This window comes from Centroberyx gerrardi, chromosome 17 (genome assembly GCF_048128805.1).
Source record: "Centroberyx gerrardi isolate f3 chromosome 17, fCenGer3.hap1.cur.20231027, whole genome shotgun sequence".
NCBI classification, from domain to species: Eukaryota; Metazoa; Chordata; class Actinopteri; order Beryciformes; family Berycidae; genus Centroberyx; species Centroberyx gerrardi.
In genome coordinates this window covers 25,084,904-25,156,992 of record NC_136013.1, presented here as the reverse complement: position 1 = coordinate 25,156,992, position 72,089 = coordinate 25,084,904, and positions in this window count along the sequence as shown.

Sequence of the window (72,089 nt, the reverse complement as noted above, 5' to 3'; positions counted from 1 at the left end):
GTGTAGAGCGTACAACAAGAAACACTATTGCTTGTACTGCCTAAAGCCCTATTCTGAAATGGCACGTTTCGCAACAGAGGAAACTTTGTACACAATGCTGCTGTTATGAAGTCAGGGAAGGGACAACTGGTTCCTTACAAACAACCACCTAAAGATGCAAAGGGAAATTACTTCATGCATTGTGCATATTGTCCGGGATTATTCACAAGAAAGGTCCTCTGGCGACATATGAGAGTTTGTAAATTGAGTCCTAAATCTGTCACCCTCAAGCCTGGAAAAAAAACATGTCCAATCCCTGTGTACATTCACAAGGTCAGTACCCTCACACATTAGTACAGAGTTATGGAAAATCATCAGCTGCATGAATCCTGATGATATTACAGTTCCCGTCAAAAATGACAGTGTCATCATTCAAGTTGGGCAACACTTGCTAAACAAATGTGGTGCATCAGCCAAGAGTCAACAGTGCATTAGACAGAAGATTCGAGAACTGGGAAGACTGCTGATCAATGCCAGAAAAGTAACTTCCTTGAAGAGAATGTAAGATTTCATAGACCCACAATGCTACATGGAGACAATCAAAGCTGTTAAATTGACATGTGGATACAACAGTGAAACACACCAATACAAAATTCCATCTCTGGAAAATAAACTTGGGAACACCTTGGTGAAAATCAGAAAACTTCTGAAAGCTCAGGCTTTGATCACAAATGACGCAGACCTGGCGCAGAAAGCAAATAACTTCCAATTAGTCCATAAAGAAAGGTGGAATGAGTTGATCTCTGCAACAGCATTACGTAACATCACAGAAGCAAAGTGGAATGCACCCACTGTCATGCCCTTCACAGAAGATGTTCAAAAACTGCATGCATGTCTCCATAAAACACAGGATGAGTGCTTCTGTACGTTGTCTAGACAGCCCTCTGCCAAATCCTGGTCTGACCTGGCAAGTATGGCCTTATCTGCATTCTTCTCAAGGGACACCTCTACTCCTCATGAGGATCTAGATTGGGCCCTCTTTGAAGTGGAAAAAAAACTTTGCAGACACTTCTCAAAAGTTGTCATCAGGCGAAAAAGAGGACAACCAGTTCCAATTCTGTTGACTCCAAAAATGCTGTGCGCTTTAGAACTGCTTGTAAGAGAGAGGTTTGTCGAGTGGTAAAAGACAATAGTTACATGTTTGCCAGACCATTGGCAATGTCACATTTTAGAGGCTCCGATTGTATCCGCAGTTTTGCAAAAGCTTGTGACGCAAGGAGTCCTGAGTAGGGGAGGCCACTTTGATGGACCCTCGCTTCAAAGGCAAACTTGGATGTGCTGCTGCTGATGCCTGGGACAGGACAGGTATTTAATGCTCATTCTTGTTTCCAATGTGTGCCATGTTACACTTTCTATGATGAACTATTGCTATTTATATGTGCAAAATTGTGTCTTCAGCTTCCAATGGAGGAACTTCAAAAGGGCATTGAGGAAGAAGGATCGGATGACCATGAGGAGGAGAAGGCAGAGGAACATGTAAGTTCATAATCATGTCTAAAATGAATGCGTTATGTTATGAATCATGTTTTCTAAGCACTACTTTTATGTATTTTTCAGCCTCCATCTCACAAGAAGCGTGCCAAGAAGTCAGCGCTAGAGGAGCTGTTCGAGGATGAGGACCGAGAGCTTCTTCAGGCAACGACCACTACAAGGAGTGCCCTCTCTATTGCTGAACGGGTCCAGAGAGAGATCGAGATCTACATAAGTCTGCCTTCAATCCCATATTGTCTGCACTTTCAAACACATACCTGTGTGTACAGGCCTCATCGACACCATCGCAAAACGCTCTGAAGAAGGCTCTGTGCTGAAACGCATAAGCGTTTTGCTATTGTGATGTGAGCCAAATAAATAAGTGAAATGTTAGTATTTTGTCCTCCTTGACTTGGAAATTTGAGATGTGCTACCTTTTCATATTTTTTGGAAACATCTGAGAGGGTTTTCTCCTGTGCAGGACATGCCATTAGTCAGGAGAGGTGTCTCATTTTGCCGGAGAAAGCAAATATGATAATATTTTGTTTGTAGAGTTTGTAGAATACCAAGAATACCAAGTTTGCACTTGGTATTTCTTTTGCTGTTATTTATTATTAGTACTGTAATTGTTGTTTTTTTTACTGTTAAATTATTGTAGTTGGGTTAGGTTTTATTTATTATGTGAATTTGTTATGTAAATTTGTTAGTGTTTTATTTTTTAAAAAATGTTTTATTTAACCTTTATTTAACCAGGCAAGTCATTAAGTTTTGTATTTATTTCTATTTCTATTTCTACATTTAAGTATAATTTAAACAGTAAGAGTTAATATATTGTTCAATTTCAAGTTCAAATTTGCCTTTGCAATGAAAAAACTGTTCTTTAATGTCGTCGACCGTCGTTTGCACTTTATTTTTTTAAAAGTATCTGTTCAGGCACCGTTTAGGCACCGGTACCGTTTTAAAAGTATCGTTTTAGCACCAGTATTGGAAAAAACCCGAACGATACCCATCCCTAGGCCTAAGTCCCTGACATCAACAAAACTGCAGAAGCATGCTGCAATGCTTTCAACTATGCTGAACTTGACGGATACTGAAATGGACCAGCTGGCTAACTTCCTCGGTCATGACATCAGAATCCATTGAGAGTATTATCGGCTCCCTGAGAAGACCCTGCAACTAGCCAAGATCAGCGAACGTCTGATCGCAGTGGAGCAAGGAAGATTAGCAGAGTTCCAGGGCAAAAACTTGGATGAAATCAATATTGATCCAAATGGTATATTTGGAAACATGTTTTTCCCACGGCACAGCTGAGGGCATCACGAGGCAAATTCAGGTCAGGCAGGTAACGCTTAGTGAGATGATGCGCTTCATCAGATGGCCTCTAGAGGCTGTTTTTGACTGTGAGACGCAGTGTCTCCCATATAGAGGCACAAAATCAAAAGTTGCTCACTGTATAGAAATGGGTCTAAATTGATCTCTTATGCGCCTGATGCGCGCATCACATCATCTCTGTAATTTGGAGATGTACAGACAGCAGACCAGCATTGAACTCAATCCACAGTCTGCAAATCGCCTGAAAATAAAAGTGAAACTTAGCTCAGAAAATATGACTTACGGTTGAAATGAAAACGCTGGGAATCCAACCCCAGTCGCCGGCATCAAAGGCAAACGCATATGCCCATCCACCACCCCGACCTCCACCACCCGCTACTTCAATGTGACAATACTTCCTGTTTATAGTCGTGTCTCCTTCAGCTGGGAGTCGTGTGTCCTCCAACCAAGCCACCACACCTGCTAGATAATAATAGATTGAAACTCTCTATCGCAAACACACAAAAACAGTCAACATACAACCAAAAATATTCATGCCATAGTCACATGAGGACAGTGAGGTCCAGACCTTGGCAATGTTTTTCCTATTTGGAAATTGTCACTCAGCTGCAAGTGCTGTCGAAACCATGTTGATGCAGCAGTGCGGCCTTTAGCTTGATGTGTCATGTGTCAGGATTAGTATTCAGGAAATGGGATAATTCCTCTGATGTTGTCGCGCTAAAGTTAGCTTCTTGCTAAGTCTTGCTAGGTTAGGTTTTTTAGCTAATTCTAACAATGAATTTACCCAGTATGTCTTCAGTATATTGTAGCTAAGCCACAAAAGGTATTTGCTAACAAAAGGTATTTGCACAAATCACACCAAATATTGTTTTCTGTGCCAATACAGTGTAATTCTTCTATAATGCTAACAGGGGTTTGATCGGGAAAGAACAAAAATTGGGAAAAATCCTCAGAGTATGCAATTAACGATAATCAAAAGGGAATCCCAAAAAGTCCAAGGGGTTTGATCATATTGGTGTAGTAGTACCTTCTGAAAGTTCCTCCGTTTATATACTGTTATGTTTGTTGGTAAGCTGCCTTGAACAGGCTCACAGCACTCTGTACCCAGTAGCTCTTTAGGAGGCCTTCCATCTCATTTTAACATAGTAATTGGGCTGTTGGGATCACTGAATTGCAGGATAGTAAGTCATTTAGTTGCAGATGGACATAATGGACATAAATTATGCAAATCTATTCTAAAATTGCAAGAGATTGGTTTTTAAATGGCCAGGAAATTTTCTGTGGGAGTGAGGTCCAAAAATCCAGACCCCTGCTAAGGGTTTGGATTTTTGGACCTCACTAAAAATTTGGTCCAGCTACAGCTCCGTTCATACGCAGCCTCTCTCAGCTCATGTAACATGCATGTACGGCTGAAGAGATATGTTCATCTCAGACGTCTACATCACATGTGTCATTGCAGTGTTTTGGCGCATGCTCATCCATGGTAACATTACACACACACTCACACATACACATGCCGCTTCGTCTCACACATTCACTACGTGTTTTTGCTGGTGGAGGATGGAGAGGAAAGCCAAATCCATTAGACAGCAATCTGCATTCAGCTCCCGATTGGCAGACAGGGAATATAAAGTAGGGTTTCTCAACCGCTGATATCATTCCACCACTCTCCTAACTCCCACTCATCTCCTCTCTGACCACCTCTCCTCATCCTCCGCTCCTTCTTGCACTTGTTTTTGTATCCCACATTCAATTTTTGGCTCATTAAACCTCATTAACCTCTTGAATTGGTCATATTTAATCTGTTTTTTTTTTTGGTTATTGCCTTTAATTATAACTGCAGTGTTGGCTTTGATTATGTATTGTCTGAGGGTAGAGTGGGTAGAAAGAGAGGAAACTATAGGCATCATTGACTGAAGCTAATGCAGAGGGTTGGCTATTGACTTCTCTGAGGTCCACTTCCCTTGATTTACCTGAGGCCAAATGAATTTCTGTCCCCGCCGCATGAAATACGAGTTGTGAAATAGCGCTGTATTTTCTTAGGTGTGAGTGCAAACACACACACACACAGGCACACATACACATGCTCTCCTCTCCTCTCTCTCCTCTCTCTCTCTGATAAATTATTTGTGATGGCTCCTCAATTTTCAGAGATGTGAATTCTACATTGATTCCTGCGGTGCAGTCAGTACTCGTTTGGATGGGACAGGAACCTTGCAGAAGAAACCTCTTATTTCAGCTGCAAGATGGAAGCAATTAGCTATGGGCCAGCTGCTAGGAGGGTGATGACCAGCTCAACACACACACACACACACACACACACACACACACACTTGCATTAATCAGCATTTTTCACCTAGGTCACAGAGAGAAACACATATGAAAGAGGGCCATCTAGTGGAAGCCAAACTATTTCTTATGATGCTTCAGCTTCACAGACGAGTAGAGATCACTATCCTGGATCTTGACAAGACACTTTAGCCAACAACTTAGTCAATAATGGTGAAGTTGGTTTTGGAATGAGGTTAAGCTGATGTTGTATCACATTGTAAGTGATGAACAGACAGAGTAATTAGGTGTGGTGTAAAAAGGGGTGTTGAAAGTCAAAAGAATACATTTGCCATCATAAACTAAACAAATAAAGGGAAAAATCCAAGACTCAAGTGAAAATCCTTCATTAAATCTGATGCATAAGGGTATAACTGCTTTTTAGAAGATCAATTTTCTGAATGTTTCTGAGTTTTGTTTTTGCTCTGCTATAAAATGAGGAAAATGTCACAAACGCCCGTTTCACTCCAGGCCCTAAAAATGATAAAACTCAAGAGATTGAGTACAACGATTGAACAAATCCTTTCTTCCTAGTCCTCCCTGTAAAGCTTGGGAGGGTTCACACACTTAAGCTGCTGCACTTCACATTGTTTTTGTTTTTTTGTATTTTCTCCATGTTCTCCGTTGGAGTGGATACCGCCAAAGTGTTTGTGTAAGCGGTTACATCATGATGAACGAGCGCGACCGCGGCGCTCTGAAGGAGCCAGGTGTTCTGGGAGCCGTCGGAGGATAAACACCTCTTCAGGGTGTTCGGGCCTCTTCAGCACTGATCACCGCCGCGCCGAGAGCCGTTGCGAAAGTGCAGGTCCACTGAGCTAAATAATAAAAAATAACTGCGTAATAATGATCTTCCACAGCAGGGATTGTTGTCACGGTGTAATTCCAAGGGCATCATTATTCCAATCCTGTTTACAGGGCCTTGTTTTGGGTGCTGAAAGGCACCCCCCCCCCACCCACCCATCCCCTGCATATATTTTCGATCTGTTTCTAAATGGGCCTTGGTGAGCGGCGGCGGCAGCACATTGAGATGCTAAGGTCATTGAATTTGTTCCGTTGAATGCCGATTAGAACTGTGAAGGGCCATGGTTATCTGACTGGCATTTTAAATCTGATTCATGTCGATCGGGATCAGCGTCACAAAAGGAAGCTCCATCCACCGGCGCTTAAGTAATGAGATTCTTACAAATGCATACATTACGGCCAGCCGTCACCGCGGCCCTCTGCATTATGACACATTTATGAGTGTCATATCTAATTTGAAAGCATCTTTTTAACATTTTTTTTTTTTTAACGTCCATTGATTTAACCAGCTTGCCTTTGATCGTCCTTTGGACTTCTTGACAACAATGTCATTTTAATTACTTCTCTCGAGAGAAGAAAATGCAGCGTCATTTTCGGCCGCGATGCGTTCGAAGGAGGCAGCTGAAGGGTCACACAGAACTTCCTCCTGTTTATAGATAGGTTGTTTTAGCGTGAATAAGAGCGGTGAGACATTCCGTGGCTTCAAGGCACCTCACCGGTTTGCCCTTTAAGGGATGCTTGGGTTTTCATAGCGAGGAAAAGGACATGCAGATGAGGACAAAATAAACATTTTATACTGTGTGTTCCACATTCTACTATATATCATATTTAATGACAGTACAATAACTACCTCTATTACCACCACTTCTCTCTCATTTAGCTACATGTTTTGCTTAACATTTATCTGCACTGAGGCTTGTGAGTAACACTAAAGCCGTGACAAACAGGCAAACTTAGACCCAGATGCAGACACACGGAGGCAGGTAAACGGTGAAAAATGCTTTACTGTGAGTAAAGCAAAAAACAATGGCAAACAAACCAGGCAGGGATCAGGCAAGGCAGAGCCAGACAAGGCAGAGTTCAGATAACCAGTTGATACAGACTGGAACATGAAGAAACAGGTGCGGGGAGGCGCTGGGCTGGACTGATTGAAGCTCTGAACAGGACCTAGAAACACAACACGTAGACAAGACACACAGACTAAAGAGATCAGAGAGGAGTAGAAGAGGCAGGCAGGTCAGGAGGCGACAAAAGCAACACACCAGCATGTCAGAGCATTTGTATGTCTGGGCTCATATTTATCCATACAGCATATTGCACATCAAGCGGAAATATAAAACAAAGCCATCACACTCCGATTTCACTGTCGTGGGCTTTAAGGTGAAATTGTTATCTTGTGAATGGCATAGATAACACCTCACCTCCTCTGTGTCTGACACAGTAGAGTGGCTCTCCCCTAATCACGGCATCTCATGGATAGCAAAACTGCAGCGAGCCAGATCAAAAAAAGCGCACGGCAACTTTTTGCTTCCTCAAACTTTAAATTGAGCGTGAAAAAGCCTGGGTCCGCCGCGGCAGATAGCATCTAGAACGGAGCAGTTTTTCGCCGCTCATGTCCCATTTAACGCTGCTCTTGTCTCCCATATTTGTTTTTGCCTTGTTAAAGTGGCCATCTGTGAAGACAGGGGTCCTTGTAAAAACACACAGCCCTATCTAATGATGCGGCCGTCGACAGCGAGCCGCTGCGCTTCCATTTATCTAGCCCTTCTTGGACGTCACGGTTATGTTTATTCCGCAGAAGTAGATCTAGCTCATAAAACAGTGGCCCATGCAAGAAGAGGTTTTGGTTTGGTTTACTGCATATTGGTGTTCGAGCTGCAGTATAACACCCCTCTAACTGAGGTCTACAGAAGCATATGACATCATCTGAGCTCTCTGCAAACAGGCCCATGTAGTACGGTAAAAACTGGGCCTGGTCTTATTGGGCCAAATCTTGTGGGCTTGTGAAAAGGTACAATCTAGGATCACTGGATCGGTGATCAGGGACCTCTATTAAAGATTTAATGATCAGACTTGACCATCGAAATGCATAGGTAGAAAGTTCCGTCAAAGTAGTACCTGTGCACACCTTTCCTAGTGTCGAAATAGGTCAGCTGCAAGCTTGCGAGACATTATTGTAATAGCCTACAGTAGAATTTCTCACCCACAGACATCCAAGCTGTCAACTGAAGTGAATGAAAAATGAGGTGTGCTATGATGCAAAGATGTATTATTGAGTGAAATAGTTGGAACTCGTGCTTAAATTCCACACTGAAGGCCAACTTGTCGATCCTGACTGAGAAGTTGTAACAAAACACCGTATGCGAGGACAACTTCAAAATCTTACTAAATATGGTAAAATGACATAAAAGGGTTTTGGAGGTGGGCAGACTGAAACAAGGATCAGTTAATGACATGCTTGCGTCAGGCCAATCTCAGCAAACATTTTGACGTTGTATAGATGTTGATACGACCATAGAAAACTTAAAGTTGTGACAATGTCTCTAGTCCTCCAGAGCTGCAACCTGCTTCATTTTGTGGAATCAGGGCCTAAATATCTTTCTGATAACACTTCGAAACAGTTTCCAAGCTGTTTTTTTTTTATTTTTACTGTACCATAGTATTATATTGTGAAAATTTGGTGAACTTGGCCACCTCCTGCACGCCGCCATCTGTCAAATGCTTGCTGGGCAATGTGAGATGCTAATGTTAAACCTAATAAACCCAAACTTTGTGTTTGTATTTTTCTGACATGATCTGAAATGATGACAGGAACTCGCACCTGACATATCCAAGTTCCTCTCAAACATTCAATTTTAAAATCAAAGACACATTTTATAATGAAAGATATGAATGATCAGGCATTTGAACAGTATGAAAATGTATCTTAGCGATCCCTTGATCATCTCATCCACAAGGAATAATGACAGCCTACATTTTGGAAGCATCTGAAAGGACATCCAAAATGTAAAAGTAAAAAAAGGACTCCCATTGGCAAAAAAAAGTCTAAAACGGACACTCATCATGACAACAGCGTTCAATTTCAAAACTCCCATATGTTATTTCTATGATCTCGGACAGTCCAATCAGTATTTGTGACCATAAGCAATTCCCAAAGCCAGAAACCAGGAACCAGAACTAAGACCCAAACTGTGATACAGGTGTAAACTCTGAAAGGTCTTCAATGGACTCTCTATAGAGAATGAATTGTGAAAAATGGTTAAGGTGATTGTGAGAGCAAAGAGATATGATTCATGTATTCCCCTTTAAGACTGAGTAGGTCAATGATTCAACAATATCAAAATGACAAGTGGGCTGATTCAGTGTTTCTTTCCCTTTGACCATACTGCTGAGATGATGTTCAATTAGTATCAATAAAGTGACCCAAATTTAGACCTAAAAGTCATGCTGGCATTCATCCATGGTGAGCAATACATTTTGACAAAAAGATGGAGTTGCACTATTTGGGAGGCTTTTAACTAAATTATAGGTGGAGCACTCTTCCCTTGAAACTCAGAATTCATCTGAGTCAGTTACTTGGCTTTCCCCAACAGCTACACAAATCCAGTGAACTGGAGGAACACAGGGAATAAAGAAGAAAATCCATTGGGGTGCTCTCAAAGGAATTATTTATATGTATGTATGTATTTATTGTATAGCACTTTTCAGAATTTTCAGACACCCAACAAACCCGTAAAGTGTAATTTTTCATTGCTTCATCACTTTCTCTTTTGCCAGCTAAATGCAGTCTTGTGCATGTCTGCGTTTTACTATGATAGTAATCCATTAAATATCCTTACAAAGACAAACTAAACCTAAAAGAGAAAAAAAAGAAGAAAAATGTTGCCTTTGACTGCTGCTTAACCTAGAATGACAAGCCCTTCTGTTTAATTGGAGTCACAGTGTTTTGACCCAGTTACAGAGATGCCCCAAGCGAAATGTGGGCACTTATCTGAAGTATGTAAACACATGCCAACAAATTAATGAATTAACAAACTCCAGATGAAATATGTGTAGTAAACCCAGCATCATTTGACAACTTTTGACGCTACCGCAAACCTAAAACCAATTAAAAAATGCATAATTAGGACACGCCGCTTTATTGCACCCGAAATGTATTGTTTTTTTTGGAAGATGGGGGGTTTGAGGAAATCTTGAAAGTTTGGCAGGCCTGTAAAAATGAAGTCATGTTTTAATGAGCGCTGCTTGCCTATGCATACCCATGAGCTTTCTAATTGGCTAGATGACCGAAAATAGACACCCGCAGGGCACAAGGGGTCGCGGCGATAAGAGCGGAGTCGGCCGGACGTCCGCCTCGGCCGGACATTTCGGCGGCGGCGGGTCGGCCACTCCGGCCTCCGGACTGACCCCTCTAATAAGGCGGCGATAATGAATACGCATCACATCACATCGCGCTCATAGAGGTGTGCTGAGCGGTATTTACTCCTTTGAAGGGTAGACTGGACTTCTGAGCCACATCTTTAGCAAGTGGTCTCAATACTAAGGGTCTCCTCTGTATAGGTGCTTCACAAATCTATCAACCATGTGTGACATCATCATGGAGGTCCACATGTTGTTGTGGTGGTGGGTGGAGGTCAATTGAGTAATACAAGTGAATAGTCTGATAAATAGAGTTGTGTGTATAGAGCTCAAACCTGGGTAACCTAAATGTAATTCAGTTTCATCATTCATCATTCAGCAACAATATTATACTTTCTATGCCTGTTCATTATTACATTTGATATTGAATGTATTGAGACCTTGCTTTCCTGTATGATTTCACTGAAACAGTCGGTCTATACACTCATCCTCAGGCAGAGCATTTACAGTCATATCAATGCTGTGTAGCACAGTAAGCACTGTCACACTAAGATGAACTAGTAAACTAGAACTAGAAAATCACAAAAAAAGAGGAAGTATCATCAAACGTGATTCTTCTCATGCTGATCTCTTCTACAAAGCTGAATCCAGACTGACATTTTTCTAAATGACTTATTGATTTGTAGAAAGGTAAAATATGTATATTCCCCTCTAAACACGCCAGTTGCCTGATGTCACTATTAGATGTGCCTGTGCCCCATGCACATATAATGATAATATAAGGCATTTCTGATTGACAGGTGTCAATCGCGTCATGGTTTATTATTTTCTTTTATATATTGAGGGGAGTGAGCTTATACATACTCTGCAAACATCATATTGCTTCCTGGCTTCTGCAGCTAGGCTACATTCTTACCAGTACTTACAGAGAAACCAAACACCAAGCCCACATCTGTATAGAGTCTGGCTGCCAGCTAATGATTAAATGCATGCTACTGACATTGCAGTCTGCTAGTGGCTGATCTTAGTTATCTGTGTGAGGTCACCTCTTGTTGTTACACTGGGGAAGTAACCTCACAGGTTGCAAATATAACACTGTGACCACTTGCTACCCAATCTCATGGCCAATGCAGTGGGTGTTTCATTTTTTTAAATCAAAATTCTAAGGTAAACGAAAATATTGGTATGAAATATTGGCTATTAGTAGCTTGAGTACAGCTTGATGGTATCAGTATCGGTCTTAAAATATCCATATCAGCCGTTCCTTATTCAAAACTTTGCGCTTACACAGTCCACACACCCACCCATGCAGGATGAAATGGTCACTTGTGATTGGTGGAAATTACCTCTGCTCTAGTCATGAGCCTATCAGAACGCTTTTAGCTTGTTCAAGCAACAAATACCCACCCATGAAAGGGAAATTTTGGCAGGGCTAGAATTAGTGGCTTATTATTTACAGAATGATTTTGACTGGACATTTAAATGTCCAGTCGACCATTCTGACTGGAGGCGGACAACGACTCTGAAAACCAGACACTGATAAGGTAGATTTGTTTCCAAATGTAGGTTACTGTGACACAGTAAACTGTCTTGTCTTTAGCTCTAGTCTCTACTCCAAAACACTCTGAGTTGTAGCTTGAGAAGAGTCAGCTCAGTTAACCTGAACAAACTGTTAGCTAGCTAGCCAGCCAGCAGGCTAACAAAGCCACCAATGTTAGTGTTAACATGCGACTACTAGCCATTACTAACGCTAGCTTCTACTAAAAACATTAGCTAGAGTGTAAATCAGATGTGTTAACAACAAGACAGTGGTGGTTAGCTGACCAGATACTATGATTGGCTAGCTAACAAGCTGACATTATCTAAACACTAAATCAGTCACATGTATGAGTGATGAAATGATCAGTTCCCAGTGAAAAGTAGCACAAAAATTTACCGTATCTAGTGAATATTGTTGAGACGTGAGGTGAGCAGAGGACCTCCAATATGGCCGTCTAGTGTATGTTACAGCACCTGAAAGCTCTGTATGAAGTTGTAAAGGAACATCTCTCATTCTTTAATGAACTCTCTTGTGGAAGACTTCCCTTTTCCCACACCATCCCTGAGGTGTCAACAATACAAAATATAATTTACTATCAGATGGTATTCCCATATAAATGTGGTAACAGAGGTTAGAGGTTAGGTTATTATACTTTTCGCTTCTCTCATTACTCATGCATGGTTGTGAATTAGACGGGATGTCTGTGTGTGTGTGTGTGTGTGTGTGTGTGTAGGTGTGTGTGACACCCTCCAGAGGTACACCCTGGATTGTAGCACTGAACAGAATGTATTTGAATTCCACATTTGGCACCCCTCAATATTCAAAGCATCAAAAGCGTGTCAAATGAAGGCCTCTCGGTCGGCCCACACTGAGCGGCTCAGAGGAGCGGCATTGATCCCGGCCTTTGAAGCGTCGTCCGCCGCAAGGGGCAGGCGGGAGAGCACAGGAAGCGAAGCGATCACTACTCCTCCTCCTCCTCCTTGAGGTCGAAAGTCTTCCATTATTTCAATCAGGCCAGCCTTCAAAGACCATCCCTTCTCCCAGTTCCTCGGGAGCAGAAGTGGTAAATGCGTTCATTTGTAGGCGGCCCTCATTTTATCGACTTTTTAGAGGCTGGCTGATAGATGCTGCATGGGGCTAGCTCAGCAGGGAGAGTCACTTAACAAAAGGGCATCTGTCAACACCAAAACTGGGTTCAAGTATTCAGAGCCAAATCTGATAAATCTTTTAAATACGGAATTTCTTTAAAAAAAAATGAAATAAACAATATTCCACTTAGTTTTAACATAGGGGTTATTTGACATTTGACCACCATGAAAACTAGAACATAAATGAATCACCAAGATCAGATGCAGCTGGACGAGTTTGTTGTGTTCGGATTTTTACTTCCCATTCATCTGAATAAAGCCACGAAAATAGCATGAAAACTGACAAGTACAATATTGCTTTAAACATTATTAAACATGTACATGAACTCCTGCCTGCAAACTAATTTCAGATGTTGAGAAAAAACATGTTCAGGTATGAGGAGTATATCTCCAGGTTTCCGCAAGGCCAGAAAACAGACACAAAGCTGGCAAAACCAGATTACTTTTGATTGAGCATAGCTAATGAAAGCTGTGAAACTATAAACGGATAGTATAAGTTACATTCTCACAACCTGGTTTGGACATAAACATCAATCATCATCATGAGCCAGAGAAATCAGACTCTGCTTAGTGTTGCAATGGCAACGTCTTCTAATAACATATTGTGAGCACATGAGCAGGTCTAATTCATGATCTTATGATTATGATATGTCCGTTATTCTTATTTCCACATTACTGTACGATTTGGTGACATTATATAGACCTGTTTACTTGCGCTAGAATAACAAATCTTGGAGAAAAAAAATAGAAGAATGGATAGGGACGAAGATGAACTTGTTAGAGCTTTCGCATCACTCAAGAATCGGATTAGTAAAATGGTCTTTGAACATAAAGAAATAAAGTTTACTATTATTATTACTAAATTAAACAGTGCCTCCCTTGATATCGTTAGTTACTTATGACTGTGGAACACATTATGGGTTGTATTTGATGATTGTGATGTTAAAAACCAAAAGTGACCTCACCCAGGTTATTCTAATTCAGTTATGATGTTTACATGTATCGACCCCAAACCATAACCATGGTTGAGGAAATGTCACAAGACAGAACAATTGTGTTTTTCAATAAAAGTAATTATAATTAAGATATTCTCTGCATGTGCCGTAGGCTACCAAACTTCTTTAATGCCTCTTCGACCGGCTGTTTTCTACATGTTTTTTTCATGACATTCCCCTGATTGTAATTGCACTGTGTAATCAGAGTGATGGCTGTAAAGTGAAGTTTAATTTAATACAACAGTGGGATTCCGTCGTACAGTGTAGAGTGAAGTAGTGATCTGTCGGCACATTTAATTTACAATTAAAGACAAGCTCCTTTCTTATCACCATTCTCCCAGAAACTGTTTTTCCAAGTGAATTACGCAATTAACATTCAGTTAAGGCTTTTGTATCAGTTGTTAAGGGGCAGTACACTGGTTGTCATTTTCTCTCTGAATTATTAATCAAACAAAATTATTAATTTGCGTTTCAACATGAGAGGTTTGACATATGGGAGGCTGCGGATTGGACCACAGAAGCGGCGGCCACGCCGGCTGGCGTACACCGCAAACATCCCATAATGTAATCGCGCGCACGCAGCCACAGCAGCGGCCCTGTCACGGCTCTGATGTTCTAACTGTAGAGGGAGATAGGGAGAGTGACGTCAAAGCGTCGAGCGGCGGCGGTGAATTCAGATTAGATCTACACGCGTTTATTGAGGCGTCAATCATCTCGCTTGCCTTTACTTCGCCGAAGTTTACAAATTTTTTCTTCACCCTCAAGACTGTTTATTACCACAGGAATCCAAATGTCAGTAGTAATCCGGGCCATATTGTCTGGTCTGTCAATCCAGTGTGGCATTTCTCTAATCATTTTTACAATCCACGTGTGTATTTGTATGTTTCATAGTAGGGAAAATGTCCAGAGGCTTACAGATTCAATTTTTATTTTTATTTATTTTCTTTTTTTTGACAAATTGTGCTCATTCCTCAAAACCTGAGATCATGTGAATTGTTAATACTGAAATGTTTTCTCTTAAAGCTACACTAAGCAAGATTTCAATTAATATTATTTGTCTAAAGTGGGGCTGCAATAGAGAAGAGTGTCTCATCCCACTAATGGAGACACCATAAATTCACCCTATTGGCCCAAATTAAATTTGAGTGTTGGTATGGTCACTGGTCAGAAATCTTCTCCTCACAGGAAGTGATGAATCAAAACTTAAAGGATAGGTTCATTGATTTTGGACCTATATATAATTTGTCTCTTACATACCTGTAGTACTTGGACCCACAGAGAATATTGACTCCAGAGTCAGCTGTCTGTTGAACGGCGAGCTCCGTTGCCTCTTGCTGCTAACAATGAGTCCAAATGGGGTTTGCCAAATATCTCCAAAAAAGCAATTTGTAGGCTCCAGGGGAGTTGAGAGTAAACAGAAAAGTTGCAAAGTAAATAAATGAAAATTAGGTCTCATTTCATGACACAGTTCTGCCATCACACACACTTTCACTAATCTGGAAATAACAGAACTATTTTCTCTGCCACAGCACAGACGGCTGTGAGGTGACAGTGTATTACTGGCGGCGTGATCTAGTTTTGTGGACCATCAGATTGTAAACAATTGCACACGTTTGGGAGAAGACCCACTCAGGCTGTGAAAATGAAGACTTGGTCACCATATGGTTTTTACAGACTGGTTATTTTGACATACCCTGTTTGGACTGCTTGTTAGCAGTGAGAGGCTAGCAAAGGAGCTCGCTGTTTCAACAGACAGCTGACTCGGAAGCTAATATTGTTTGTGGCTCCAACTAGTCCCTCAAACTTTAAAAAATTCCAACAGTTATCTCTGTAAGTGTCCTAGCGCAGATATAAATCACTTTTTTTTTTTTGCTCTCTTTTGCACTCCTGTAAATAAATATATTTTCATCAGTAAGCCTCAGTTTGGACATTTTTCTCATACTGGAGCATGTGCGGGCTGCTGTCGTTTTCCTATGCTATCACACTGTGGAACCTACACACGCCTATTATAATAAAGCCAAACTCCTCCTACTGCCCTATATGGATCACAATACTTATTTGAACAGGCTTCCTCAAAATCTGACAGCAATACAAGCTGAATCAAGAGCATCTCAATTCATTCAGCTGTAACCCAGTTCTGCCTGGAGACGGCATTTCAAGCTATGGTTATTTCACACATATGGGCTTTGCAATATTGCCGTTATTGGAGTGTTGTGTGGAGGGCAAAGAAAGGATATCAGCACATTGTACAGCTTTGAATCCAACGCTTAGCCAGGCCTATGGTCTAATTTAAATTAAGTAACAAAGGTACCTTAGCAGAAGGTGAATGCTGAATCTTAATTAAATCTCCAGCTCCAGCTGCTCTTTAATTCATCTTAATATAAGAAGATTGCATAGTGTAATAAAGGCTGTTGCAAATTAATCATAGCATAAGGCTCTTCCAGGAGCTGGCTCGTGTTTTCTGCTGTTTGCACTACTTTGTGACATGGCCATTTCTGCCTCCTTTAAACAACTTTGTAAACAACAACCGGGCCAAGGACGGCAACGACAAACTTTTTTTTTTTTTACATAATTCAGTAGTGATAAAATATTCCTCAATAAACAGACCCATAAACAGCCAGGACACTCAGAATACATGAACAGTCACTAGCTCTTCCTATTTGGGACCAGAAGGTTATGATTTCACCACTGCTCTCAGTCTGAGGAGACCATCTTTCCAGCCAGTTACATATTCCATATGCATAATAAGCAGTGTCCAAAATGAACTTTTTGGCTCACCTGCCAAGGGGCTGGTAAACAAAAAATAAATTACCTGCCAAGAATACTTTTACCAGCCAAAATAATTAATATACATTGTTCATAGAAATGTGTCACCCTTCCTGTTTTAAATGCTGAATCAGTACTGTGTGAAATATTCAATAAAGAGACATTTTCAATTTAAAACTTAACGTTAGGCTAGTTAACCATTCAAGCAGCAGAGAAACAAGTTTAGATGCTACTACTTTGTGTAGAGCATAACAGGCAGCAGATTTGATTGGCTCATGGTCAGAGAGAGTGTACAGTGGGACAAAGCAGCAGGGACAAAGTTTGAGAACAAGCAGAGACCAAAGACTGTATATAACCGAGACATTCATATGTTAACGTCTCAAAGCGTTAATGTCCACTGTGGCGGGAGACGCTTATTGATTTAAACACCAAAGACAAATTCTCCTGGTATTTGGCACTTGGCGGGTGATCATTTTGGTCAGATAGTTCTTGAGGACACACCAGCTGCACTCTGGCTCAGGTACACCCTATAAAAGGGACGTACACGCATGTAATTATTTACCACCTAGATTGGAACATGCTTCTGACCAGCCTTGAGCTAGAGCGATAGTTTCTTCACTACTCCACATTGTAGCCTTGTACTCTCTATCATCACAAGCCTGTCTCTCCACCTAGTTGCGAATTCCGTATGTATGGGAACTCGGTAATCCCACCGAGAGGAGATGGTGCAGTCAAAGAAATTCTAGACAGCCAGGCACACCGATGAATTCTGCACAATGACAGAGGGGCACCGAGATCCATGGGAAAGAAATGATATGCAAATATGCAGTATTTACATGCCACTTGGCTGACAGGCACTCAACGGTGTGTCTTGTTACCCCCAACTATCAGCTCCAGCCACACATTAATACCAGTGCTAAAGGTGTAGAGAGGCTGCTCAAGTCCTGCCAGGTGCCAACAAGACAGACATCCAGGTAAATCAGTAAGGGTAAATTAGCTGCTGGCTTGTCTGGATGTACCTGTCAGAATATGGTGAAAGTCAATGGAACTAAACTTGTGATGGACGACCAAATCTCACCTCACCACAGTGCCTAAGAGGTCGGTCCATAGGGACCCTAGGATTGACTTTACCCTATGTCAATGTATGGGTTGCTGTATATGTATACTTCATATAAGCAATCTAAAAAGCATATGGCTTTGAAATATGTTGTAGGAAGCATCAACACATCTCACTTGGCTTAATCCATTCAGCATTATTTACATGAGCAACAAAATTAGATCCCGAACTACACTAGCTGTCATTGGTATTGATTGAAATTTAGATTCAGCAGCATTGTAGCGTGTAGAGTCGAAATTATCAAATCTAGAATTTAGTAAAGGTATGAAAATATGAAACTTTGATAAAGATATCAATTTACACTCGTAAGGGGCACCACCTTCGTAGATGAAGGACCTTTACTTATACTAATCAGTCATCAGTCTAAAGATCGTGAAATCTTTTCAATACAGGGATTACTTTGCTCTGCAAGTAAGGAAACACATAACAACTTCTCTGTAATAAATGGGAATATTTATTTAACTATTCAAGCATAACAAATTCAATGAAATAAGCAATATAATGCACGTATATTGATCACCAGAATGAAGCACGGAAACTATAGACTAAAAATAGACATGAAATGCAATGAAACAAATTAAGAATGAAAGGGAAATGATAATGAAATATGGGAATAAGAATTGGCAGCAGTAAATGGAGGTATGTATGGATCAATCAACCAGAGAAACGAGGCGGAAAGCTACGGGGCAACTAGACTATAAAAGCCTAACTTTTCCTGATCTATTTAAGTAATTTGAATCCAAACTTTTGCATCAACTCTCAGCGGTAAAGACGTGGATAATCAGAGCCTACTTTGTTCAGTTGGGAGGTCCTGCCGGTCGGGTTGTCTGGTCCCGCTGAGCTCGGAGAGACGGGCTCGGCTTGGCCGGTTACCTGGCAACGGCAGACGCTGGAACAGCTGGTCTCTGATGTGTTATCGTCACGTCGAGGCAAGCAGTGCTACCGGCTTTTCACAGCTGTAGACAACAGGCCTCTCTGGATGTGGAACACTGCGGCGATGCTGCACCAGTGTTTGACTGCTGGTCTTGGAAGAGTTGACGTTTCTAGCTCTTCTAACTGTTATAAAACTAAATTATCTCGTTCCTAAATAGATTCGAAAATGTTCGTAAATGTTCGGCCAATCTTCGCTTGGCCGAGCGTTGATAACTTCTTGACTATTAGACGCGAGGTTCAAACTTCTTGTAAGAGATTCTTAAGTTCATCTGGAGAAGACGTCTCTAACTCCAGGTTCAAACTCTAAGTTTCAGCTAAAGTCGAATTGTAGCTAAATTGTTGGTCTTGGCTTCAGCAGGTTTCTTGGCGAGGGCGGAATGTTGAACTCCCTGAAAACCCAGATATGAACATTTTATAGCTCTTTGAATTTTCAGGCGTGGTTTGCCATGCAAATCACGCTTCGCGCTCTTTTTCTGTTTACTAATTAATTTCTTTGTTTGAGAAGATTTCACCCCGAACCGAGAGGGAGGGGGGAAAGGAATGCAAGAGGAATCATTCCTCTAGTCTATTTTATTTTGGGATCTATTACTAAGTGATCTTAATAAAGATTCCTTTTAAAACAATATGTCGGTATTTTACATCTCCACCAATTACTGTTGTCAATTGATCGAAATAATAAAAACCTGTCAACTTACATTCAAACTTATATAGCTAGCACATCAATATAAGGACATCAAATAAACCTTCCTGGTACAATCTGTGGCTATAAAGTCTTCATCAAGTTAACTCATATATGTGACTTGTGTTTCTAACTGCGTGATCAATATCAAAAACAATTTAATCATTTAAGACATTTGGACGCACTGACATTTTATACTGACATGTCGTCGCTATAAATGACCACAAGGTGGCAGTGTGGGACCATGAAAATAGGAGAGTGTCTCTGGATGAATATCTGATACACTTCAATCATTTAACGCATCATGGTCTATGCATGTAACTTTAGCTATTGAACATCTTCAACATATATATGGGCCTATAGTCAACACATCTAGTATACTTCAAACTACAAAATAGATCCATTAAAGACATTGGGAAAATATAGTTGAAAGTAGGTTTTAAAGGAATGTGAAAAGAGAAGAGATTTATGACTGTCCTGATTCAGAGAGGGGGTAGTGATGAGACTCTGGAAAGTGTCAACAGCAGTCATTGGTTCCTTCGTATTGACACGGTGTGTATTCCCGTTCTCACCCAATGGTGACTGTCCCTTCTGATTAACCAGAACAGTCTGGTACTCCAAATGAAGAAAGGAGGGTGATTCCCTATATTCAGATGTGTGAGAAGTATGGATGTGTGATTGTATAGTTCATTAGTATTCCTGAGTTCTTGAGTCCTTCTCCTTCTGATGGCTGAAAGATAAAGGTCATTAATTGTGGAATGTGTGAGTTTCAAAGCTCTTCGCCAGGTTGGTATCCTGTCGTTAATTTCCTGAGCTGTCCTGTGGAGACATCTCTGGCTGGCATAGACTCAACTCCTTGAGCCATGGACTGTGTCCATTCGACACCTTTATGGCCACTTGTTGTGATAGGCCATTTGGTGTTGATTCAAGAAGACAACAGAAAGGTTGTGGGCTTTCTGCAAATGTCTCCCTGGTATCGCTACAGCATTGTACCCTCATACTTAAGCATATAACACCACATATACACGTAACACATAATGCAAAATGTTGCTGCAAACAATGAGCAGAGTTCTATACAAGGATCTATGCAAGGATCCCATATTGAGATTGAGCACGGAACATCAGTACTGAGTACAACTGTGACTCTGGAAGCACGAGATGCATGTTTAGTGTGGCTTCGATTCACAGAAAAAATATTTTCATTGTTAAATCACTGCAGAAATCTAGCAAAAAAGCATGATAAATCCAACTCATGCAACACAATCCATCCAAAATGCAATCATGCAGAGGTAATGTTGGCAATGAATGACTATGAGAATGAGAATAGATCAAACTGTGTAAGTGCGATTTTGGTATGAAAATGTATAATGGTATTAATAACTATGCCACTTACAAAGTGTTGTAAAATAAAAGCAGAACACCGACAGTCCACTTTAATATTTGCCAATACATAGGATTTCATGTTGCAATCCTTTGTGCCCAGGGGTTAAAGTGGACCGGAACGATCCGGAACGGCGTTCCGGCACCTTCGATTAATAAGTAAATAAATCTGATTGCCAGTTTCATACATAATAATGTCAAGCGAGTTCACAGGGCTGCCAACTCTCAGCATTGACCGTGAGACTCTCGCAATTTACATTTTTCACACGCTCTCACGCCAAAAAACGCCAAGTCCATTTTCTCATGCAGTGAAAAACAAATTCATAACTGATAATGTCGCGGCGCGAAAAGAGACGCTGACAGCGCACGGACAGATGAGACAGAGCAGCACCGTGCAGCAGAGAGTTATTCAGACCATCTGAATAGCGAGAAATATACACAAATCTATTATATTGTAATTTATTCCCATGCATGGTGCTCAGAGTAATCTCAGTCAGCGGCTCTTCTGCGTCTCTCCCTCTCCTCTCACGCCGTGCGCACGCAGGCAGGAGTGAGAGTGAGTTACTATGGTTACGGGGACGCTCTGTGTCTCTGTCGCTCTGAAACTTTCTCGCGATTCCCAATAATAGGTTTTTAGGTTAGTATGCCTATGCAAAATCATGAATGTTAGCACCTCAATGCTGAAATCTAACATTATACAGGGTTGCTGTTTCTTGACTTAATCCAAGAGGTTAGGTGGTGTAGAAATGCAGGAAATTTGTTTTAAATTACTATTTATTTTCTGACCCCCCCACCAATTATGTATCTTACCCCCCCACCCACCCCGAAACAGGGTTCCTCCACCTGCCAAATCCCACATTAACCCCTGTTTGTGCCACAATCCAAGCTGAGCATTCATACAGAAGAAATGTACATACCACAAATGGTGACTATAGAGGACATAACTCATTTTAAGGGGATTTTGCATGAATTAAGGGGTGAATTCATGGTGGTTTGAATGTGCCCTAAGGCTCGTTCTCAATAATGACTTGAGGAAGACCTCGAGTCGGAACGTTGTGGGATGAATAAATACATGGGAGCACTGGTGTTCTCTTTCTTCAATACTCCATTTCATGAGGGACACATCAAACTCCCCCAGTCAGTCGGGGACTTATCTCATGACAGGGATCAGCCGCTGTCGTCTCACGGTGGCTCGGCGTTAACGCGAGACCAAATCCCCCATCCTCTGCTGTGTCTCGGTGCAATATGTTTCTCTGCAGGAGAGCTAGCAGCAGCGGCAGGCAGACATCAACCTGATCACCTCATGTACGGAGGAGGGTAGTCTGTGATTAGCCCACCCTGCTTCGCACATGTACAGCGTTTAATCCTCAAACATAGACATGAAAGCGCGGTGAACTTCGACTGTCCGTGCGCGGGATTCTCAATGAAGGACTAGCAGAAGGCATTTCCTGATGAAGTGGATAAGAAAAAATCTAAAACTAGAAGGGCACTCGGAGAGCGCAGACCTCCGCCAAGGTTCGTGCTATTATTGCTTGTTCGTGAGTCGGATCCGGATCCGCTCTAAAATTTAATGGGTTCTTCCTTGGCCCATGCTACACCCTTCCATGAAGTTTCATGAAAATCGGGCCAGTAGTTTTTCCGTAATCCTGCTAACAGACAAACAAACAGACAAACAAACAAACGGCACCGAAAACATAACCTCCTTGGCGGAGGTAATTAAACAAAGACATAATCCCATTTACATGAGGCTAATATCACCTGGGGACGTCCAATAATTTATAAAGTAAAAACTTCCAGTGTAAAGATCCCCTGATAATGCAAATCGAACTTGGTCATTTCAGCGGTAGTTTGTTTTTAGAGTGTGATTTCTTTTTCTTTTTCTTCTTCTTCTAGACATGCAAGTCAGGAAAAAGGGATTCAGTAGTAGAAAAGCTATGGAGGAAGGTTTTGAATGCATTTTCGGCAAAGTTTTACATCAAGAACCGTAAAACCTTGACCTTGTACAATTACATCTGGGGCACCGGTGATTTCAGAAAAAGTCATTATCCTGTGTGAATGCACTTCATGAAACGCAGAGGCAATTCATTAATTACATGCGGTCCCCACATAATACTATCCATGTGCCAACATCAGAGGACAACACGGTACAAAGGAGAAAGAGACAGGATTCCGCAGACAAGAAGCTTGAAAACACAATGCAGCACGGTGACAGACACACACACAAAGCAGCAGAGCAAATGAAAAGAGTGTTATAATAATAGAAATAATAATATAATACATTGTATTTAGAAGTGCTTTACATGGTACTCAGACACTTTACAACAGCTAAGGGAAAAAGAAAATAAATATATAAAATACATAAAACACTTGATACAAAAGTGATAATAAAATTAAGATAATAAAATAATGACATGCTAAAACCATAAAATTGAAAAAACTGTGTGTTTGTTTTGTTATGTGGACAAATAAACTACCTGTGTTTCAACTGGCATGAGGGTGAGTAGATCATGACAGAATTTTCATTTTTGGGCGAACTATTCCTTTAATTTTCCCCCTCCTTTTTCCAAAATACAAACTTCTGCGAGTTACTGAGAAAAAACTGATATTCTGATATTCTGACTTTTGCACTTGCAAACACGCCTGTGTGTGGACGGTTAATTCCATCCTGGCTACTGTGAGACCGTCTACACATTTTGCTCTCCCACAATATGTACGGTAAGATTCAATTTAACTATCTGCCACTTGAGCGGCGGAGTCGGCCTTCTTATGAATACAGAGCGGTTTTCACCATTGCGGTTCCATGCTTGGCTATGCATCTATCCAATTTCCCTGACCCATTTTGTAATTTTACACTTAATGTAAATGCAGCTGAGTCTTTCCCTACAGATGAAGGCGTTGACAAATCAACAATGGCGGTGAATACGGCAAAGAATCCGTAATATAAGCTGCACATGCGTTCGATCCTGCCTTTGAGACATGCCGCATAGGAGCTATATGAAACACATTATGAATAAAGAGCGCTGTCACAGCATACATTAACCTGTTTTGGAATTTGCAGCACAATGGCCGTAGTTGTTAGTCATAGCATTTGCCACAGTGCAAGGCAATGCATACATGGAGACATGTTCAGAAAGATATGCTATGCGGGCCTAATTTGAGATCATTTGAATGCCATACACACCACTTGATAATATTGCCAATCATCAATTTGGCAGGCGTACTCTTTTGCAAGCTCAACTCTATTACCAGTCTCTTATCACTGATTTCTATTACTGGCCAACTCCAAGTACAGGAGCCTTCACAGATCGCTCCACATTTGAGCTGTAAATGTCAAATATCTTTGAAAAAAAAAAAAAAACCTGGAGCGCTCCGACAGGTCTGCAGCTTGATCAGGAGGCATGAGATTAAGTCCTTAACCCAGTCACACTACAAGAGAATCTGTGCCAACTATACTGGCTAAGGGAGAGAAAACTCTAATTTTAGCGTTTGAGGTTTTGCTGATATTTTATGCTTGATGGAGGGGAGTGCAGGGACTTTGCAATGATTAGTATTTCTGAAGAGGTCAGTCAGGTGAAGCCCAGCAGCGGGTAGCACACCAAACTCCGCTGGATATCAGTAACCACCACCGGCTACGTGTACACGCACAGAGAATTCCCCTTACTCAAATAACCCACCCAAATAACGCACGGAAACATCGTAACTGGGTTAGAGTAACCCGGATGAGCTCGCACTCTCATTATGAGAAACCTGGTTAAGATGCCTGGCTTACTCCCATATTAAACAGCTTACTGTGGCATGGAAACATCTGACTGCTTCTTCACTTTGGGTTTTCACCATTAAACTCAGACTCACACAGCATTATGGGTATATTTTGATGACAACAAATACTTGAAAGAAAGAAATACTTCATCCAATTACCATCTACAGTAATGACATATGGTAGCTGTGAAGGTTAACTACAAATTATGAACAAACCCACTGAGACAGCAAAAACTGCATACCATTTTGTGTAATGGTAGTAATTTCCTGGTATGTTATTCATTTATTAACTAGCTGACTGAAGATACAGACTTAGATAGTTTTAATCTCCCAGTTAAAATTGTTCAACTGGGCTATTAACCCAGTGATGTGTTAATTATTATAGTAGTATTGCAGCAAAGCTGCCTGGCAGGGTTGGATTCTGTATTGTGTCGACTAATGTGCACCAGTGTCAGAATAAGAAATAGAGCGGTTCTGGTTGTGGCTTTTTCTCTACAGATCTCTGGGCCCAGCATCACCTGCAGCATGCAGCCGGGACAGGCGGGACCCTACCCTCTACCCTCTTTTGGGGGATCTAGAGGTGGAGGCTGTCCTTGGTCCAGCCACGGTCCAGCTTTGGGGGGGTCCCGACAAATCTCATTCAGTAAATCATTTTATGTTCACTCATTCTGTCTCCCTGGTTTGAAATACTCTCTCCACCAAATGACATAACTAAGTTGCGTCATTTGGTGGAGAGAGTATTTCAAACCTGGGTTTACCTGGGTTTGCATGGTTACCTGGGTTTACATTAGCACCGAAATGTAAGTTCCGGAGGGCAGAGAGGACCAGACAGCCATCAAAAGAATAGAGCAACGGGCAGAAAGAGTGAAATGGCCTAGGGTTGAAAAGAGGAGAGCCTACAGTATTAATACGGTTTTAGAAAATATTGCTAGACATGCTGAAGGGAGAGCGGCCACTCTCAGACCCCGAGAGGTCTACGTAAGAAATTGAGTGACAGCGAGAAATTGACAAGTGTACAGGAGACAGCACAATGAGAAATGGAAAGCTTCAGAAAACGACAAAAGAAGGTACAACATAATACAAAATCACCCGGGAAAGATGCACATAGATGGGGGGAGCCGTAACGACGTTAGCTCAGCAAAATGGAAAAGGGACGTGAAATGCAGTGTCATGCAGGAGCATTGTCAGTCTAAGGGCTTAATGAATTCCCCTACCGACACCACAGCAGTGCACCAGATGTCTTGCGCTTTATGTGTAAGCTCATGAAAATAGTAAATATTCCCTAGATCAAGGTGTAGGGCAGAAGAAGTCCTATTTTCAAAGCGAGTGTCTTTAGATACAAGTCGGTTTAGATCATATGGCTCCTGGATTTAGAAAGAGAGATTTCCCTTGATGTGACAACACAGAGGCTGACAAACTAGTTAGGAATCAGCTGATTGATGCATCAGCACAAAATGCAGGAAAACAGGTTTATTGTTGTGTATGATTTGGCAACACATCATCCAGCCAAACAGCAGAAGAGAGATCTCCAGTGCAGTATAGTATAATAGTGTAATAAGTAGTGTAAATAGTGTCATTTGATTGACCAAATATCATTAAAATCTATTTCAAGTCCAGTGTGGGAGAGGCTGCAGAGAGGGATTCGCCTCCTGTACGTGACAGCATATAGATATCATTACTATTACTATAATGGCACCCTGTACAAAAGCACTGCTTACAAAGTTGAATGATAATTTAGCCGGGATGAAATTAAGCCATGGAAATCAACTCAAGTCAAGTTTATTCGCATAGCCCTTAATGACAGGTACAGTCTAAAATGTATTGGTCCAGATGTGACATTATTGAATTGAAATCATTAAATGCAATTGCATTTCCCATATATGTGTGCATAATGTACGACAAAATTAAAATTAAAATGAAATAATCCAATTTTCATTTTAATGTTGGGAAATACATTATTACTGCCGAAATGAAAATGAAAAATCCATTAACATTTAGTACTCCAAAGCATAAAGCCATATTTAAAATTAAATTGAAGGTTCACATTTGCAATTTAATTTCCTTATTGTGGTCTCATTATTTAGGACAAAAGTCAAAGCAAACCTCAATGTGTCAATTATTTATTTTTATTTAATATTACTATTTATTTATTTGTGCAACAGGTGCCAAACGTGGGCAAACAGAGATTAAATATTGAAAACATAAACTACATGCACATAATATCCAGGGTTTTTTTTTTGACTGCTGAGACAGATAAGTAGCCAGCGCTTTGTGATCTGGATAGACATGTGGTCAAATTTTCTTGTTTTGGTCAAGATTCTGGGATTACCGACTGAGGGATACTCGGAACATCAACTGCAGGGGTGGGTAATTTACAAGATTTAGGGTAAAAAAAATCCAAATTATCCCTTTGAGGTAAACTGCCCGCCAGTGGTAAGTGACCATCAGTTAGACCTGTTCATTAAAAACCTTCCTCTGAGTGTAGTTTATCTAAATGTTAGGTAAACAGCTGTCCACCAGCATACACAGAGGGGAATAATTAGTGAATTGTAAGGATGGAGGCCTCTGATAAAACAGTGTCAGATTACATGTTTTTGATGTTGAGAGAAAGGTCGCTTTGATAGGCAATAAACAGTAATTTTGCATTATATTCTTCTTTTTACCTGTTGAATATCTCAAAATGAGTGCGTGTGCGTGTACGTGTGCGTGTGTGTGTGTGTGTGTGTTTGGAGGGTTGGAACTTACACTGTTGGTCTGGTAGCAATGGTTAGCCCCAATCCCTCTATAGTGAGTTTCCAATGTTTTTCTACAGCAAACCAAAAACTTAGTGAGTATACTGTAGTGGTTTTAAATTGTGTTTTTTTTTGGTCAATTCATCAATTTACAGTGTCATATAAAAATGCAGTTTCTTAAAAGTACATTTAGATTTTTCCTTTCCCATAGCAGAAAATAACTATAATATATCTGTGAGGGTTGATCAATACCAATGACTCAATGATTACTGCTGAGATTTCTAGCTTCCAAAACTCACTTTCCAGCCTGAACAAAATCTTCCCACCCATCGGAGTTTGAAAACTCTCCCAATCCCCTTTTCCCTTTTTGACTTTTTGACTAGAACACTTTTTTCCCCCTCAGTCAGAGTGCATTTTCCTGTTCCATTCTGGTCAATAACATTATAGTTGGTAATTTACATTTTTGATATGTGAAAATTTGCTTTTTTATATATTATTTTCAAAATACTGTATACTGTACATATTTAATGCATTTTTTTTCATGTAAAACAGGATATAAAAATAGAAATAATAAAACATATCAAAAAAGCCATTACCAGCTATTTTGTTTAGAAGCAGCATGTCAAATTTGGTGGTCAAATCTAGCCTTGCGCTGATTAAATTTAGATTACAGAGGACCGGATGACTTACAGTCTAAACAGAGCCTTGGTAGACCAGGTTTTTGTACCCAACCAATTACTAGTCATTCTAACAGATTTCATCTAGATTGATTAATGGAGATAAAACTGTCAAACGTGACACCTCTGCTGTGGGGGAGAGCTACAGTATTGACTTCATTGGTGCTTTTTCCCCTGCAAAGTCCTCACTTCCACTTTTAGACCTGGTGCAAACATCCTTCACCATGTCAAGCTTTTACAAAGTTACAGACATTCAGTTCTTTTTACAGTCACAGCCGATGCAGAAGCACTGTATACCCCAGGGTACTGCATCAGGGACCTACACCTTTCAAGGTGACGCTTGATTTCCATTGATTTTCATACTGTAGGATCCATAGACTTGACTGTACACTGTAGATTTGAGGGATGAGTTGGGGAGTGAGCATGAGAACAATAAAGGCCCAGATTCACTAAAGGTTTGCAGAGGGAATAGCACACTGTATCACCAAAATGACCGAATTTTGAAAGCCATGCTATTCACTAACCATGCTCAATGAGTGGAAAGCTGCCAAACAGCACTGGTCAGAAAGTAAAGCCTCTTTGTGACTGTCATGGTCATGCATTTGTATATTACTCCCCAAAATTACTGTAGCACATATAAGATCCTTTGAAAGGTCCATTCAGAATGACTGCTATCATTGCTGCAGTGTCAGACAGCAAGGCAGAGGGTTTTCCATCCTAGAATTTCAGATCAGATCAGAGAACGCTCCAATTACAAAAGGGCTTTAGGACGGAAAAGGTGCCAGACTTGGAGGATTAGTCTTAAAACTGAAGCAATTTGCGCTTGCAATTTGTGATGAGGGGGCTGTTTGCTTGTAGGGCTTGTTTGCGTCACAACTTGATTTGCATACATTTGGGTAAGACCAAAACGCGCACATTGCCCTTGCAACGTAATCTTAGCGAATCGTGAACCAGAATTGAACGTTAGAGGAAGATAGAGACGAGCTAATAACCCAGATTAACCAACCAGCAGCCGTTCCCTGCCTACGCGAAGCCGTTCCGCCGAGTTCTCTTCGCCGAGGCTGAAGACACCCAGGAGGACACGGAGGAAATGGGTCTTTAATATCTGCTGATGGAGAAAACATGGAGGGAATACCGGGCCTCCCTCTCCTCCCTAGTCGAGCCTTCGTTCTGGCCGGCTAACGGACTGAAATCATGGACAGACGCCGCCTTGCTATTTGCACAAATATCTGTTGAATGTACAAACGGGAATAGTACTGTCTGATTGTTGATTACAGGTTGAAATTACTTTTATTGATTAGTATTTGGCTGCTATCCACATGTTAAATGTTGTTCCCAAGAGATATGGATATGGCCAAAATGGAATTTGGAAAGGGGAGGATAAGGGGAAGTAATTATTTGGATGGTTTTCTATTGTTAAGTGGGTGGACCTGCCATGTATAGTAATGGCTTCTACTGTATACTGTCTTTAATCATAGGATGTGGCTCTACAGGCTACGAAATGATATCAAGAGAGGTGAAATCTCTATTAACTGTAATCAAATCATTCCAATTACTTTTAGCGAGTGCCAGATGGACCTTTGTATTCTAGGCAAAATTCAGTATTGTCTGCTTTCTATTACATACAACATTATATGTGATGATACAGAGCAGGAGCCTTGTCTCTATCTTTCTTTACCTCTAAAAAAAACCCCAGAAATCTTCAGAGATTGGGGATCTGTTGAACCAGAGAACCTACTCTCAAGCTTTAAAAGAGCAATCTCACAGCACCTGTCAGGGTCAATGTGTCAAATCCATAAAGAAAGAGAGACATCTGCTGTCAAGCACGACTGGACAAACCTTACTACTGTTCTAGGGCACAAGTTCTGATGATGGAGAGGGTAAGAGTCAGGCCTCCAGAGTGTTGAAGCGGACTCCTTGACGTTGTGTCAAGGTTCTTTAGCTTGCCGTATGTCTGCAACATAACAGAACCACAGTGTACAGTATAGAGTGAATTCTAGAAGTAGTTGGACAGCAGAACGAAGTTTGATGTTTTGGCTCCATGGCCTTGTGACTTTGGATGTGAAACGATGAAATCACAATGAGGTTAAAGTGCAGACTTTCAGCTTTAATTTACCAATCATATCCGTGCCAACAGACCCTTTTTGTACACACCCCTCCCTCCCAAATGTCAGAGAGACTAATGTATTTTGACAGATTTAATATTCAATAAGGCTGTGTTCAGACATAGTCTTTCTTTCAAAAGTGCCACCGCCTTTTTTACATTAAAACATATGAGGAGCGACCGCAAAAGGCAGGCGCTCTCGAAAACTCTACGAACCACATTACATTTACATGAATTCACCCCTTAATTCATTCAAAATCCCCTTAAAATGAGTTATTAATGGAGGGGACCCCATCAAAACCCCCTAAAACACCCCTTAATGTTTGACTACTTACTTTCTAATTTAATGTAAAATTCAGGGAGACAGGAACTTTCCATTAATAACTCATTAATAACAGTGTAAACCATGCGCAAAAGGCATAAAAAAATCCCTTAATTTCTACTGTCTCCATGAACAAAGCCATGAATAAATCCCTTTTTAGCAGAGCGGCGCACTTTAAAAAGTTTAAAAATCTTCAAATGTTGACTTTTCAGAAAAGCGGCAGGTAACATGAACCACTTTTTTCTCAGCCAACCAATCTCTATGAAGGAGAGGCTGTTAGGAAGCTAGCTGTTTCCCACAACAACAACAAAGATGGAGAAAGTATCGGTAGAGAAACTGATCGTTGTAGTAAATGAGTTTCCGTTACCACAACACTGATCATAAAGAGGCAATGTGGGATACTACATGTATTGGGAATATCTGGTAAACCTGCTTGTTGCACAACGCTGTATTATCTGCTAGAAGTGCTAACCAGCTAAGTTAGTTAGCAAGCTAGCGGGCTAATGTTTTTTTATCCTCACACGAAGCGCTCCAGGCAGAGCGCAGACTGTGAAGCCTTGTAGTGCATAAACTCATATCTAATTTACTTGGTTTATCAACATATGGAAAGAATACAATATAGTCGCATAGTTGGTCACCACAACTCCACTGCAGAGACTGTAAAGCTTAGGAAAAATCGTCATCAATCTACATGGTGTAGCAAGTCAAACGGTCAGCACAGTTTAATTCAATCAGAGCAGTTAATTGTGCAAAATTACATTGCTACATTGCCAGAGCAACGAAGAAGACAAACTCTACCCAGTGCTGAGAACATTTTACATGTGCAGAGATAGACAGAGAACAGATTGCAACAGCAGTTGTCAAAACCTAGTTCTGAAACACATGAGAGAGGCAGTTGGAGGTTAGCATTAATGGTGATCATTTGAGTTTTCTGTCTTGCCGCTAAAATTTTCACTTGACACACATAACACCCCAGGAAGGACCCCAGGAAGACTAGCTGTTACCTTGGTGACAGCTAATGGGGATCCTAATAAACTAAACTAAACAACACAAACATTGTTTTCATTGGCATTGCTGTTATGAACTCAGCTAGTGAAGTTAGAGCTGACTATTTGAATATTCATTCACTTTTAAAGGGTCAAAGGCTTGGCCTCCTTTCCAAGTGAAAGGAAACAGTATGCAGTACGAAAAACACAGTCCAAACTTTTTTACTCTTTCATTCCCCCTTTATTCTCTCTTTATTCTCCTCTCTCTCTCACACACACACAATTTTGTTTGATCAATTCATTTCACATCATAGCATATTTAATTAGGGCTGTAATATATCTTTCATTCTGACTGCAACTAGTTAAGGGAACAGTGTTTTTTTCGAAAGATTTCTGGAAATGTCACAACATTTATGGAATTTGAGTTGTTTGGATCATTGGCTTGTCATGCTGATTAATCTTTTCAAAGATTTACCCACAGCCATCTACAGTCACATCTTGGTTAATGAAATTCCCTAAATGAAGACCCCTGTCTTTGATGCAATCATCACATTAATTTGCAGCTCAGTCATCAAAGGTAAGTTCGTATTAGGTGGACACACAGCCCCAACTCTCCTTTGAGAGACTAACAGCTTTTTTCCTGTTAGTCCCTGGTAAAGGAATCAGATTATGCTAATAGATTGGCTTTTCATGTTCTATTTGATAAAGGGAACTTCAAAGTGTCGTGTAATTCTCCTTGCTGTGAATCACATGTGACCGCCTTTAATTCCGAAATGGAAAAGCTCTCGCTTCAAAGACCTGTCATCATCTGAACGCTTCAATGCCATCAAATAGCTTTATTTGCTGAGTCAATTAGAGTGAGCAATGATTCATTTTATTGGACGAGGGGGAATGTGATCAGCTCTGATATCATGCCACAGAGAAATCTGGAGAAAGGTGTTTCCTGGTAAAAAGAGACCGCAAATTGGTTACAGAATAAAATCACATCTCTGTTACCACTGCTAACTGATACAAAGAGCAAAGAGGCGGGGGGGGTCTGGCGGTCCTCCCCCAGAAAAAAAATAGTAATTTAAAACAAATTTCCTGCATTTCTACACCACCTAACCTCTTGGATTAAGTCAAGAAACAGCAACCCTACATAATCTTAACTGTCAAGCCGGGGAAATGACATGATGATGTCAAGCAACTGTGTTCGTTGGTAGGTGACGTCAGGTCTAGGTCACGGGCCACGGCCAAACACAAAGCCCCTCCTACATGGGAAGCCACCACGTTCCGCACTTCGTAACACAGACAGAGCGCACAGGGTGAATCTAACTATAAAGCAAGGAATCTCTGTCTGTCTGTCTGTCTGTGAGTGAGTGTGTGTGTCCTTCGCATATCTCGAGAACCGTTCGTCCGATCTACTTCACACTTGGCGGGTGTATTGCTGGGGACCCAAGGACGTGCAGTGTCGGATTTGGTTTTGACAATTTGGACACGCGACATGTTCAATATTAATAAACAAGCGAACAGCACTCTGTGCAGCAGTGGGGCGGGGCTAACAGCGCTCTGTGCAGCAGCGGGGCGAACGGGCACTGCACTAGTTTTATGAATGGAAGTGTGAATGGAGGATATGCCTTCCCCTGCAAAACTTATTTTATTGCAGTTATACTCTACCCGGTACTTGCGAAACAAAATCACTGTTCTGTCACCAAACTATATTGTTAAGTATCCTTGTGCATTTTTAAGTGGGTATACGGAAATCCTGGAGCTTTCTTAGTGGGTATACGGCCTATACCTGCGTATCACGTAGACTACACCACTGCCGTCCCCTGAACTACCCCCCTTGCTTTCGGAACTTTCAGTTCCATTTACACAAACATGGAAGAATGTACAGCGACCAAATGACCGGCTTTGCATGACACCTCTGCAACAAAGCCTAAAAAGCCTAATTCTAAAGCCCAAAAGGCCAATGACAAAGCCTGCTCCAAAACCTTTGCCACATTTCAAAGGTGGAGGTCGCTTTAAGACTCTGAAAAACTTGAAGACCAATGCGGAGTTGGCCTTACATTTATTGGACAGCTAAGCAGCTATGATGTAGCTAATGTTAGCCACACAAGCTAGCTAGCTAACATTTCTTGTTGATCATCGCAAACGTTAGCTTGCCACAGCTTTGCTGCGCATAATGCCTACCATACATTAGAGGACATTTAGTCTGACACCCTCTCACATGAGTTTTTCCCACAGCGCAACCGAGGGCAACACAATGCAAATTCAGGTCAGGCAGGCAGTCAGTCACCTGTCGCTTTGTGTGATGATGCGCTTCATCAGATGATTGTGAGATGCAGTGTTTCCCATACAGAGGCACAAAATCAAAAGTTGGTCAATGTACAGAAACTGATCTAAATTGATCTCTAATGTGCCTGATGTGCGCATCACGTCATGTTTGTCATTTTGAGATGCACAGACCAGCAGCATTGTACTCAATCCACACTTTCCCGGTATGAAAACAAAAGTGAAACTTAACATTCCACAGTTAGTAACGGGATTTGTAGACAGTAACACGTCTTCTGCTGCGCTACAAACTTTAACAGTATGTAATGCTATTATCTTGTGGTATTTAACACACGCGGCGTGGGTCTAAACAGGATCTGTGCTTGTTAGTCCTAGAGCTGCTCACATGTTAAGATTCTGTTAAGACTGAGAATCATGCAGCATCACACATTAAAAGACTCTAGCAGGAATTTTCAGAGATTTGCTAGTAGTTCCTTGCTGGCATCACGCAGGTTTTCAGTGCGTGTAGCCGATAGCATAACATTGCTAACTATCGATTCCATCTTTTACTTGACTTGCTGTATAGTTCTGTAACTCTGGGGTGTTCTAAACATTTATAGAGAGCGGTGTCATTCCTGGGAAAAATCCTCTGCTCCACAGGAAGTGATGTGTTTTATATTTCCAGTAGAACTGGGTAGTTGGCATGAGCAGCAATAGCCACCATGGCTGAACAGACAAAGAAATGAGCGCCACCTACAGAAACACAAACTTCACCACCAGAAACCGGTGCTTAAAATGTAAAATGATGTGTAGTGAATGTCTCAGAATTGATGAGGCAATGATTAAATGTCATGTTTTTTGGTCACACCCTTTTTTTGGTCATCTCATAGAACACACACTTATGCCAGGGTGAGCTGACAGGAGGTTGAGGTGATCTCCCCAGGCTCTAATCTGAAGTGCTGCAGACATTGTGTAGAATGTACACCTGAGGGCCCAGAGGATGAATCATTAATAACGCTGGGCAGCTGCAGCTCGACTGCTAGCTCTGGGTCTGGAACTCCTCCATTATCTACTACTGTCTCATTGGGCATTCAGATGGAGATGAAACCCCCCACACACACACTCATAAGCACACTTTCACACAAGCACACTTTATACATAATGCACACATGGTATGTCTACATGAGTATGGCAATGAGTGATGCGTATGGTATCCTTACATACACCCACAAACACACACACAGGCATGCATTTTGGACAGATATACTGTGCAGCACAACATTTTGCACATTTCTTATCTTATTTTTAGCATGCTCATTGTTTCCCCATGAGGAGCCTAATAGCTCATCCGGTTGTTGATTCTTTTGGAAACGGGTGGAGGTATCTGTATGCACGGTCTCAGTTTGGCATTTGGATGAGAGATATGCTTGTGCAGCATGACATTATGACAGCATTGGCATTTTAGATCTTAATGTTGCACATGCTGTTTTGCATCATAATATGTCGCTCTGAAATTATGCATCTTAATTCCTCCAGCTTTATTCTCAAATACCACCATTTGACCCTTGCTTTGAACAAAAAATAATTTGTTTTGTTTTTTTCTCCCACAAATAAATGTATTGATAGAAACAGCAGCCTAAGTTCAGTAGTTTTCCATTAAGAAAAGAGAAATTATTCTATTTGCAAGATAGATTACTTCTCAGAAGCTTTATATGGAAATTAAATTAAGTACAATTAAATATTATCAATGTTGGGTGAAAACCTTTTATCTCCAAAATGTCACCTTCTCAGGAACTAAGAAAAACAGCCTTGTTTTTAGCATGACCACCATGCATTTTTGAGTTCATCCAACAGGGTTTGAATGTAGAATTGTATTGTAGAATTTTCTCAACCCACACAGGAACAGGTAATCCCTAAATTGAAGTTAAAACAAGACAATCACCAAAAGTGGAGTTATGAGGTTTACACATGACAAAATTTGGTCAAAATATGATGATCTTGTAAGATTTTCTTGGTATTTAATTTCACATAACTACATTTTCAAAGTTAAGATGAAGCAAATAACAGGGAGCAGTGCACTTAACCAATCCCAGCCAACATCTTCTCTTAAGGATATACAGTAGATACAGCATGAAAAAACTGCGAAAGAACTTGTTAAATCCAGGAGTAACCGCCTTCCCCGAACGCAGTAAACAAGCCGATGATGAAATTGATTATTGGCCTGGTCCATTTGATTCCCGCCACCGCCACCACCTGAAACAATAAGCTTCTGGTCAACTTGGGGAGTGAGGTAATCAATGAATCAAATCAAGCCTGGCCCCATTCTCCCTCCACCACCATCACTGCAGATTTATTACACGTCCATCATGGGAGGTTGGGAAAGAGGGCGCCGGTGGAGTTCAGACAGGGGCAGCGGGGTAGAAGAGGCCCAACGGAGCCATTAGCCGCTGGAGTGGAGTGATCAGCCTGTGATGAGCTATTGGACAGGCCCAGGATTGGGGCAGTGGGAGATGCTGCAGAGGTTCATTACAGCTAGTTCATCTTCTGTTGTGCTGCAACCCCCCCCCCCCCCCCCCCTATTGGACAGGCCCAGGATTGGGGCAGTGGGAGATGCTGCAGAGGTTCATTACAGCTAGTTCATCTTCTGTTGTGCTGCAACCCCCCCCCCCCCCCCCCCCCCACCCCCCCCACCCACCCACCCACCCTCAGGTCCACTCCCCAGGCAGCCAAGGCCCTTATCTGGTTTGCTCTAATCAAGGCGTCGTGGATGGTGCTGGCTCTTCAGGGGTTGGAAGGGTAGAAATAGCAGCCTGATTCCCTGACAGGGCTGACAGGGCTGGGTCTGGCTGAGGTTTGGGTCTGGGAGGCTTCGAATTACGCCTTTGAGACAGCATTATGTGGGAGAGTTGCTCATGGAGGCTTGCAGGTGAGGTGGATACATTATAAGACTTTTAAAATCCTAACTGAATTTATAAACGTATTGAATCACACAGATTTCACTGATATTTAGTCTGTCAGTGGTACATTTGCTCACTTTAGACAATTAGGTAAGGATGGGTATCACAGACTTAATTTAAGTGAGATGATCCTTCTGACTTCTGAAAAGTCACAACCTCTAATCTGACACGAACTCACACAATTTGTGAATTAATATGTATTAATAAGCACAAAAAGAGAATTTGGGTAAAGCCATGGCTAGAGACGCCGTCAACGTGGGCAAAGGTGAGTAGACTTAAAGAGTAACTGAACCCTAAACTCAAAACTGTGGTGAAGCCTGACACCTAATGGTGAAAAGTAGGGTACTGAAAGGGCCATCTGCTATTGGCTGGTCTTTAGTGCCAGGTGATGTCACCACCTGTTGTACTCTATAGAGGGTGACATCACCTGGCACCAAAGACCAGCCAATAGTAGATGGCCAGTTCACCACAGATTTGGGTTTGGTTTAGTTACTCTTTAATGTTTGCTAGGCTAGTAACTTACATTTTTTGCAAAATAGGAGTTCCCAAAGTTTTCAATTTCAGGGACCTGAAATAGGTACAGAACACATTATTATATATAATATAACTTTTCTAATATAACACTTCTGGCTCAACTCACTATAAACTGAGCTCTCATTGGCTGTTGGTGGTCTGTGATCCGTGTTCAGCACCCTGCAGATCAGGTGGTAAGTATCCAACATGGTGGTCTGTTCAGATTGAATGAATCTATAAAGCCCTCGCACTACCAGATAATCTTTGTTGAACATTGGTTCTGACCAAGCCGCCGTGGATTTCCCCTCTGACTGTCAGAATCAGCAAATCTGGTGGAAATCGGTCTGATAATCTTCTTGTGTCGCCGGCCTTGTTGGGTAATCACGAGTTTGCATGTAGATGCCATGGACCAGTGGTTTAAAATCATGTGCCATCGAGATTCCAACTCACTGCAGAAGCCGATTCACTGATTAGCACATCTTCAACCACTTTGGTTGGAATGGAAACCTGGAGACTCTTGGGTCAAAATGGCACATGATTCAAAACCACTGATATATTGTAGAATTACATACTCAAACATACAATGAAACATTCCCAAACCGAAGTCTGTCCATAATCAAAGGCATGGACCCATCTGCTATTTTGATTACTTCGATTGGAGGAGAAAGCAGAGAGAGATGCAAATAAAATAATTAAATAGTATTAAAAAAATAGTATAGTAAGTCAGGGATCTGCAGCCCATTCGCTTTTGAGGTTGCATATGTGTGATTGCTGCTCTTTCCCTAGATAAAAAATGGAAATATTATAGGGAATTGGTTCCAACAGAGAAAAGAGTGGCAGACGGTGGTAACAGTTACTAATGAATGCACTGGTTGATAATGTGTTTGTAGAGAGAGGAAAGCTCTTGCCTGTGTGGTAAATTGGATACTTTCTCTGTGTGTGTTATACCACTGACTGCTATCTGACAGTCAGGAATGGGAGAAAGATGAGTCTAGGTCAGTGGTTCTCAACCATGGTCCATGGAGGGCTAAGAGTCTGCAGGTTTTCATTCCAACCAAACACTACAGCAGCTGATTTCACTCAATAGTTCCCCTCTCTGGTTGAAGATGTGTTAATCAGTGAAATCAGCTGGTGTAGTGTTTGGTTGGAATGAAAACCTGCATACTGCTTGTTAGGCCTCGATGGCACATGGGTGAGAACCGCTGGTCAAGGGGGAGGTTGGCGGGCCCCACGGCGATCTAAATTTATCCCAGTTGGGAAGTGCTCACAGTGGCTACTCTGTAGAGTAAGTGGGGCTTTCTTGGGTTAGCAAGGGTTATGTCTGTCTCTCTGACTCGAGTTTCCTGGCTGGGTGAGAAGCAGTAATTGCCTGTAAATCCGTGTCAATGCCAGATCAAGGCAAAGTCTATTGTCAGGGATTACACGGTCAATACACCACCCTTGGCAGTGTCAACCTGTCTCTCCGATAACATCACAACTCCATTCTCAACACTGTAGACTCTACTTGGATGGCCAGTGTGTGAGAAGAGATGTGTGTGTGTGTTCTTGTATTTCTATACTTGGGAGGACTAAATGTCCCCACAAGCATACAAAGGTGAAGAAAAACCTCCATAGTGAGGACATTTTGCTGGTCTTCACTTCTTTAAAGGAGAAAGCTGATTTTCAACCTGGACCTTATTGTCCTATCATCATGACGATTGTGTTCAAAATTTCATCACTTACTTCACTATAGAGCTTGACGTCGCTTCAGTTCGCCAGGAACACTGCTTTCCAATACACACCTAGAGGGCCCACACAGTCTCCAACAGTTGAAGCCAAAAAGTTATTAAAATAGGTCCTTTCAGCATAATAAGTATAGAAAATATGTGTTGAGTATAGTGTGAATATAACTCATAATTTAGATTTTTAATACCTTGGACTGGCGACATTGGTGGATTCCCTGCTATGTTTACAGCTTGTGCTGACACACTTTGACGTGTGTTGATGCAATTTGTGATGCCAGATGGGAGATAAAAAAGCTGGCAAAAATCACACCTACTTGTAATTACCATTACGAGGTTGACTTGAACGTTTTTTCCCAGTCAGCAGTTCATATTTACAGAAAATCTGATATGAAATGAACGCAGCATCAGAGTATTTTGAACGTTCTGCTCGTCAACTAAGTTACGTAACTATGCTAGTTAAAATAACATATCTAATACCGCAATATATGCAAGTTTCAGCCAATGGATAATAGGAAATCGGATGTAGGCAGGTCTCATTGCAGAGTGGGTGTTATGTTGGAAGGATGTGTTTTAATTGCTTTTTAGGTTCAACTGTTAGAGATTATGTTGGTCCTGTGTGTGTGTGTGAGCATTAGAGAGGAGCGCGAACTGAAGGAAGGCTATGTAAAGAGATTTTGAACACAATCAATCCATTCAGTCTTGAGTTAAAGGTCAAGATTAGAATTAGGAATAGGAATAGGTTTAGGTTAGAGTAAAGGTTAAGGTTAAGCATGTAGTGGTGAGGGTTAGGGTAAGGTTAGGATTAGAGGGTTAGGGAATGAATGTAGTCGCTGAAGGTCCTCACAAGTATAGTAATACAAACGTGTCTATGTGTGTGCCAGTGTCAAGCAGCTGGACAGTAAAGAGGAAGACAGAGAAATCCCATCGGTTCCCTGTCTTGCCCTGCAGCTCTCCACACTGATGATTTCCCATATGGTTTTGGATTATTGGATCCTTATGAGCAGCGTCCCCGCCTACTGATTTTAGTTCTTTCTTCCCTTCTCTTTGAAGGAACAAGGAAGGCCTCTGTATTACTAATGCATGTGTCATATTATCAATGTTTGAGGCCAGGAGGTTTTCATAAAGGGAAATACTGTATGTAAAAGGAGGAATGTGGATTTTTGTGAATGAATTTGCTCAAGAATTACCTTTTTCCACAACGTTTTGCTGTTTCATTGTCAGGATTAACATCATTAGGTAAAAGGCTTCAATTTAAGATAATTTTAGCTCCATGCTAATACTTTAGCATACACTATGTTGAGTGACACTATGTTAAGTGATAGTAGGCTCCATGCTAACACTTTAGCATACACTATGTTGAGTGATAGCAGGCTGCATGAACTCTTCAGCATACACATGGATGATTTTGATCTCTATGTTCTTTTGTTCATCACGTAACAGCTAACTTGACCAATGGGACAATCTCCCAAAAATGTCCTGTATTCCTTTAAGGACCTTGAGTGGGCTGTGTACACAGGCTTCTTAGCATCGGCCACAGGGTAACTTTACAGACCTTACTTATGACCTTACTTGTGAAAATCCGATGCCACATGATTAATCTTTCTATAAGAGCCCCTCTGGGCCCCATCTCCCTGACAACGGCTCTGGTCTTCAGCCATAAGAGTAATTATGTATTCATCTAGTGAAGAAAAAATAGGCATCTTGATCAAACATGACCTTTTTAACAAATTGCACGAGTGGTGAATTGAATTAGTGCCTTTCCCTGGAAATAATCACATACTTGAATGGTCTGATGGTGGAAAGTGAATTACAGCAATATATATTGGAAAGACACCTGCGTCCTCTCAAACATCCATGAGGCTTTGCAGAATGCTACTGTTGTTGTCTTGTTTAGCGATTTATGCATTTTCCATCCCTTGATTCCCTCTACATTTTATTTGGGCTCACATTAGAAAATGTGTGTGTGTTCTGCGCATGTGGGTGTGTGCAAATTTGCATATTTGCGGCTGATAATCGATTTGCATAGAAATCAGGCAGGGTGTCGTAATGTGCCTTCCCTTTGCCTTTGCTTTTCATGTTCTGCCTTCTGGGTCAGTGAAGTCACGCGATTTATTATTTCAGCTCCCCAGAGGAAATGTGAAAAGGCCACTGAATGTCAGTGGAGAGTTCTGGAGCTCACTTGATTGACAAGTCCCCAGAATGGTGGGCAAGCCCTTGAAATATGAATGCAATTATGTATATAATGAACCAAAGTTATCTCATCCAGGCAATGCACTTTTAAACTATAAGGAGAAGGAAAATATGGCAGATTACCTGTCATTTATGAGTCATTCACATGATAAGTGATTACCGACTGGTATTTTTTTTAGACAGTAATTCATCAGAATTTATCACTTCTGCCTTTCTAGCACGCATATTAAAGCTGCAAGTTATCACTCAGTTTAGTGTGCTGCATGGCAGAACTGTGGTGATATATTCCATCAGTTGAGTGTCTGTATATTGTAGCACAATGCAGTCTTTGTGCATCACTTCCATGCCCATGCAAAGCTTCTCCTTAGCTTCCCTCGTTCAGTATTTCTTTGCCAGCACGCCCTCTATGTAATTGGAACGAATGGTTTATTAATACGTTTTGATACCAATCAGGTCAAATGACCTTGGCAGTGAGGAGACGGCGGTGGCAGGATTGGAGTGTACATTAAGAGGATGGCGGCAGGCATTACTCTCAGCCACGGTGTGCTGATCTCAGACCTGCAGCACAGTTAATAATGTGGAAGCGACACACTTTCCATCACTCCTAATAGAGATATTGTCATAGCCCTGCCATTGCCAAGGCCTGCAGACCCGATGGGAAATAGATGGTGCCTGCAATCCTCATCTCTCCTCACCTCCCTCTATGTAGGTAGAGGCTGACTCCCCTCATACCAATGTCAGTCCGAATCCGTCGTTCCAAAGTCCATAAAAAAGACTAATACAAGACTAAACAGAATGGCCACCGGGCTGCTTTGAAGTAGTTTCATCAAACCATTAATTTCAGGGGCAATAAAAGGATTGCATTTTATATCAGATATTACCCAGGCTTCACATTTTAGTTTGTAGCTAAGAGAGAATTCTTTGAACAATATCTTCCTTTCAGAATTGATAATTTTGCCCCTTATGCTAAAAAAATCTGGTATCAGATGTCTTCCATACATCTCAATGGGATTTTAGCATGTAGGATTTGTCCAGAGTCTATGGCTACATACACACTGCAGCTAAATATGGTCACTCCTCATTGGAGCATAATCCTGTTAAGTTCACACACAGTTCATTTATTAAGGAGAGTGACAACCACATTCTACAACCAAACTCACTACCTGAAAATTCAGGTATTGACTACAGAATTTGAGCACGGATTTGAGTCACATAAGGCGCAATACTTGTTACGTTACTTAACATTATCGGAAAGAGACGGAGGTAAGTGTTGTGAGACATTCTGAAATTTTCTATCCAGTCTGTTTCCTCAACATTACGGTTGTTCCTACCAGTTCTGTGGTCTTGGGCCCAAATGTTGTATCAAGTAGTATCAAATCCATGCGGTGGAAAAAGAGAATATGACGCCACTGTTGGTGGAGGTTTATTAAGATCTTATGGATAAATTGATGCCTCTGGTTACTGGTGTTACTATGTCAAGTAAACTGAAAACACAGCCGATGGTAGCCACCATATTAGTCTGAAGTAAACGTTACTATGGTTACAGGCATTATTTGCAGCCATCGCAAGATCGGAGGAGCGGAGTGACTCCTGTTACCCGTACATACACAGTAATTTTACTCCGCTGTGCTCCAATGTGTCCCATACATATTCACTCTCATTCATAAATTCAGTTGTCACTACCAAATTCTGGCAGTGTGAACATAGCCTATGTAAACACCCTTAGGCGTAACTGACTTTCCCGGTCTATATGGAGCTGCTGTGTATTATTTATGTGAACACACTGTAACATGAAATACATGCATAATTTGCCCTTTTCTACCAGAGCTCATCCATGTGGAGGAACAGAAGGACATTGGTTTTCAGTATGTGTACTCACTGGCCCTGTTTACCAGGAAGTAAACTATTAAAATATTGGTTAGAGTAATATTAGACCTCTGTGCCGCACTCATAAAGTCTTGCCCAGAGTCAATTGTGTTTAATAGTAGCTTTATTCTCTCTAAATAATCATTCAGCTTTTATTACAGCAAATCAAACTGGGAGCTCAGGGAGCCCTGCAACTCAATCACTTCATTGTCCCCCTGCACCTTCTAAAGCGCTGCTGTGGTCTGCAGCGTCTAAATGGACTGTTTTACTATGCAGGCTTTAACCCTGCTTCCCTTTCTCTTTGTTTTATGTAACACTGACAGAACATAGAGAGACTGCAGGGCCGCTTGACTCAGAATTAGTGGTGTTTCTTTTTATTTTGTCTCCATATTGGATGGTAAGCGCTCAGTGGGTCTCATTCATGAAATGTTCAGAAATTTGTGAGTATATATACTACTACTATTACTACTACTACTACTACTACTACCACTACTACTACTACTACTATTACTACTACTACTACCACCACTACTACTACCACTACCACTACTATTACTACCACTACTACTACTACTACTATAATAATAATACTAATCTTGATTTTTATAGCGCTTTTCAAAAGAGTTTAGAAAGCCGCTTTACCGATAAAAGAACAGCAAACGAATGAAATAAAGCAATAGAGGAATAAGAGAATAAGAGAATAAAAGGAAATAGAGAATAAAAACAAGCAGGAAAAGATGAATTTCCCCAAGGGGATCAATAAAGTACTATCTTATCTTATTACGTATCTTATGAAACAATTCGGAGCATATTTGCACATAAAAAACAGTCGGACTACTGTAAAAACTCACGGTAGATTCATCAAACGTTCGGAAGTACTTGTTTTCAATCATATTCACGTGCGTATGCTAATGAATCCCAATCGCTCACAAATGGGAAGCGCGTTCACAGGACCTTAATTATCACAAATTAACATTTACGCCACCGCCTCAGAAATGCCATATCAGGCAAAGGAGTACACCTAGATTCATAATCTTACGGACTAAAATGGCATTGAAGAAAGTGAAAAAGAAGAACTTTGACATCGCAGAAAGGGAGGTGATACTCAGTGTCGCTGAAAAAAAACAATCTTCTGCAGCAGGAGCAGCAGGATTACAGTTCCACATAAAGTGGACGTATGGAAGGAGATCACAGAACGTCTTTACACCCTAGCAGAGAACCGTGCGAGAAGTTAAAAGAAAGTGGTTTGATTTAAAACCATTCACGAATAATCGGATCGCAGTCAACCAAAGGAACATCAGGGAAATAAGAGGAGACCAACTGCTGCGCTCTCCCAAAACCGATGAGCACATCGGTGCCGCATCACTGAGGATGTGTTGGTCTCTGGCTTTGTTCTAGATAGGGACAGCGACATCATGCCCACAGCTGTAAGCTATTCACCGGCCAACAGGCTCAAGGGAACAGACCTCATCGGACTGCGGGATGGGATGACCGGAAGGAAAATATCTCTCGCCCCACTTCTCCTCCGAGTCCAGATCATTTGGGACTTTGCAGCGTTTCAGCCCATTAAATAGCCTCTAATTACAGAGTAAAGGAACATCAGTCATTAATTGAAATAGCATCTGCAACAAATTAATGTTAGTTTCTTTGAAATATTGCTTTCTTGATGCTAATAATTTGAGAAAAAGTAGGCATATGGTCAAAGCAGCCTATTTAATGTCCAGCTTCATCAAGTGAAAGACGACAGTTTGATGAATACCAAATCATACGTAAGTTCCCTTCTACTACCGTTTTACGCACAAATTCGTTCTGCTCACGTTTCATGAATTTACCCATTGCTGCGGTGTTTCTGCACTGCACTTCCCAGAGATCACCTGTCAATCAAACAGTGTGGGCGGAGCTTGGATTTTCGGTTGATGAAGTTTGAGTTTCTGTAGGTGGCACTCTAAAGGCACCGAGTCTTTAGAACAGCAAATATAAAAGCTTTCATGTACTGAGTATAGGCTGAATCACTTTTTTGTTATATTAGTTGGCGATAGAGAATCAGAACAGACATTAATTGATATGAAAATCTCACGGATTATTACTTTAAGTGTGCATAAATACTGTAATAGTATCATGGTTTCTGTCTCTTTCCTCCCTTTGTATCAGTTAGCAGTGATAACAGAGATGAGACTTTATTTTTTTATTCAGATAATAATAATCTGTGACCAATTTGCAGTCTCTCTTTACCAGTAAACAACTTTCTCCAAACTTCTCTGTGGCATAATTATCAAAACTGATCCCATTCCCCCTTGTCCACTAAAACAAATCAGTCCTCACTCTAATTATATAAATTGCCAACAGAGCGTAAACAGACATTTGTTTATATGAAAATGTCACAGATTTTAACTTATAGATCATGTATATTTCCTTTAATTTGTCATTAGCAACATGAAGTTGTCAGGCACATCAAAGCAGCTTAGTAGCAAGGTATCATACTCAGCACATAGACTAAGTATAATTAGATGATGAAAATTAACATCTAATTATTTATAGTTTTGAGTTGATGTCATTGTAATAAATCAAACGTGCAAAAATAATGGGACTACACTTTAAAGGTTAGACATTTTGCTCAATGTGTCATAACAGTTTTGACCTCAGATCACTTCAGAAGATCTTTGGTTTATTATGTGTATCTACAGCATGTTAAATGATGTATGCCTTGCTATAATCTGTTGTTGCCGCAAGAGTTTTGGTATGATTAGTATCCCATTTTCAACCAAATCCATAGCAGACGTTCTGTCTGTCCAGTGCTAGTTTGACCAAAAAATCGAACCAACTTTTATTTATCATAAAGACCATCTATTTATAATAAGGAGATTGAGGAAAAGAGGAAATTAAACTTCTTTCTCTGAGACAGAAAAACTACGCAAGGGTAAAATAGCGAGGCAACCTATCATCTTCCGAAGTTAAATCAAGCTTGAAATATATACAAACAATAAAAGATTCTTACAGTCTTGCCATAACTCTTTTGTTTGCCTGTGTTCAAAGCAGGCCCTTTGGCAATGCGCTTGCCACCGCAAATGTTCTTTGCAAACAGATGCCTGTTTGTTAAGTTGTCAAGCTGTCCTTTCTCAACCCGTCTCCGACACCGCTAGAAATCCACCACAGTTTGCAGAAGTGCCATGTTAAGTTACAGTCTGTCTCTCTTGCTGCTCGCTTGCTATTCCTCTCTTTCTTAGACCTCATTCCACGAGGGACATTCATATTCAGATGCCAGCTAAAGCTGATTTGTTAATTAGAATTCTGTTAGACAGCATTTGCAATTCAAGGGAATGTGGGGTTTGCTTCGCCTACCAATGGGTTCTGATTCATCGATGGTTGTTACTGGAGTCATGGAGAGTGGCCGGGCCTCACCTTCTGTGTCTAAGGGTCCTTCACATCAATTAATTCCAGGCTGGGCAGATGAAGAGCGTGAGATTTCAAAAGACAGTGCAGCACAGGAACAGTTTGAGAATTTTAACCAACCATAAACCTCACCCCAATATCCACTAAAAGTTGTTGAAAGGTAATTATACTAATTATCCAATTATACTAATTATAATGATGTCTTGCAGCAACCTCTTCTTTTTGGTCTGAAAGAAATAGAGTCCTCTAGAGCTCTGCGGTACGTCCGGTTCTTCAAACCTTAATTATTATTTTGAACAAAATTGCATTGTGTAAAACAAGAGTCAATACCCTGCAAGTTCAAAACTCATTTGCAACTTGAGTTTTTCACACCCTTAATTGCGAGTATACATATAGTAGTGTAATCACATATTTGCCAAAGCTACTTATAGAGCATATTTATGCATTGGTTAATTTTCTTCTAAGACAGGAACAAAAAACACAATATGGAAGGCTGGTGAATGGAGAGAGCCAAGTCAGCCTAAGGGTAATTTTATTCACACTTTGCATTAGAGGCACCTCCGGTGTCTTACTAATTTCACTGTTGAGTGACCTGCCTAACCCGATTTTTCTGTCCAACACCCCATGATGCAGCTTTTCACTGGAACAAATATCGGGAAATATACTGAAATGATCACCTCAACTCGCTTTTTTTTTCGCTGGAAATAAAGCTCCAGGCAGATCTGTTTCTATATTTTTCTTGTGACGTCATTGCCACTTTGCTCAGAGGGTTAAATTTGAGAATATTAAGTTGAACCACTGTTTGCTCGTTATTTCTGGATATTTTCTAGAGGAGAGTGGGCAGTTTGTTCCCTTTAACATGCTTTTCCCTTTATTGCAACTGTAGGAAAGATCAGAGGGCAACTGCATAGGGGAGACACTGGAAACAATGTGCTGGCTGGATTCAATCCAAGGTTAGCAGAGATGCATGTTGCTGCAGAGGTAAGGTCTTACCATTGTAAAATCTCTGAGCTCTAAATAAGTCCTTTTACCACCAAAAAGGTTAGCAAAGTCAAGCTTTTGGCAGCATAGAGCGGAGACTTTTGTACTACAGTAACTAGAGTAAAAACTTAAGGTAAACTCTTTTATTACCACAGAAAAGACAGGAGACGAGGCAAGTGCTGATGTTCCAAAGCAGAGTGATGTTTGACTGGAACTGTATGGACTATCAGTGATGCCTGATAAGTTTAAAGTTAGAGGACTCATACGATAGATTTGATGGGCACATTGACAATGTTGGCTGAACATCTGTGAACAGAATTCCCTGAATCTTACCTAAAATGACTACGGAAAGGTTTGGGACACTGTAGTTCCTGCCTAAAAGCCATTATGAAGCCAAACAGATGGTGTAAGAAGTTTTTGTATGAAAGAATCAGAGGCTGAAATTTGGCAGCAAAATTCCAAGTTCTGCTAAATTGTGTCCACAAAGATACTCATAAATTCTACATCTTCCCGAGTCTAAATAAGAATAAATTATTTCAGTGTGGCAAAGAAACACAAAATACAATTAACACACCAAATGTTTAGTCAACAACTTTTCTCCCAAGTCATTTCCCTTGATGAACATGAGATTTGAGTCAGACGTGAGACCGAGTGTGACTTGATTCCCCAATTCGGCTTCATTTTTGGCAATACTAGATGTAGTCTTAATAGTCTGCATTTCCTACATAATTCTCACAACACAGTATTGGTCAGTTGTGGCTGGTTAGCAGGTTCAGTAGCATCATCAACAAAATACATACTGTAAAAAAAATCATACCAGCTATTACTTATTACTTTTTACTTTCACCATTAGCTAGCAACTTTAGCTATTCCACAAATTTGGTAAGTATTTCAGGGACGGTTGATTGGTGCACTGGGAGAAAAAGAAAAAGATTATGTGTGCTGTATGTATGATTTGACATTATTGACAATGTTAACAAATGTTGAATTATCAAATAGTAAAGCCCTCAAAACAACGACTAAAGTTTTATTCAGAAGGCAAATGGCCTTGTTTCCAGGCTAGCTAATCTGTAGCTAGCTTGACGCTGCTGCTTTAGCATCTGAAAATTAAAACATGTTGGTGTGGTAGATGGCAGAGCTTCTACAAAGTAGATGTAAATCTGTTTCTTTAGCATTGGTGCTTGTAGTGAGATAATTTTAGATGCACTATTTTTTAGGAAAATGTCCTTAATGCTTAAAAGAATAGTTCACCCCAAAATGAAAATTCACTACTCACCCTCATGTCAGTTGAAACACCAGTGAAGTTTGTATGCCCACATAACACACAGCGAGTTAGCTAGCGCAGCTCCATGTCAGTCTTCTCCAAAACATCTGAAGTGGCTGGGAACTGGTTCTTTAGAGTTCCAAAAAGGGCAAAAAAATTACCATAAAATGACTCTGAACAGCTTGTGCAGCATAATCCAAGTGTTCTGAAGCCAAGCAATTGTACTGTGGGTCCAAAAGTCCAAAATTTACCTCATTATCTATGTGGATATACAAACTTCCCTGGTGTTTCGACTGACATGAGGGTGAGTGGATAATGACAAAATTGTCATTTTTGGGTGAACTATTCTTTAAAGCAAAAGACTGCAGAGCTCTCAACAAGTACTAGCATAGTGTTTGCTACAGTAGTAGTGATATTAGTTCCAGTTTCCACTGCTTGCTGTGAATATGGGGGCACGTTGGCATTGTTTATGTTGTTTTTATGTTTATGAGCTGACAAATCGATGAATTGCTGGAATAATTGATTAGCAAAATAATTGTTTGTTGGAGCCTTAATAGGTTTAAAAGTCTATTAAGGTTTTTACTGTCCCATAGCACAAAATGACCATAAGATATATATATATGCGGGGGTTGATAGGGTTGTTGATCAATACCAGTGACTCAGAGATTCAGTGATTATTTGTCCAGGAGATTTCTGGCTTTCAAAACTCACTTTCTCATACTCTGTTTTGGAATAAAAACTCCCCTCCCAGCATTTCGTTCCCAAGCCAAAAAAGCAAATGACAAAGCGGTATTATTATTCCAGTATTTAGCATGGTGATATACAGTATTACCTCTTCACTAGATGTTTCTGTTGGATCTCTGCTCTAATTATCTAGCTTACTCCTCTCTATTGTGAAAATGTGACTTTATTATTTATGTCACTTACAGGCCACCGTAAACTCTACCAGAGACGTGTTGATGTTGTTGCAATTCCTTGTTGGTCGATAGAGGTTGATAAAAGTCATAGATTACTTAATGCACCTTTGAGTTATGGATGAATGATTTTGGTATGAGTGTATGCGTGTGTGTGTGTGTGAGTGTGTGTGTGTGTGTGTGTGCTTGTGCATGTTTCCACTGTAGAAATGTGTGTTCGTGTGTGCCTGTACTTAAGCCAAATAGTGCAGACAGGCAATGGCGCTGTGGTGTTCAGCTGATAAGACAGCAGCGTCTGGCAACCAGCCTCCGGTCTCCATGCCAGCGAGCCGGTATCCAGGCAGCACTTCCTGACAGCATGTTGTTACCTAGAGGACAGCCAGAGGATCATCAATATTTCGGGACGCAAAACGCCATCAATGCCTCATCAGGGCCATCCGTTTTCCCAGGCGTACTAGACGATGCAAGAGCAGTGCCTATACACGCGCTCGTATTTCGTGGACGTGTGTATCGAGAGTATGGAGCAGTATTTGTGTCATTTGGAGAGTTGCTCTAAAAAAATGGGTTCTATACAGGATGAGCTGTGAGCGAGCAGCTGGAGTTGCTACCATGCGTTTTGACCTCAGTTATCTTTCAGTTAACCAGTGGAAAAGTGTAATTTCTGAAGAAAGGCTGCACTCAAAAGGAGGATTGTCTGAGAGATTGCCTCAGGATGTGAAACTTGTATTATAATTGTGTGCTAAGTATGCATGGTCACAAAGGAGTCCTTGACATACAGATCACAGATTATGATTTAAGAGTATGAATAAGGAACGTCTTAGAACTGTGGCTCGGTTTTAATTTTTGAAGTCCTTGTAAAAAGCATGAACTGACCATAGATAATTTGTTATAACCTGATCATGCTACAGCCGATCTACAAATTTTCTCTAGTTTGTTGCGGTGCTGATGATTGCCCAGTGGATCCAAGAAGACCAAAGGCTGCACCATAAATTACTGTGTGACAAGGAATCAGTAAATAAATCACCTTGGGGTGGCCTGTACTCGGAGGGTATTATTCATTTCCTGCATTCAAGGTGGGAGCGTTTATGCTTGAGTCAAGTGTGTGGGAGGATGGATTGGACTTTGCTAAAACCCTTCAACATAAGTGAAGCATTTGCAGCTAAACAGTAAGGAAGGAAAGCGCCGTTAATGGCAGTGAAAAATATATTACCTGATTTTCAAATGTCGCCACTGATTTAATCATATTAATGCAGCTCCTCAAAGCCAGAGAGCAGCGACAGTGTGAGTGGTTGAGCGAAGAAAAACAAATTCAAGGTTTTTCTTCTGGCCCACCACTAATATTGTTGGTACAGAAGTGGACAACATCTTATTAAGCAGTATGTATGGCTATAATTTTTGGTGATATTAAATCTCAACCCTAGTCATGACCTTTGACCTTTTAAAACAGACTAAAAGTAGCTTGCCTTTGGAGGCTAAAAGTAGTTTGCCTTTGGAGCGCAGAATACTAGAGATGATCTAAACCAGTGGTTCTCAATGTGGGGTCCGGGGGCCACCAGGGGTCCTTGAGGGGACCCCTGGGGGTCCCCAGCAAATTGATGAATTGTTAAACTTCACCATTATTTCATTTACAAGAAATTAACACAATTAGAGAATGTAGAAGAATGACTATTTTGATCATAGTTTCACTGTTATCTCTCTACCTACAACACAGATAGTCACGGAATTCTGGACAAAATCATATCTAACAATAAAAATATTCTCAGATTTGGGTCGAAGAGACAAAATCTCATCTAATGGGGGTCCGTGGCCCTAATGTGGACTAAATTAGGAGTCCTTGATATGAAAAAGATTTAAACTAACAGCCAGTGGTTTTGCACAACACCGCAAAATGTCTACACTATTGAAAGTTGAAACCAAATCAATTATTAAATCATTTCTAAGGCCATGAACATTACTGCGCATAGAAGTGATAATGGTGGAAAACAGACTGTCCACTGTAAGCTGGGTGCATATAGGCTTGGCCTTGGATGATGAATGGTGCGACACGGCCGCAGCATCATCTGAAGCAACAGCGATAAAGCGCCGAGGCTGGAGGAACAGACAAGCCCGTGCCGAACTCGTCCTTGTACTACAGGTGAGTACAGTGGCATTATCTCATAACTGCATTTCTATTCAGAGCGAGCCCGCAGCATTGTGTATCGGTGTGTACTTAGGATGGCGCTGGGAACTATTTTTCATTCAGACACTTTATTCACTGGTAAATATGTTTTGATGACCCACAGATGACCTGTCCACAATACTACCACATCATTTACTGAATCACGTATAGAAACCAATAATTGTTGGAAAGTCTTCAAACCTTCCCCCTTCACAGTAATGGCTCCGCTAAAAGCTACAAAGTGGATAATTTGTGTGGTAATGATTTGAATTGAATTGCATTGAAGACCCAAGCATTCAGGCTGCCAAACAACTCAGTAGTGCTGAGAATGTTTTTGTGGTCAACAGTCGGCTGCAGAATTTATCATAAGAAGCAAACCTAAAGGCCTTATTCCTATGATCTTGGACATTGAGATTTGGTGACATGAACAACAAGACTGATGTAATCAAGGTACACTTTGTGGAGCTTAAAGAACTCGGAACAAGGGTGAAAGAAAACAATCTGAATGTCTTGTGCCACCAATCTCATACCTGTTAAAAGGGTCAAATAGACCAGTGATTCTCAACCTTTTTCATATCAAGGACTCCTAATTTAGGGGCCACGGACCCCCATTTGATGAGATTTTGTCTCTTGGACCCAAATCTGAAAATATTTTTATTGTTGGATATGATTTTGTCCAGAATTCCGTGACTATCTGTATTGTAGGTAGAGAGATCACAGTGAAACTATGACCATTGTAACGACGGGTTGCCGTTACTGGTTCCCCAAGTGAATAGTAAATGCTATTGCTACATTAAATAGGTTAATTGATGCACAGATTTGCAGATATTGGTACACAGGTTAAATAAACACACACGTGGTATGGTAATAAATGTACTTATTTATTGATTGTTTGTGTATTGCAGCTCGCATGAGTCGCGTGTTTCACAGCAGGGACGCTGGGCTGTTCCGCCTCGTCGTTCGCCTGTGAACATAAAATAAGGCGCATTGATTTGCAATTCAATTGTAGCGAGATATTTAAGGAGTATAATGTGACTCATGCGACGCTAAATAACAGTACAATGAAATGTATTGTCATGCACAAACTTACCTCTGCCTGTTCCCCTTCTCCCAGGGTGTTTGGGCAAAAGAATTCCCCGGGGACCCGCACACCTATTATTAGTTCCGGGAGGGTTACAGCAAACGGGAAAAGGGTAGAGGGGAGTTTGTTGTACTGTTTGAATGTATTTATTGATGTAGGTTATTTATTGGTATTTTTCGTATCTATTTTTGGGTATGTAAATATTTATTATAAATGTAAATGTGTGTGGTAATAGTTTATGTAAATATTTATTGTCATTCATGTGTGTAGATATTTATGTGGGTTTACATATCCCTGTGAATGGTATGTGCCAGCTCATTAGTAGAGCCAACACCCTTTATAAGGGAGGTAGTCTGTATGTGTCTGGTGGGCTGGAAGGTGTATGCTGGCAGGTGTTGGGCAAGTGTGTTATTCACGGTGCAAGAAAAATAAATGTTTCTTGTTGGAACGCCAACCTGGTTTGATGCTCTCCTCATTTGCCTCCTTGACTGCTCGGGCAAACTTCACAAATGGTGTCAGAAGTAAAGGCTTGACAGCACATTGAGGAGAGCACAATGACCAGAGGTAAGAAGACAGAGCACCATGAGGAGCGAGATGACGAGGAACCAGGTACTTCAACTGACCAGCAGGGGGCCGCAGCAGCCAGTAATCCTGATAAGCTGGAGGAAGTCGCAAGCCTGGTGAAGTCGTTGGCCCGCTCCCAAGCATGCAGAGATCAACAGATGGAGAAAGAGTCCACACGCCAAGAGCAGAGATGGAGAAGCATGCAGCACCAGTTCCTCCAGATTCAAGCACAGGTGAAAGAACTGAGAGAAGAACATGAGTATAGAACCGAGCGGCGTGACGGTGAGGATTATGACGACAGGGAAGACCTGGGGGCGATGGCCAGCCAAGCCAGCCAGCAGAGTGAGCCACCACCACCACCACAGAGGGCGCCACACATCCACAGAGGCCCCAAGTTGATTCCACTCTCCCCTGATGATGACATTGAACACCATTTGACAACGTTTGAAAGAATGGCCATTGTCGGCCGTTGGCCAAAAGAGGAGTGGGCTATTCACCTTGTTCCCCTGCTCACAGGTAAGGCACGCAGTGCCTATGTTCTCATGGACATTTCTGATGCTGAAGACTATGAAAAGGTCAAAGAGGCTATTCTAGCTAAATATGAGATCACAGCAGACACCTACAGGAGAAGGTTTCGTTCACTGGCCGTTAATCAGGGTGAAACCCCACGTGAACTGTATGTACGGTTGAAGGACACATTTAACAAATGGGTCAAACCAGAGAATGCCACGGTGAAAGACATTTCTGAGCTGCTGATTCTGGAGCAGTTTTTGAGGATGGTGGACCCGGAGCTGGAGGTCTGGATCCGTGAACGTGACCCGAAGTCTGCAGAAGACGTCGCCCGGCTTGCAGAGGTTTTCTTGTCCGCCAGAATCGGAAACAGAAGAACCACCTTCGGCCATGACAGCTACTTCACCGGACGCAGTAAGTCCATTGGGGGTGAAAGGGGTGGTCAAGCTCAGGTTAGACCTCAGTCCAGTGCCAGGCAGTTCTCTCCCAGTAAACCCAACACCGGTAGAAAGTCCTTCTCCAGCTCTAGGCAAGACACACGCTGCTATCAGTGTAATGAGATAGGTCATACTCAGTACACATGCCCTGCAACCAGACAGAGTAAGCCTTCCTTGTTGTGTTCAGTCCCCAGACCCACTCACACAGTTCCTGTTCAGGAAGAGGTGCACACTGTACCAGTGTTAGTCAATGGTCAGCGTGAGGAGGCCCTCTTAGACACTGGCAGTTTTCAGTCTGTGGTTCTGTCCAGCATAGTTCCGAGAGAACTGTGGAGTGAGACCACCACGGCCAACATTGGTTGTGTTCATGGTGATGTGAAAGTGTACCCCACAGCTGAGGTTTATCTTACAGTAGGTGGTCAGACTTATCTCCTGTCAGTAGCTTTAGTGCCCAGACTGCCATATTCAGTCATCCTTGGCAATGATGTCCCCACACTGCTAGACTTGATACAGCAGGCCAAAGGTAATAACCAGGTTACCAGTGAGGGAAATGTAGAGGGCACTGTTGAGGCACCAGTTGAGGTTGAGCAGCAGCAGCAGCAAGATCCCCAACCTGCAGTTACAACATGTAACATGGTCACAACTAGGGCTCAGAAGGCAAGAAATACTCCTGAGGAGTTACCTTTTTACCGTGCTGAGGTGGAGGTAGGTTCAGTCAAGCAGCCTAAGTCCAGAGCTCAGAGAAGGAGGGAAAAGGTTTTGGCTACGGCCAGGAAACCGTGTGAGGCAGCAGCAAAGCCCAGCCAGCCTTTAGACTTTCATATCCCCTCCGACATAGCAGCACTGCAGCAAGCCGATCCAACGCTAAAACCCTGGTTTGACAAGGTCTCAGAGGTTGAGGGTGAGAAGCAGGGCAAAGTAGACTGTGTAGCTGATGCTAGCTATGTGCTTAAGAGTGGTATTCTCTACCAGCGTCAGGGAAAGGTTGAAGCCTTAGCTTTGCCAGAGAGCCTTACACAGAAGGTCATGGAGCTAGGTCACTCTATCCCCTGGGCAGGCCACCTAGCATTCCAAAAATCCCTCAACAGAATTGCCAGTAGGTTTGTTTGGCCAGGCATGTATACCCATGTTAAGGATTTTTGTGCTTCCTGTGTAACATGTCAGCTAACTTCACCTAGGGGAGTAGCCCGTGCCCAGCTTCAGCCGTTGCCAGTCATTGACACCCCATTTGACAGGATAGGCATGGATGTAGTGGGGCCCCTTGAGAGAAGTTCCTCAGGAAATCGGTACATATTGGTTATTTGTGATTATGCCACCCATTACCCAGAAGCCTTCCCCCTCAGATCTATTAAGGCCAGACAGATTGCCAATTGTCTTTTGCAACTGTTTTCAAGGGTAGGCATACCTAGAGAGGTCCTCACAGACTGTGGGACAAACATCCTGTCCAAACTGCTGCAGCAAGTGTATCAACTGTTAGGAGTCAGGGGCATTAAGACCACCCCATACCACCCCCAGACGGACGGGCTGGTGGAAAGGTTCAATCAGACTCTCAAGAACATGCTGCGGAAGTTTGTTTCCCACACAGGTTCTGATTGGGACCAATGGCTGCCATACCTGCTGTTTGCATACCGTGAGGTGCCACAGGCCTCAACAGGATTCTCTCCCTTCGAGCTTCTCTATGGTTGCCAGGTGAGGGGGCCACTGGACCTCCTGAAGGAGCACTGGGAGAATCCAGTTGCAGAGCAGGAGAATGTGGTTGCCTATGTGGTTAAAATGAGAGAGAGACTTGAACAGATGACGGCTCTTGCTCAGGAGCACATGAAGACTGCGCAAGCCAACCAGAAGACCTGGTATGACAGAAAGGCCAGGGACAGGACTTTTCATCCAGGCCAGCAGGTGCTGCTGCTACTCCCAACCAGTGACAGTAAGCTGTTGGCCCAGTGGCAAGGGCCTTACCAAATCAGCAAGCGCCTGGGTAAGGTAACCTATGAACTGTACATGCCGGACAAATTGAAAAAACATCAGTGTTTTCATGTTAACCTGTTGAAGGAGTTTCAGGTGCCTTCACGGCCAATCCAGCAGCCTGTCCAGCAGCAGCTCCTCATCCGTGCCCTTGACGGGGAGGAAGAGAGAGAGCAGTCGTTCCCCACCAACATCTCCGAGCCCAGTTCACTGGATGTGTCCCATCTCCAGCCTGTCCAGCAGGGGGGGATAAGAGCATTGCTGGATCCAGAGCTTTTCCAAGAAAAACCTGGCTTCACAACTTTGGTCCAGCACAAGGTCCATCTAAAGGAAGATGCCACTCCCCGCCGGAAGTGCTACAGGATCCCTGAACGTCTGGTGCCAAAGCTCAAGAAGGAGATTGAGTTGATGTTGCAGTTGGGGATAATTGAAACTTCAACCAGTGAGTGGTGCAGTCCCATCGTGTTGGTCCCCAAAAAGGATGGTTCGCTGAGGTTCTGCATTGATTTCAGGTACCTTAATGCAGTCTCGAAGTTTGACTGCTACCCAATGCCCCGCATCGATGAGTTGCTGGAGAGAGTGGGGAGGTCCACATTCATCACCACGCTTGACCTGAGCAAGGGGTACTGGCAGCTGGCCCTGGCACCTGAGGCCAAGGAGCTGACGGCATTCAGAACACCCTATGGCTTGTATCAGTTCAAGGTGATGCCATTTGGTCTCCAGGGGGCGCCAGCAACTTTCCAACGGCTCATGGACCATGTGTTGAGGGAGGTGCCGCAGTTTGCAGCCGCCTACTTGGATGATGTCGTAATTTTCAGCCAGACCTGGGAGGAACATGTTGCTCATCTTCGGCGGGTCCTCCACCTGATCAAGACAGCTGGGCTTACCTTCAACCCACGCAAGTGTGCTTTTGCACAGAGACAGGTGGTGTATCTGGGCCATGTCGTCGGACAGGGGGTGGTCAAGCCTCGAGTGGGGAAGGTGGATGCCATCCACTCGTATCCTGTGCCCACGACCAAGAGGAAGGTGCGTGCCTTTCTGGGGCTAGTGGGATGGTACAGCAAGTTCATCTCCCACTGCTCCGACAGGGCAGCCGTCCTCACTGATCTCACCAAGGCCTCAGCTCCAAACAAAGTGAAGTGGAATGAAGAGTGTGACAGAGCCTTCAAGGATCTCAAGAGTGCCATCACAAGTGAGTCTGTTCTCCACAGTCCTGACTTCTCCCGACCATTTACACTGCAGACGGATGCCTCTGGTGTCGGCATTGGAGCAGTGCTTCTACAGGAGACGGAGGGGGAGAGACGTCCACTGCTGTTCCTGAGCCGCAAGCTCCTGGACTGGGAGACGAGGTACTCCACAGTGGAGAAGGAGTGCCTGGCCATGAAGTGGGCCATTGAGTCATTGAAGTACTACTTGTTGGGACGTCACTTCTTCCTTGAGACAGATCATCGGGCTCTGCAGTGGCTGAACAGGATGAAGAACTCCAACACACGTCTCACAGGATGGTACCTGTCCCTGCAACCCTATGACTTCACTGTCCAGTACCGTGCAGGGAAAGCCAACCTGGTGGCAGACTGTCTCTCCCGGGTACATGAAAATTGAGGTACTCATTGAGGTACGCCGTTACTGGTTCCCCGAGTGAATAGTAAATGCTATTGCTAGATTAAATAGGTTAATTGATGCACAGATTTGCAGATATTGGTACACAGGTTAAATAAACACACACGTGGTATGGTAATAAATGTACTTATTTATTGATTGTTTGTGTATTGCAGCTCGCATGAGTCGCGTGTTTCACAGCAGGGACGCTGGGCTGTTCCGCCTCGTCGTTCGCCTGTGAACATAAAATAAGGCGCATTGATTTGCAATTCAATTGTAGCGAGATATTTAAGGAGTATAATGTGACTCATGCGACGCTAAATAACAGTACAATGAAATGTATTGTCATGCACAAACTTACCTCTGCCTGTTCCCCTTCTCCCAGGGTGTTTGGGCAAAAGAATTCCCCGGGGACCCGCACACCTATTATTAGTTCCGGGAGGGTTACAGCAAACGGGAAAAGGGTAGAGGGGAGTTTGTTGTACTGTTTGAATGTATTTATTGATGTAGGTTATTTATTGGTATTTTTCGTATCTATTTTTGGGTATGTAAATATTTATTATAAATGTAAATGTGTGTGGTAATAGTTTATGTAAATATTTATTGTCATTCATGTGTGTAGATATTTATGTGGGTTTACATATCCCTGTGAATGGTATGTGCCAGCTCATTAGTAGAGCCAACACCCTTTATAAGGGAGGTAGTCTATATGTGTCTGGTGGGCTGGAAGGTGTATGCTGGCAGGTGTTGGGCAAGTGTGTTATTCACGGTGCAAGAAAAATAAATGTTTCTTGTTGGAACGCCAACCTGGTTTGATGCTCTCCTCATTTGCCTCCTTGACTGCTCGGGCAAACCTCACAACCATAATAGTGTTAATTTCTTGTAAATGAAATAATGGTGAAGTTTAACAATTCATCAATTTGCTGGGGACCCCCTGGAACCCCCTCAAGGACCCCTGGTGGTCCCCGGACCCCACGTTGAGAACCACTGAAATAGACTGATCTTTATACGTTTTGGTGAGAAGCAGCTACACTCCCTTGCTCCCCTCAGTCTCAGTGTAGACTTTGATCCCTTTCTATGAAGTTTTGAATAGAGAAAATATGTGTTTTTGAATGTTTTTAATTAGGGATATAATGTTCAGGGCTCCACATAGCAAATAACTTGAATAATATTCAGAGGTGAGTCATTTTGCCAGTGCTGGTATCACACTTGTCACATTAGTTGGCAGTGACACAGACAAAAACTGAACTGAATTTCTGTAAACTTCCATTTGACTGATAACTTGTTGCCCTCATTATACTAAAATAGTGTTCAAGTTTGCATTTGGCTTCAGTTTGATAGGATATTTAGTCTGCTGAGTTGTTGAGTGGAATTTCAAGCCTAAGTGTTATTATTTCAGTGCATTCATATTGTTGAATGTATTACTGTTAGATAGTCTTGTGCTTTTTCTGCTGCTAGGTTCTAGGTTTGTTTAATCCTTTTATTTTACAGCACTGACAGAACTATTTGAGTCATGATAATGAGCATATTCTTCATTTCCACTTTGCTCACCTTTAGCTAATTAGGAGGGAACAATAAAAAAAACAAAAAACAATGTAGACATACTGCACTATACTGTAAGCATACAGTCTGAATGTCTGCTGACAATCAAGAGCTTCCTCCTCCTCTGCTTTTAGACATGCTGTGTATTTCCTGCCATGCTAACTGGCCTGCAGGGAACCGGAGAATTCCAAGGTGCTCTGTTGTTTGTCTGTAATCAGACTGGAACTGAAAGTCCTCTGAATCTCTCCCTGTCCCTCTGCTTCTGCATGCTCTCCAGCCATGAATTCAACATTTTATTGTATTTCTCTTGGTACAGTACGATTTGATGTGTCTCTGTCAGAGCCTCCTGTATTTTTGAACGCACAAATCTCCATTCAGCCTCCCCTGCTGATATTTACTAGTCATATAATGCTTCAGGAAAGCAGAAACAGTACACATCGAACCTTTAACGCAGCATGAGTTACTGCCAAAAGGACACATTTCGACAAACTGATATGGCATGTCATTGAACACAAAGCATAGATGTCAGCGCCACACCCACAGGCGAACCAAACAGCGGGGGAACGTCTTTCACCAGTACAGTTACATGACCTGCAGGGAACTAGCACTGGAAAGAAAATAAATGTGAGCAGCTATATGTGAAAGCATGTCAACAACGATGCTGCAGGCGGATCTGCTGTCTACAAGTGGCATCAGTACATAAATCAACATCAAAACAATTCTTCAGACTGGTGAACTGTGCCCTTGGACTAGCTTAACAAAAGCATGGTGGAACCCTTCTTTGAGCTGGCCTCCCTGAAACCTGGTTGAAGTGTGTTGGGTTGTGTGTATGTCTTTGTGTTGTTTGTGCTGTTATATGTACGGTTTCTTGGAATGCTTGAGTGTAACAATGTAACAAAGTAATTTCCCAGTGTGGGATTAATAAAGTACTACTACTACTACTACTACTCCTACAACTATGGGAGCCCATTCCCGCCACTCAATAAAATAAAAAACTACTCAATTGGGGTTTTTTTTCCTCGCAATTGTGACTTTATTTCTCAGAGTTCTGACTTTATATCTCACACTTCTGACTTTTTCTCCCACTTCTGACTTATTCCCCCACTTCTGACTTTATATCACGGAATTCTGACTTTTTCAGAATCAGAATTGTAAGATATAAAGTCAGAATTGTGAGAAATAAAGTCAGAATTGTGAGAAATAAAGTCAGAATTGTGAGATATAAAGTCAGAATTCTGAGAAAAAAACTCGCAACAGTCATTTTTTATTTTATAGAGTGGCGGGAATGGGCTTCCATATACAACAGAGGTATCTTTTGAGCCAGTTTCACCAGTCTACAACAGGGCTAGCAGCTGAAAGTATAAATTAACAATATAAGTATTTAAGAACCAGTGATAACAGTATTTAACAGATTGACTCTTAAAGACTTGCTAAAATTACAAGTCCTCCCCACGACTTTGGGTCCCGATGCCCACCACTTCCCTGGCGATTCAAGCTGGTGTTTCATTTTAAAGTGTCTCGTACATGTCTGCACTCTTGTCAAATATGATTATGTATAATGTTATGTATAATGTCGTCTTGCTGTAAGGCAAATTTCTCAGACGGTAAGGTTTCAACGCTGGTGCAGACGCCATGGATGCAGTCAGTTGCTTGGCAGACTGTCAAGCGCTGCAGCTGTAGCACAGTGAGGCATTTCGAAAGGTGATTATCAAAGGCATCATCTGCCCCTGGATGGATGAGAGCCCAACTGCTGCCCTTTAGTATCATAATGAGTCACATCCCATGTCAATAAACCCTCAAAATTGTTCTCCATCCATCACCGGCCAGAGGTTACGATATGCACATTGCAAATGCGATCCATCAAGGTTGGCTTTTGTCTTGGACATCGTATTTGCCTTTGGCCTCACCCAGCCTCAAAATAAATGAGTCACTGGAGCTGACATTTGACGAGGTGAGGGAACGATGACCTGACCCAGCCAGACAAACGGGTGTAGATGTCAAGCTATAGTCTCATGAGATCATTTAGATCGTAAAAGCCCCGTTTTCTCTTCATAACACAAGAGCCACCATTGTGAGAACTCACTTGATCCAGAAGTTGTCCCTTGAAAGGTCAAAGGTAATTTTGGAATTTTGGGTTAGGGTTAGGGCTCCTTTGGGTTGAAATACTCATAATGCGGGAGTTCAACACATTAGTATAGTAGTAGTATTCATAGTATTCTGTTACATCACCACACAGCCATCTTAGTAGGAAAATAACAGGTGATTGTAATAAATTAACAGGCGATTACAATCAAATGACAAACACAGCCAATGAGCAGTGTGTATTGTAAAGTGCCATATTGGTAGGAAATGCATGTGACATCATGGGAATACTATGAATTAAGTATCTTTTATCTGATTATTATATATTTTTTTACAATACCTAGCATGGTAACATCAGATTACTCCAATTTTATTAAATATAGTCCATTACTCCAACCATCAATACATTTTATTAATTGTAACATCAGTAATGTATCTCAGGCTGTGAAAAAGGCTGCAGTTTACCAGTCACTCCTGTGATAAAGACAGAAAATCAATGACATAACAGACACAGGGTGGGAATGTGCGCACACTCACACACACAATGTCTTAAATCTGATCGGCTATGATGTTAGATTTCCGCCGTTATCCTAGAGAGCCAATATCCACACTTGTTTACACGTTAGAAGATATCACCACTTTGATGCTTTCTTTTTTTAAATGTCTGAGGTCTTTCCATAGGGTCTTGGCAAGCTTGGTGAACCAATCTCAAGTGTATTTGACAATGCTGCTATTGAGCCTGGTGTAAAGACTAATTTTCAAGGCAGGCATTTCTAAGGAGTAAACTATCAAAATAGCAAAATCCTCTGATGCGTAAATGCGTGAACGTGTACGATAAATCTACAGTAGCCTAACATAGGTGCACAGGTGTCATTTACACTCTTGAATCAATTCTATGTGAACACTTAAATGTACACCACACCTAAATTAAAGGAATTACACATTACATTACAGCTGCACTGCATGTGTGTAGCTCCTGTGTCTCCATTGTAACTCTATGTAGCCAAAAGCCAACATTGCAGCTACGCTACACGTGTGTGAAGTCCTGGGTCTCCATTGTACGTCACTGTAGAACTAATGCTAGAGCGACACTAGCCTAAATGTGTGCAACTCTTGGGTCTCCATTGTAATTCTATGTAATGTAATGTTAGCTAAACTATGCGTCTAACCCCAGAGCCTCCATTGTACGTCTACGTAAAACCAATGTTACAGCTACGCTACATTTGTGTAACTCGGGTTTCCATTGTACGTCTATGTAAAATCAACGTTACAGCTACACTATACATGTCTAACTCCTGGGTCTCCATTGTAAGTCTATGTAACACCAAAGTTACAGCTACACTACATGTGTCTAGCTCCTGGGTCTGCATTGTAAGTCTATGTAACACCAATGTTAGCTACGCTACGTGTGTCTAGCTCCTGGGTCTCCATTGTAAGTCTGTGTAACACCAATGTTACAGCTACACTACATGTGTCTAGCTCCTGGGTCTCCATTGTAAGTCTATGTAACACCAATGTTACAGCTACGCTACGTGTGTGGAGCTCTCGTAAAATCTTACCGTAATCTGAATAAGACTGGTCCCAAGGTCTTGCAACTGCATGGACTGGCATGCATGGTAAACACACACACACACACATACATTTTGACAGAACCGCTCACTGAGAAGTGTTTTCAAAGTAGACTGCTCAAGGTATTTTATGTACTCTTAAGACACTGTCCAAAACCCCAGCTACGAGTGTGAATTGAAACAACTTCCACTGCATTGTTGGACTCAGTAGCTGCTGCAGTTTTCACACTGTGTGAACATAAAAGGGGCGCAGTGTTCTCTAAACGCTAAGCAATATCCCGGAGTGTGTTTTGGAGTGCATCCAAACACACATTCACAAGTCATTCTAAGTGAGGGCAGGGACCTCTCATAGAGACACATTGAGCCTTTCTCCTTCCACAGTGTGGGGGAGAAGGGAGTTAAAACCCTTGATTGATGGAGAAGCCGTGTGGAGAGCTGATACAGAGGGCAAGGTGGTCAACTCCATTAACACTGTTACGCACTTTGGATTGGATACTTTCATATCCCTCTCATTGTTATAATTACTCCACATTTTTCATGATGCACAAATCTCATATTGTCTTTCTGTCTCAGTTCTGCTGCTACTGATACCGCTGCTGCCGCTTTGCACGTCCTCTTAATGCCGAAATCCATACTTTGTTGCGCATTTTCATTCAGACAATTTCTACTTAAAGTAATAATCCATAACATTTTCATATGAGTAAATGTCCCTTTTGCTACTCTTATTGCTGATTTAAATAACCAAACAGTGATTCAGCCTATATCCAGTTCATGAAAGCTTTTACATTTGCTGTTCTAAACACCTGCTGTCTGGTAGGTTTTTCCTGGTGCACAGCAAGTGATGCGTTTTACATTTCCAGTTTGTTCAGAATAAATAGAAGAAGAAGTGGGTAATTAGCCACCGTGGCTGAACAAACAAAGAAGAGAGAAACTCAAACTGCATCAACAGAAAATCCAAGCTCTGCCCACACTGTTTGATTGACAGGTGATCTCTGGGAAGTGCAGTGCAGAAACACCACAGCAATGAGCGTTTAGTACCAAAGAAGAAGACAAAAAATCAGGATCTGGAGGATTACCACATTAATATGTCTGAGCGTTGGAATTGTCAGTTGATTATGTTTATATAACTCTCATTTTCTCTATTGTTATTTATGTCCTATTCTTCTTTGATGTATCCTATTACTTGCTGCTGCAATGGCCCAATTTCCCCACGGTGATTAATAAAGTTTCATCTAAATCTAATCTATTGTCTCTCCATTTCTTCTATTTCTTATTCAGTCTTCTAATTCCTCCTCCTCTCTCTGACTCACTTTCAACTGTTTCTGACCTGCCTCCTTCACTTCTGTTCTCTCTCTGTCTCTCTCTCTGTCTCTCTCTCTCCTTCTCATCTCTCTCTCACCTTCTTTTTCCTGCTGTGTCCTTCTCTCTCCTCTCTTCTGTTGGATACCCCCTTATCTGTCTTTCACCTTGCCTTTGCCTCTCTTTCCCCGTCTTTCAAGTTGAGCTGTGCTGCATCTTTTTTTCTACTATAATCAGCTGGCAGTATAGCTCTGTATTTAGCACAGAGTTCATTACGAGTTTACCCACCGTACCTCAGTCCAGTTTGTGATGTTTGACTAGCTCTAGCTGTCCATGATGTTATTTGTACGTGAAAAGCTTTAAAATGATGTTGAGGTTTCAACAGTGTTTGATATACTTGGACATGTGCTCTAAAGAAAATCCTAGTAGGAGATATACTTGTATATTTTTACATCTATGTAAGATAATTCCCTATGGGGAAAATAGGTCATTGCAGCAGCAAATGATTCAGCAGGGAAAAAAAGACATGTCGTATATAAGCACACAAATAGAATATAAAATAAGAAATAAACATAATATAGCAAAACAAAAAAGAATGTAAACAGAGTGTAAACAGTTGTGGTGTTATATAAGCGTATGCTCGTGACAATTTGAACACGTTAAGTAGAATGTATTGTGGTAAGTATGGGCAGTTACAGTTGTTACATTTGTTACTAGCGGACATGACTGTTTACTCAAATATGGATTACAAAACTAGACATATACAGTAGATAATATATATATATACTGTACATATATATAAATAAGCATATATGAACATAACATAATGGAATATAAATATATCAGTATGAATACAATATGAAATAGTGGAACCATTAAGAAATATATACAATTAATATATCCATCAGGGAGATATGCGAAAACTGAAGAAGGTGATATATAAATTTACTGCAATATACATGATGTGCAAATGTGTGTCATATTCACATTACCAGGTCTACAGAAGGCCATACATATGTACAGAAAGTGTTGCAGCGTGTGGACTATAAAAACTATACACCTTATCAAATATATTGACTTTACAGATGTAGAAGGCATATGTACAGAACGTGCCGATCAGATGTGTGCATTACTTTTTACAAAGCACCAGGACAGAGGTATGTATAGTGTTAATGTTATTTCATTCAATTATGTTATTTTTATTTCCTTTTTATTGTAATTTAATTGGAAAGTCAGGATATGTTAGAAATGAAAAAGTCGACAGCAAAAGTCAAAGTTCTCTTTTGCTAAAAAACAAAAAAAAGCATTGGACATCGATGACACTTTTCACAGATTCCTTATTCCGATTTCCTAGGTGCACGTGAATGCAGCATTTGTCACAACTGTATTAGAGATTAACAGTGAATTCTGGTAAGAGTTAGTCTGTGTAATATGTTTGCCTTCCTCAGTTTCATGGTGTGTGGTCAAGACATCATGTAAAGTAATCACAAAATCATGTCAACATCTTACTCTTGGAGGCTCCATTTTCGCATATTTCCCCATTTCGTCCTCGGTTCAAACCCTTATATTTAACGGTCGTCTTTCAGCTCCGGAGCTGACCTTCAAAGGCAGATCCTCTGAGGTCTTCTGTAGTCTTTCTAATCCTGAGCTGACCTTTCTCTACTTCCTCCACGACGACCTCGATGAATCGCGAGGATGGCACTTTGAGACACCCAACCTCCGGTGATTGTTGGCAACCTTTCAACCCTCTGACATTACCCACGAGTCTCGGAATACGGTTAGCAGAGAACGACTCGGGCTGAATGCAAGCTGACCTGAAGTACCCAACGTCTGCGCAATTGCAGATAGATTGTGTTATCGCTGCACTGTCAGTGTGGGGAAGAATAAATCAACAATCTTTATTCTCTGTGGTGGAATTGTACATTTTGTGATATGAGGTTCATCCACTGCTGTGACCAGTCTATTCCACACAGATAGCTATGTGAGTGCAAATACTGTAGGTGACAATGAATTTGAGGGCAATGACTTAATTTCATACTGACACTGGAGTATACTCTTGTCACTCGTTACAAGGTTGTCAATCACAAGGCCATCCAAACACCCAGAATATAGTAGACCTTAGTGTCCTACCTCCATGAAACTTGTCTTGATTTCAGTGGCAGTGATCTCTCCATTAGCCACCATGAAGGTAGAACTGTGCATCCACCTAGTGAGCAACACTAGCAACATGTCACCAGAAGTCTATTCATTTCCTATAGAGCTGAGCGGCCAGGACGCTCAACAAGCTTGTCGCCACGGCTGAACCTTTCGTGATCATCGACCGCCAACAGCCAATCAAGTTTCTGCGCTTCCTTGTTTCTCTTCCGGTGTGATTTGGTTTCATGAACAATAGTTCCGCCTGCCAAGTGCAAAATGGAGAAGTTAATTCCAGCCATTCAAGGCTTCCCAGTTCTCTACAACTTTTACTTGAAAGACTACAGGAATACGAAAACGATGGTTGGAGAACGGTTGCATTCGTAGTTTGGGTCGATGGTAAGCTCTGAAGTCTGTTTTTTCCTGTTGTGATTAATGCTATCCCAATTAGTGCTTACTAGCTCACTATGTTAAGTCATCAAAACGATGTAACATTATGAAAGGCAAAGCCAAAGCAGCAGAAGCATAGTTTATTTTTCTCGGGCAGATGTTTGTAGCTGCAGACCACTACATAGACGCAATTAAAGCCTCTCACACTGTTCACAATAGGTCAGAATAGAGCAGCGCATTAACTAACATGCTCACAGTGTGAACAAGCAGCAGGGAAGGGAATTTTCACAACAATCTATTAGGATTGAATCTTTACAGTATGTCACAGTGTTTAATTTAGTGAATTGTGTTCCCATTTGTATTATTATCACTCTGTATCTGAAGAATATGTACACAGAGTGTTGCATATGCATGCACCGTATTCCCTTCCCATGAGTTATGGTAAAATGTCAGCCTTTACAGCAGGATTCAAGATCAAGGGGACTTTGATATAGAGCCAACAGTCTCGTTACAAACTTATCAGCGCAGAAGAATATCCAGAATATCTGCTTGCTTCAATGTAGATCAGAGCCCAGGCTTTCAAGTTCACCCTCATTATCTGCTGGTGGGAAGTTTGTGCGCAAATTCACATTTGTACAAAGTCTGTGGCATGTGCAGTTTTAAACATCTTCGATTGTGTCTGACAGAGACATGACATGAGCAGGAATTCGGTCGGAGAGAGCAACCCGCGATATGTGACGCGGCAGAGGAAAAACGCTCTGGGTTATCTGTGGCAAAAGTCTTCAACTGCTCCAGCTCAGATGTTTTCAATAATTGGGGTTTGCTTTTAGATGGTATGAAGTGACAACCTGTCATTCTCTCATGCACGATTCCCTTTACGGTACACGACTCATTACAACAAAAAATGTTTCACGTTGTCACCATTACCGGTGAATCTTCCACCCACGTGACCCACGCCAGAGCGCTTTAATATGCACACCACCTTGTCCGATTCCGAGAAGCATATGGGAACGCGAGTGCCATGTGAAATGTAGGACAGGCACCTTGAGGCCAAACGTAACTCTGTCAGGGGATCAACTCAAGTCTCCAACCCAGGAAGAAAGTCTGTTTTGGGGGGATGAGAGCAGTCTTTCCCCTCGAGGTCTGAGGGCAGCACCGGATCGAGGGCCTAATTAATCACAAGTCTGTCAGAATTCAAAGGAGGAGAAGAAGATCCCGGGCCCTTGCTGGTGCGCCTTTCCCTCGGAAAAACACAATTCTCTCCTGGAACAAAGATGTCAGGGGCTGGAGCTATCACGGCGTGTCCCAGAAGAGCAATGGAAGTGACGAACGCGGCAGAATTCAAGCACGCAATCAGGATGTTCTTATACTGGAATCTCATAAGAAAACAATAAGATGTATCAGTTTCAGTGGGGACGGGAAGGGATGGGGGATAGGGGGAGCGGGGAGTTGACACTTTACCTCTCTCAATCTGAATAGCATGCTCCTTAGCTGGCTCTCCTGAGAACTGTCAGGCAAAATGAATCATGGCGCTTTGTCTGCACATATTTCTACCATTTGGGAGCTGTCACACAGGACAGGCTGTGTAAGTGATGGAAGTGGGGAAATGAAATGGAGAACCGGGTTGCGCTGAAGAAAGTGAGAAGTGAGCATTCCGGGAAAAATAAGAATAAGGGAAGACAAGGAAAATTGTCCACCCCGTCGATGGCTGAGGTTAATAGTTGTACACTGGCATTTCACCTCTATGATTAAGGTTCCTTGGTGAGGAAGGTTCATTGCCTCGCTGGGAGGAAGTGTATACCATTACCCACAATCCCGCAGTCATTTGGACAGCGGTGCCTTTGTGTGTCAAGTCTTGCCACTATATCACTTTCCTCTGATTGGGCCCAAGCTTGTGTTTGCACTCTGATCACGGAAAAGGGGGGGCAAACGGATGGGCCCAGTCCTTGGATCCGCAGCAACAACAGCACAGGCTGCCAGAGGCTAGCTTTGCTAATAGGGCTGATAGTAGCAGCACTAATGTAAAGGGAGGGTTACAGATGGAGTGGCTAATGTTATCCAACAGTTATCTCTTGGCCGGCAAAACATGTTAGTGCTTATCAACACACAAAGAATAGTAATTAGTCGGGGCCTACTTATAGACCCATACCGTTGCATTCACAAGCAGAGAGAGAGATGACTTGAAAGCAACATCTTTACAGGCTGTGGACAGCTCATTCTAGGCTGTGTACCTTGGCTTGTGTATCAAGCAGGGTTTGACTGAGATGGGTTTTTGAAGACTGATAGCAGTACTGTTTTAAATGCCCCAAAAATGTAAAATATTCAGTATTTCCCAAGAGTTTTCTTCTTGTCAGGGTGGAAAAGCCTCTGAAACAGCATTTAGGCCATCATGGGACACTAAAACTCTCCATTAAAACCCAGACTGATGAAATTCTTTTAGGGTTAGCAGCTCTTTTTCAATGGTAGAGTGCATTTAAATGAAGAATTCATTTACAAAAAACATTATTGGACAGTTAAATGAAAACATAGAATGTGCAAAAAGAAATCAACTATCACTCTGGACGATATCCAATGTTTAATAAAAGCTCAGTATCGGCCCCATATATCGGTCTAACCCTGGTGTCAAGCTGACTGAAATGTACATTTCATAGGAGATCAAACTTTAATTATCCCCTTGGGGAAATTAGCTAATTAATGTATTTCTCTACAAATATACTTGCTGTTTATACCCTTTACTTTGTTTCATTATATAGTTGAATTTGCAAAATGTAAATAAAAAAATATTCCCCCTACTTCAATAGACGGAAAAAATGACCAAACATTTACAACATGTAATGTAGCAAAAGAGAAGATATTACGAACATTTCCTCTGGCACGGCACATTAGGCCTTATGTTCATATAAATGTGATTTGATTAGCCAATGTAGCTGAAGAGCTTGGCCTGGATAGTCTCTTTTGTTCCTGACCAGTGTTCCACGGGCCGCATTATGCAGAATGCTGTGAGATAATAAGGGAGGGTAAATGGCATTACGCAAATACACAAACAGCACTAAAGACTGCCTGATGGTTCCAAGCCAAGGTAAACATTCTGCCGAGTCGATACCAACCCCATATTGACCTGTTCTATTGTCCTAATTGATCCTCTCCTTGTTTACAGTATTGAATCTACAAAAATCAGTGTTAATCACTGGAAAGCACATGTTCTGTCAATGAAGCAGACCTAGGTGGGGTGGGACTAGGTAAAAGGTGCACAATTTCAAGAGGGATTGTGAATCTAAGAGTGCTGAACATCTCACTGTTGTAGTAAATTCAGAAACGTCTTCAGAGGAACCGATCATGCCAAAAGCTGACATGTTGAATTGAAATGGCCTAACGTTTTTGGTGTTCTCCATTATCTTAAATGGGGGATATTAATTGTTGACGAACAAAGATCTTTGTAGTTGGGGGAAGAAAGCGGCAAATTAGGAGAAAATCACCTAACTTCAAAGCCATGTTGGCAGAGTTCACAGGGGAGCCATATGTCTCCCAGCAAAGATTATCAAACTTGTTGTAGTTTGTTAGATGTGAGAGAGTGATTGAAGATGGAGATATGGAAACGAGAGGGAAGGGAGTGTTTCCATCTCTCACAGAATAAATTACCCTCTCATCCCTTCTCTTTGTCAACACAGACAGGACAGGGATTTACACTTTGCATGGGTAATTACCAGCTGGTCTCAAACAATTATGCGGTACTGAATATCTCTTGCTTTCATAAAGAGAAAATAGTAGGAAAGTGCAGAGATTTGTGTGTACCCGTTAATGTAATTTGCCTATAATAGAGCAGAATAAAGAAGAGAGGGGAGGAAAGGAGTGGTACACTCAGACCAGATATGGCTTTAGGGGGGTTTGAGGGTGGGCAGTGGAGACTTACCTGTAGCACGTACCGACACCCAGATCTGCCCCCAGTATCACGCTCGTTCTCCGCGCCAGCAAACTTATCATGCCTCAAGCTCTCGAAAAGTGTTCGCTGCCGAGAGCCCGGGGATATTTTACAGTTTCATGCTTCATTTCAAATTTACATCATTACAGTTATATAGACTGTCCTCGAGCGGCAGCGGTGAAAAGATTTCAACCACAATATAATTCTAGTTCTATCACGGCCACAGAAGACCCCAGAAACTCAATAGCCTCTTATCCAGTTGTGCTCAAGACATCAGTGCCAGCTTCCAAGGCGTGCTTATGCTTTGCACACATCAACTCCCCAGACTGCAGCGGCAATTTAGTCTGGCTTCCTTGGTCTTGCCCTCTTCATGTCCCCAGAACATTTTTGAGCCAAATGCAGCTTTGGGAATAATAGGCAGAAGTTCTATGAGGGTGCGCGCAGCTAGCAGAATGCATATGAAATTTAGTATTCCTAAGATAGCCGATAAAAGCAATAACAACAAAACCTTGCTTTATGGTAGGCAGCTTTTTTGGTTGCAATATGGGTGGGAGTGTGATGTGGCCCAGAGTTTGTTCATTAGTTTGTTCTGGAGGAGAGAGTCAAGTGTGACAGGAAATGAAAAAGGCTTGCTCACCAGTCTTCTAAGGACAGCCTGGGAGTGCAATGCAAAATGCAAAATTGTTTGAGGATCAACCAGATTTGTACATGACTAGTTCACTAATCATGATGTTTGTAGCATCAACAGACTTTGTACAAATGCTTAACTCACCAGTCATAGATGCATTTGTTTACCAAAATACATATAAAGCATCAATGACCACATTTCTGGCAGTTTCAGCAGGCTTCTGTGTAGACTACTATGGTGAAATGATGATATAATAAGCAGCACATTTCAAAATACAGTTACAAAAGCACTTTGCAAAGGAGTAAAAAACAGACAGATAAAATTAACAGCAAAAGCAATAAAGGCAAGGTAGGAAATATAAAGGCATGAACCATAAATGGGAGGTCAAAAACAATTAATTAAAGGTCATTACATAAAAAGCAAGACTATAAAAATGAGTTTTAAGAGGTGGTTTAAAAGATAATACAGATTTAACAGCCTGAGCTCCTCAGGCAGGTCGATCCAAAGCCTAGGAGCCCTGATGGTAAAGAACCGATCGCCTCTTGTTTTTAATTTTGGTAATATTCCTCATTTGAAAGAAACAAGATTGAACAAACTCAATTTAAAGCTCAAATTAACATTTAAAAAAAAATCACACAGTTCTTCCTACTGGCTTTACATTACCTAATTCATGATGAATAGATTTAGGTTGACTGGGC